Source organism: Canis lupus, chromosome 12 (assembly GCF_003254725.2).
Source record: "Canis lupus dingo isolate Sandy chromosome 12, ASM325472v2, whole genome shotgun sequence".
Classification (NCBI taxonomy): Eukaryota; Metazoa; Chordata; class Mammalia; order Carnivora; family Canidae; genus Canis; species Canis lupus.
The window spans coordinates 17,890,206-17,962,294 of NC_064254.1; the positions used below are offsets into that span (position 1 = coordinate 17,890,206).

Consider the following 72,089-nt stretch of genomic DNA (forward strand, 5'->3'; position numbering starts at 1 on the left):
TTCAAAATATAGATGAGCAACATTTATTTCTGAGATGGATATAGTTTTGAGAAAAAGTACTATCAGTTTGCCTTAACTTTGTGCTCTGTATGTTAAATGATGTCTGGAGGAAAAATGAAAAAGAAAATGTTACCTTTGTTAACCTAGTAAAAGAGTAATTAGCTATCTCTCTGTAGAGACATGTTTTTGATTGTAATAATTATGTTAGATGGCATTAATAGATAAAAATATAGTTGCCCTTGAACGGCATGAGTTTGATGTCCATAGGTCCATTTATATGTGGATTTTTCTTGATAAAGACAGTATAGTACTATAAATGCATTCTCTCTTCCTTATGATTTTCTTAATGTTTTCTTTTCTCTAGCTTGTTGTAAGAATACAGCCTGTAACATACAAAATGCATGTTAATTGACTGTTTACCTGTGAGTCTTCCAGCCAACAGTAGGCTATCAGTAGCTAAGTTTTTGGGAAGTCAAAAGTGATATGCAGATCTTCGACAGACCCTAACTGACCCCTCGGAGTTCAATAGTTGGCTCTAATTCAAAATAGGGGAGGAGTTTCACCACTAGTCAAACACTACCTGGGACCTTGCATTTGATTCTAAGAAAGAAAATGGAATACAATAGAAATCCTGGAGCAGTTTATAGATAGCAGTGCCAGAAGGATATAAGGATGTGAAACCACATTATGTGAGAAAGAAAGGAAGAAAGAAAGAGAATGTTTAGCAAAAGAAATACACATTCAAAGGGGGACTATCAAGAGTCTTCAGATATTTGAAAGAAGGACATGAGTGGCTAAACTTGCTACATATGATCTTGAAGTAGACAATTTTGTATGAATGTTACGAGGAAGCTGATCATGGAGGACATAGTTTTTAGATCTTTGAGATAAGCCATCTAAAAGCAGAATCAGTTACACTCTGGGAAGTTGTACATATACTGTCTTGGGGTTATTCAAGAACAAGTTGGGTAACTACTTGGTGAGAACATGTTAGAAAGAATTCATGCATCAAATGGAGGCTGGACTAAAAACCCAAAATGATTTTTTAAATGTTTCAATCTTACATATCATTTGGAAAATAAATGAGCATGAAATCTGGTTTATGACCCCACCCAGTGAACAGTTTGTGCCTGATTAGTCTATTTATATGTCAAAGCCCAAAGAACATGAAAGATGCATTTTGTACAGTCATTGAACTAAGCATGCTGGAACACTTGGATCTCTGGAATGAATTATGTGGTTAGTATTGGAGTCATTCGTTATAAATAAATTTAAATGTATTTGGCTTTTTTTTCTGAGCTCATGTGTGTATGTGTGAGTGTGAGTGTTGTAGAAACAGCTAATTAACAACTATTTTTTGAGTGCCCGATCTATAGTATATTTTACTGGGTATTATCTGTATACAGAGCTTTACAGATAGTTTCTTAATCCAAGGGGTTTACCATATACCTCTTTTTTTTGCCCTTTTCTCTCTACATATTTCTAGATTCCAAACATCTTAATTTTTTACTTCACACTAGACAAATATTTTAATAAAAGCTATGTTGTCTATTAGCTATTTTATCTTAGTCAAATTATTGCTTTCTTAAGTTTTGGTTTCCATACTTGTGGAAGATAATAATAGAACCAAATTTATAGTGAGGACTAAGCAAAATATGGACCTAGCTCTTAGCATATTGTATGTGTCTATTCATCCACCACTAGTTATTGTGTTATTGTGCAAACTTACTGTCACATCTACCTTTATATTCTCTCATTAAATTATTCTTGGTCAGGTCCATCAGAACTACCCCACCCACAAACCACTAATCCCTACCATGCTGCTTTCACCTATTCTGTTCTGTTTGTGATTATTCTACCTTCTTTTGAAAAGGATGGACTTCCTACTTCACTTAAAACTTCTACACATCCATACCTCGATGCTTAGTGCCCTTACATAAAGAGATGGGCAAATTTATTTATAATACCACAGAAGTTTAGATCTGGTAAATAGAGATTATCCAGTCAACCCACTCATGTGAGGGATGAGGAACCTGAGATATCAGAGACAGGATCTGACTTTTTAAAAAATAATAGAGAAATTGATTAATAGGAAAATGTTAATAGCAGAGTGAAGTGTTCCCATACTATAGAGTGATCCATATCCCTAGCTCCAAACAGTTGTGAGAGTAAGAACATGCAGGATGAAAGAACAGTTTGACCTATAGTCCTTAGTGGAAAATAGGACAATGTTTTGGATATTAAAGAAGGAATAAATTAATGAAGAAGCTACTATTTTTAGTATTTATTATGTTCTAAGCACCATGTTTCTTTATATTTATGCTATTTCATTTTCAATAACAAAACAAAAATGTATGAACATACTTTTCCTGCATTTCTTAACTGAAGAAACTGAGGTTCAAAGAAATTATATTATTTGGCAAAAGTTAAATCCACATTTAGCAAGTTGTAGTGCTACAATCTTAACCTATGATTCTATTAGTACAATCTGTTCTGTTTTACTGCTTTTATGGCAATACTTACCCTTCTCAATCTTGGCAATTATATAATTTTAGTCTTCCCAGGCAAATAAGACCTCTTCTCCTCGGGATTTTCAAAATTCTTGGGATGTATTTGCCCTCAGGAGAAAAGCTGTATATAGAAATTAACTATGTAGACTGTCACCTATTGTGATTTCTGGGTACTTGGATGTCTAATTTTAAGAACTTCTTGCTAGAGTACTTACTCCTGAGATTATTCTACAAGAAGTTGGATCTTATCTAGACAGATGGTGATAAAATTCCCCAAACCTAAGGATACAGAAAAAATGTTAAAGTCAGAGAGAGTGAGAGAGTGCATAAATTTTTTTTCTGCAATATCAAGGGTTGTTTCAACCTCAGACTTTTCTCTGGCAATTCTGGATAACAAGAGACATTAGAGCAATATATTCAATATACATGTTATTTATGTTTAATATAGCATCCTTTGTAAGAGCAAAGATTTAGAAATAATTATATAGCTTTCAGGAAAAAAGCAGCTTTGGTTTGTAGCATTTGCTAGTTTCTGTGGTGTGAATATACCCACCATGCCCAATTTCAAGCTACCAATGAAATTTCCTGACTGCTGAATTGAAAGAGATATGCACATTTGTCTTCTGTAAGCCTAGTGCAAATTGTCATGTGCATATGATATGGATATACGTGTTTTTATTATAGGTACAGGCATGTTCATGTGTGTATACATGTAAAAAAGGAAGGCTTGGAAGACTATACAAAAAATATTTTATTATTTTGCTCTGGAGAAAAGAGTGAGTTTAAGACATGTTTAACAAAAGGGAACTTTTCCATTTTATTCAGTGTATTTTTATATCTTTCAAAAACATTCTATTAAAGTATAATATATACATAAAAAGTAGGTTAGCAAATATGTAGTTAAGTTTTCACAAATTGAACACACCTCTATAACAACTACTCAGAAACAGAACATTATTAGCATCACTCATATATCTGCCAATCATTATTCCCCAACACCCAGAAATAACCATTATTCTGATTTCTAGCAGCATAAATCAGCTTTGCCTGCTTTTGTGATTTACATAAATGGCACAGCATATATTATGCTAATTAATTAACTCAAATCTTCAATGATATAGACATTCATTTCAATTAATGATAATGATTAAATTATTTATTATTGATGACACAATAAATATTTTTATATCATGAATTCCTTTGTGTCAAACTTCTTTCATGTGACATTTTTGTGAGATTTGTCATCAAACATAGCAAAATAAACAATGTAAATAGTAAACAATATTGTTATATGTAATCGAAGATCATTTATTCTCATTTCTGTATAGAATTCCATTGTGTGAATATAATTCAACTTATTAGTCATTCCAGTGTTGATGGCCTCAAGTTATTCCATGAATTGAGGCTGGTATTACCTACTTCAATTAATCTCCCCATTTCCCCTCACCACTACCTTGGGCAGCTTGAATTTTTTTTTATTATTTTTATTTATTTATGATAGTAACAGAGAGAGAGAGAGAGAAGCAGAGACACAGGCAGAGGGAGAAGAAGGCTCCATGAACCGGGAGCCCGACGTGGGATTCGATCCCAGGCCTCCAGGATCAAGCCCTGGGCCAAAGGCAGGCGCCAAACCGGCTGCGCCGCCCAGGGATCCCGGGCTGCTTGAATTTAACACTTGCCTGCACACTTCTGCATGGCTCCTGGATTTCTCAGGTTCTTTGGAATAGAGGTTGATCCTTTCAGATTCCCTGGTGATTATTGTATGTCACCTCAGAGGTTTTTAACCTTGGCTCCACAGAGTTCATAGAGTCCAAGGGGTACTTGAATAGATGAAAAAAAGCAACCCTAAAAAATATAGATGCCAGTCTATTTCCTGAGAAGTAATAAAGAAGGATGTCCTAACTAGTAAATATGCAATTTTGACTTTGGCCAATTGAAGGATTAGTAGGCTATAATTCTTGAGGGCATATTTCTTTAGATAAATTTTATACACAGAAACTTTATATTTAGGTTTAAGTAAGAATACAAGTATGGCAGCAGGGAGGAATGGCTTGTGACTTTAATCTGCCAATCCATATGATGGACTGTTTTTAAGACCCTATGAGAAAAGTAGGTCAAGTAGCAGTGAAAATATATTGATTAAAGAGAAATGTTCAACTATATTACTGAGATTAAATCAGCACTACTTCAGACCAATACACAAGAAAAGGTATAGCGGAGAAGACACAGTGAAAGAGAGAGTGAGAGGTTCAGATTACTTCCATAGGGGACAGATAGCAGATTCAGTTCCCTGGAGGCTCAAGGAAGCCTCTAGTAGGGGATGGACATGCTTCACTGTCAGCATTCTCAGGCAGCAGAGATATAAAAACAGTGACAGCCTGACCTAGAAAAATAGGAGAGTGCCGGTTTCATGGGTAAGTCTTGTATCATCCTGAGACCCCTATGGAGCCTTGGCAGTGACTACTGAAATTTTAGTCTAAAGTCTATTAGAGGTATGAGCCACTGATACTGAGGAATTAATGTTCATATGTTCACAAGCATATCTATAGTACAATAAAGTTGTAATTGTTTTCATTGAATCCATACCTCACTTATAAGGAAAAGTGAGTGGACAAAAAAGTTGGGAAAGAAGAGGTATAAAGGACACAATTTTTGGAATCTCAACAAGAATGTACATGATATTGAGGTAAAATAATAATGTTTTGATTGTGTCATCATAGTTTTTCTCAATTTTTGTCTAGAGAGGAAATTCCAATGACTCTTTGTGGACTTAGGCATAGTTTTTCATAAGTGATGGTGAGATATAAGAAAGCTGGTAACTATTAACTATAACTATTTTTTCCCCATGCTGGTAGACTGGGAAACTAGGATCAAGTCATAGATTAAAATGATAGGTTAAAAGATTCTAAATGATAGGTTAAAAAATGATGTCTTTTCTATGAAATGGATAAAATGTGTTAGTTGAATAAAGGACATGTTCTAGAGGTGTCACACTCCCCCTACAATCCTCTCCCTCAACCCAAATAGAAAGATAATATATCTCAAATATGTCTGTACAAGACACATGCAGAGACAATTTTTCAAAGTTTGATATAAATATGTAGCCTAACATACGTATCAGGAATATCCCAAACAAACAGATCTTATAAAGCAAAGATATCAGTGAATACTATGCTTCTTTAGTTTAGATTATAGTCTTATGATGAATATTGTAGTGGTTTTGTTAGTTTATTCAACAATCACTTAATAACAAAATATGAAGAAATAGTAAAATGATTTAGAGATGGTCTATTCCAAAGGAACTTGGAGTCTATGTCAGAGAAAAACATGTAAGGAAATTATTCTGAAAATATTTTTTTCTGGTCAAAAATTTTGTATATACATGTATATATATGTGCCAGGGTAGCACATAGGAACAGTGTATAATTCTGCTTCAAAATAAATGTATACACATATAAATTTACTAAAGTTTTTTTTTCTAAAGTTTTGTATATGACAGAATTCCAGTTCCTCAAGATTTTCTGAGGATATGTATAAACATGATTTTTTTTTTAGCTTAGGAACATAGTATTTTATTATTTTTCTATTGAAGTATAATTAACATAGAGTGTTATATTACTCTCAGGTGTACAATGTAATGAACTGTAATACATTTTTAATTACCAAACCCTTTTGTTTAAAGATTTCTTATGTGGGTATACTATTTTTGATGTCATAATTAAAATACTTTAATTTTGGGATGCAAGACATAATTGAAGTATTTTTCCATTGAAAAATTGAAGTTAGGGCAGCCCTGGTGGCGCAGCGGTTTAGCGCCGCCTGCAGCCCAGGGCCTGATCCTGGAGACCCTGAATCGAGTCCCACATCAGGCTCCCTGCATGGAGCCTGCTTCTCCCTCTGCCTGTGTCTCTGCCTCTCATTCTCTCTCTCTGTCTTTATGAATAAATAAAATCTTAAAAAAAAATGAAAAATTGAAGTTAGGGGATCCCTGGGTGGCTCGGTGGTTTAGCGCCTGCCTTTGGCCCCGGGGGCATGATCCTAGAGTTCCAGGATCCAGTCCTACATCGGGCTCCCTGCGTGGAGCCTGCTTCTCCCTCTGTTTGTGTCTCTGCCTCTCTCTCTCTGTGTCTCTCATGAATAAATAAATAAAAATCTTTAAAAAAAAAAAAGAAAAACTGAAGTTATAACTATAGTGACCATAACACAGGCATTATTTCATCCAGGAAAAACAAGCTATTTATAAGTATTTTATTATCTAGGGCATGTGAGTGGCTCAGTCAGTTGAGCACTCAACTCAGCTCCTTGTCGTGATCTCCTGGATATTGAGATTGAGCTCCACACCCGGGCTCTGTGCTCAGAGGGGAGTCTACTTGAAAGATTCTCTCTCTGTCCCTACTCTCCATTCTCTCTCTCTAACATAAATAAATAAATCTTAGAAAACAAAAGGTATTTTATTACTATTATGGTAACGCAAAGTTGGAGGCTACGAAAAGCTTCACGGAAAATATAGTAATCATCATATGATTTTAAGAATGAGGACTTTTACAGACTGAAAACAAAGAAGGATATTATTAAAAGTATAACTCAGCCAGATAGGTCTTGGAGTTCTGATGTAGAGGTTGGCAATAAGATTAGGAAGAATAAAAAAAAAAAAAAAGATTAGGAAGAATTACTGACAGAGATACTATTCAAAAGAAGTGAGAAATAATTACATCCTTAAGACTAAAAATGACTTTAGAAATTTTCCTTTTTTTTAAAGATTTATTTATTTATTCATGAGAGACACAGATTGAGAGAGAGAGAGAGAGGCAGAAACATAGGCAGAGGGAGAAGCCAACATTCAAAATTTTCTAAAGATTAGCTCAAGTTGTGATGTGACAGGTTTTTGCTTTTTTTTTTTTTGTAGGAAACAATAAAGCAAAAAGAAGCAAATAACAGATTATTACAATATATCCAATCAAGGATGATAAATACTATAAATTCTGTGCTGCTGGACAGATGACACCACGACCAAGAGGGTCTCCAGGTAATTCACCTTGGCACTTAGAACATGTGGACCTCTGTGATCCAAACTTGAAGACTAAAATGTATGATAAGTCCAGTGTCTGTCTGGATTCCAAAGTCAGAACCCAAGGTTATCATGAAGGGAAGGAATATTATTCTAAAGTTCCAGGACATGAAAAATACAATTTAGCTGTAATTTTAGGAAACAGATGAAGATTGTTAATTACCAAGGGTTATGTAAGGTGATTTTAGAAAGAGTGAAAAAGTAGGTCCACTCTTAACTGACAGCTCTGGCATGTATTGTGTGAGAAAAGGCTGAGGCTGAGATTGGAGATCAGTCCTTGGGATTGGAGTTAAGACTCACGTTCATGACTTCACTATAATGTCACATTAAATAAACTTTCAAGACAAAGTTAAGTTTGAAAGACAGCCTTCAATCTGACATTTTCATGGCTTTCTAGAATCCTAAATAGATCTTTGACCAACATTAAAAAGCTGATGTGAGCAAGCTAGGCTTTCAGCTGGTGGAGAGCAGGAGGGACTATTGTACTACTTGTGAGTACTTCTGGACTAATTGCTCTTAGTTATGATGCTCTTAATTGATGTTTCCATGTAACATCAATCCCCAGCTCTTGAGCTCTTTAGCTGGGGATGATTGATTTTATCACTCAGGTACAGCTAACTTCATCTAGTTCTTCTCATCCCCATTGAAGGAATCTTCTCTGGGTTAGCCTCATTTCTTATCTGTTACTCCAATAGCCCTTGATTTACATAGAAGTCACGCATCCTTGATCTCCCATTCTCCATACAGTAGCTACAGAAGTTCCTTTTGTTTAGCCTTCTATTTTTTCCCCTTAAAGTCTCATACACTTAGCATGATGATTCATGACTTCGGCTCACCCAATCTTCCACCTTCAGCTACTTTCTCTACTAGTCTTGTTTTTCTCTCCAACCCTATTGAATTTCTCTATTGCTTAAGTCTTCACTCTTTTCTCCCATTACACATTTATCTGCTACATTTACCAGTAACATCCACTATTACCCCCTCAAACCTACCCTCCTTCCCAACTATACAGTAAAATCTTACCTATCTTATCCACATATCACAGACCTAGTATAAATGCCATTTTCTTAATGCAGTCTCTTCCTTCAAGGCAAGCTTAGAACCTAGGTTTCCACTATTTTAGCACGTTTCACTAATAAATACATGTTTAATGGTTAGAGATCTCATGGAACCTATCTTCCCTTTCATTCAGCATTATACCTTTAGTGCCTAGCACATAGTGACTGATTTGATTCCTATTGACCCTTTCTGTAACTCGAGTGGGGACTAGCCTGAGAGGCAAACATCATGGTAGGCAGATGTCATGAGCATTGGGCAGGCAAAGCTAATGGTGAGGGCTTGACCAAGCCTATGTGGTCAAGAATCAAAAGCTCATTTTCAAGAAGTATTGATGAATTTGGAATAAACGTACTTATAAAGGGAGAAGGTAAAGGAGTAGCCCTGTCCTTGAGGTGGAATGTGATACTAACAATGATCATAACCAACATGAGAAGTCAGTTGATGGGAGATGAGGAAAGAGAAGGGGGAATTATGCTGATAGTGTTGAGTTTAGGGAATCTGGAGCATTTCCATAAGACATATCCAATAGGCATATTTGCATCTTGAGCTAAAGAAAAAAATGAGGGTTAGAGATATAAATTTGGGAATAATTTCATGTAGTTGAAATAGTAGTTGTAGATATGATGGCTCAGCAGATTATTTAGAAAAGGAGACTGAATATATACTTCTGAGAATCTTGGAAGTATTTTCTTTTGTGACACATCAGGCCTACTGAGTTTAATTATGTTTGGGAATAAAATGATAGGAAATAAGAAAGAGACTCATTTTTGAAACTTTTAAATAATCTTCATTATTCTTACTATATTTACTTAAAAGGCTTGACTTCACAAAAACATTTTGAATTTAAAGATTTAAAAATATAAATATAGCTGAAGTGATTAAAATAATAATTATCATTATTTTTAACATATGATTGTGATTTTTACTTGGATTATCTCATTTAACCCTCATGTCAAACTTAATTCAATGGGTGCTAATTTTATTCTTATTTTATAGATAAGGGCATTGAGCCTTAGAGACTTGATAATGATTTTTGTTCAAAAATCATTAGCTAAGAATAGCTAAGAATAGTGAAGCTAGGACTCAAACTCAGGCAATCTAACTTCAAAACATAAAGACTTCATCATTATGATATACTCTTCACCCACCTTCCTCACTGACCTAAATTTCTTAGTCCTAGTGTTACCTCTAGCTTTTTTTTTCTTAAAGGTTTTACTTATTTATTCGTGATAGAGGGAGAGAGGCAATGAGACAGAGACAGGCAGAGGGAGAAGCAGGCTCCATGCAGGGAGCCCCATGCGGGTTTCGATCCCGGGACTCCAGGATCACACCCTGGGCCAAAGGCAGGTGCTAAACCGCGGAGCCACCCAGCGATCCCCAACCTCTAGCTTCTAAATTACTACGTTCCACCATTTTGGAAACAAAATGAAAGTATTGTTTTCCTCATTCAATGCTTAAGTCAGATATGTACAGGGACAGCAAAGTTTTACTCTTGGTTTAATTTTATTCATTAAAATTCTGAGAATGTACATGAACTAAGATCTGAACAATGCCAGAAGGAACCATACTTTATTTTCAAGCTAAAAATTTGTTCTACCATTCATAATAGGTATGTTCATTTCCAGACATGGCTGCCATCTAGATACAGAGAAGATATGCCAGGGACAAGGAAATAATATTCATATCTTGATTAGACAGCTCAGTCTATTCATACTCTGCCTGTTTAAGGATTCTGGACTTTATCCATGTGAGGAAGGGTGATGGAGAACTTGTGGAAGGTTTAGCACTTGTCTTATATCCTGTTAGTTCTCAAATTGGCCAAGTCCACATTAAAGCAAATATTTTGTGGCTATAGTCTTGTATTAATAAAAAGCAGAACAATAAGTTCTTCTCCTTCACACTATGAAGAGGATATCTTCTTATTTACATACTTCTAAGTTAACACTGAAAAGCATGAACACAATCCAATAATGTGTCATGAGAGTTTCTTTTGAAATCGTATTACTATTGGGATGCCTGGGTGGCTCAGTGGTTGAGCATCTACCTTTCACTCAGGGTGTAATCCTGGGGTCCTAGGATTGAGTCCCACATCGAGCTTTTCTCAGCGATCCTGCTTCTCCCTCTGCCTATGTCTCTGCCTCTCTCTCTGTATGTCTCTCATGAATAAATAAAATCTTTTAAAAAATCTTATTAGTCTTTATTTGATGTCTGAACTATAATTTGTAAATAAGACATTGGTTAGAATGTTTCAAACCTGATCTACCACACTATTAGAGCAAGTCTTTGTCTCTACATACTTGGGTCATTTCAATATTTTTCCATCAGCTTTCCCTGTGTACATACTTTCTAAGCATTCTCCACCCCATGGCATTAAGAACACTCCATCTCATATTAAGAAAAACAAAGTATTGATTGAAGTATTAGGCTGATGCTAGGGCTCTTTGCTTGCAGTGAATCAGTTCCCATGGTCTATGACCTGTTGGAGATCCTCTTTATTCCATTTCTTCAGTCTCTCCCAACTCCTCTCTCATTTGTAGAACTGTTCCTATCAGTTTGGATACCTTTGAATTGAATCTTCCTGATAGTAATTTTTTTTATTATTTAGCATTATTCTGCCAATTAATAGAGAATTGATATCCAAAATTATGACCTGTTTCTATAGAAACACACTATACTGGGTATCTCTCACTATTGTTAGATCTTTAGGAGAAAACCTAGTTCTTCAAATGATGCGATATAACCAAGAAGGCAACATATACTGGGAGAAAGTGGTTGGTGATGCAGTTTCACTTATTACTAATCTTTATACGCATTGTGTTTTCTTTCTCATGGATGCTTTTTTTTTTTATTTAACAAAAAACATACAACATTTGGCATTTAGTTTTGCTCAGAAACCAGTGTTTTTTCAAAAACAGGGCACTTGTGTCTACATTTGCATCTATTGACAAAGCAACTACAGGTGTCTTTCATGGCACATTTCACTGTTAAAAGGGGGGGGGTAGCACATAAACCAGATTTTTCATATGTGTTTTAGTGCCCCAAACTTGGTGTAAATCAATTGTTGACATGAAAATCATTTAAAGCATCTGCATATGCTAAGTTTTCCCCTGGAGTACAGTCATTTATTTTACTATTTTTCTGGTGATGACAGTTTTGTGATATTTTCTGCTTCATTCAATTCTCTTTCCAATTTTTGGCTTGATCCACTAGTGGCTAAAGCTTAGTTTTCCTTGAGAATTCTAAATAGATGTTGTTGAGTACAGAAAAGCTTTGGAACAGACATCATATATCCCTATGACTATGTATCCACCTAGTTGCTTTTTCCCCTAACTCGATAGAAATTAACACTTAAATTATTTTGGACTTTTGATTCAAATATGGAGAAATCAATTTGTGTTGTTTAAATTGCTATTTTGCTTCTGTATGTAGGACTCTCTTTTATGGGGAGAATGAAGAGAATCCTAGCAGATATTGGATGAGAGAGATTCCTTGAAAGCACACACAAGGTACATGTAAGTGGCTCAGCGGTTGAGCATCTGCCTTCAGCTCAGGGCATGATCCCTGAGTTCTGGGATTGAGTCCCACATTGGGCTCCCCATGGGGAGCCTGCTTCTTCCTCTGTGTATGTCTCTGCCTCTGTGTTTCTCATGAATAAATAAATAAAATCTTTAAGCACATACACACACAAATCTGAGGCTAGTCAGGGAAGAAGGGGTTGCAGGGAGCCCTAGTGGTGCCATTCAAGACCAACTTTAAACATACAGTAAAGAGGGCTGAAATTGGTCAGCATCTCCTCATGTTTCTTTTTCTTTGAGTCCCCTTCTCTTTAAAGTGCTCAATCTATCAATCCAACATATAGCAACAAATGAACTTATTCATATCATGGGTAGAAGACATTATATTTCACCTATTGGAAAAATGTTTGTATTTTTAAATGGGTCCCTAAGGGAAAGAGACTTTCAAAGTAAAAGCATGAAACATAATGACAAATTATCAGGCATCAGCAGAGAAGGTATATGAACACTGTTCTTCCAACTTTCCCTAAAATCTTACCATGTAGGATCCATCTATGATAGAATTGATAGTACTGATAACCCATTATATTAATGTCCTCTGAAATCAGTGAAATTAGATTAACATACAATCTCTCTGTTACTTTGGGTAATCAATGCTTTATGGGAAAAAATCAAAACCATATTATATTGATTATTTCCATATGTTTAGACCATGTGATATCACTGTGCCACTGTATATATTAATGATGTCTCCTTATTTATGTTATCTAGAGATGTTATCTATTGCCTTTGATGCCAGAGGGAAAAGACATTATCTCACCAGTTTAAAAATGCATCCTCAAATTACACTGTCCTACATGAAGGGTGTGAAGCATGCATATCGACTTAATTGGAATTTACAAATAACAGAATATGACAGCTGTCAAGCATCAGTATGAGAAAAAGAATAGCATTATTTAAGTGGGAATTCTATATTAGCATTTTCCCACTAGTAACAAAAACAACAAATAGCTTCTCACTAGATAATAGCTATTGCATCATATAAAATTCATATTTATGCACAAGAAGGAATGACACATGTCTCAACTTTTTTGTAAAACCTTGCACACATAAAGTGTCTTAGGTTTCTGAAGATACTGAAAATGTCACAAAGGTTTTCATTTTTTTTTTCAAAAGCAAGTGACATGAAGGACACATGTAAATCACAATAACATAACTGGAGGTAATATTTTACTATCCAAATGTGTTTGCCCTATATACTAGTCATCTTTGTTTTAAGAAAATCCTGGTTTAGGGTTAGTAAAAATAAAGCCTGGCTTTAACTCTTGAGTTTAGGAGGCTGTAATATAATAATAATCATGATTTTTATCTAAGAAAATGTATTTTAATTATAAAAGAATTCAAACCATTTGAATCTTTTATCCAAAATACTTAGGTGTTTGAGGTTTTAAATTTACTCAAAGCTAGACTTATTGCTAGAGTGCTTGGTTTCATCTATGTTCTGTGGGATGAAGTTGGAGTTCTAATAGTAATCTATTGAAAGTCTAGGCCACTCCTAAATAAGAGGTTTCTAGAGATTCGTTTGTTTGTTTTTTAAAGAGTTTATTTTTTGACACAGAAAGAGAGACCACAAGCAGGGGGAGAAGGAGAGGGTAAAGCAGGCTCCTTGCCGAGCAGGGAGCCTGATGTGGGGCTCTATCATGGGAGCCTGGGATCATGACCTGAGGTGAAGGCAGATGCTTAACTGACTGAGCCACCCAGGTGCCTATGTTTGTTTTGTTTAAAAAATAAGTGAAATTATTTTCTTGGGATGCATTTTTTACAGTGTTCTTAAATACTTTTCCTATCTCAAGTTACCTGAAATGTGTCAAAGCAACTCTTTCAATGATCTATATCAAGACACATCCATTTGGCTGCTTATCTAACTTAAGAGTGATAAATGCAATGGTTTATAAAGGAAGATATACAACCGAAGCCCATAAAATCCAACAGGGTAAATGTTACCTCCATTGTTTTTATAATAGATGTCAGAGATATATTTCTGTTTTTATAATAGATGTCCAAAATGAGACGCTAAGAGATTACTTTTTTTCTAAGATGTTTCAGTACAATGTAAAAGTAATCATAATATTTAAGAAAAACATAATATATACCATAGCCTATATTAGGTACTTTGCATATTTATATATTATTAATTCTCATGATAATACTAGGAGGTAGGCTTTATTACTATACTTCATTCGCAGATGAAGAAATTGTGGCTGAAGGAGTTTAAACAAGAGGTTGTTTTAGATTTATACAACCAATAAGTGGCAGAAACCAAATCTGCACTCAGGTATCAGCAACTCCAAAGGCTATGTTCATTTTATTATCTGATTAATATAAATTGTTATCTAATTAGACCTGAGGTAATAGAGCCAAAACTGGTTTTCAGAAGCTAAATCATTGAAAAACACCATTTTAAAAAAAGATTGAGAATTCTCAAAGTAAATTATGCAATATAATATAGCCAAATCTATCATTTGGTATAAGTTAGTGGAAAACCCTCTGTGGCTGAACTCTACACAGTGCCCCATTATTTCTCAAGATCCAGATGATTATGCTTGAATATCCGATCCAACTTGGCTTCCTGGATAGCTAACCCATACTGAGAGCAAAACATTTTATCAAGTCCTTATATGGTCTTCCATAATAATATGATTAACTAGAAGCCTTAATTTTTAGTAAGATCATGAGTCCTTTCTTTATGGTTCACTTCTGGAATTATCACGAACTACACTCTTGGCAATGCAGTCACTTCTTTATCTCCAGTTGACATCAACCAGAAAGATATACCATGATTTTTACCTAAGAAAATGTATTTTAATTATAAAATAATTCAAGAAATTTCTCTCTCCAGAGAGATATTTCAGTCCATAATAAACACTTCTATTTTACCTAGTGGCAATGAGTCCAGAATGAAAAAAAAAAAAAGGAAGAAGAAAGAAAGAAGACAGAATCTTTGCGACTAAAGAGAATCAATCATATTAGCAACTCTGGAGTCCTTCAGTAAGAAGAAGGTAGAGCGTATATCTTATATTTCTCTCCCTGCAGTGATAGGAATTTAGTCATTTATGTTTATCAAAAGTTAACATCCATCTTTAGTGCCACTTGGGGCAAAAGTTCTGGTCTTACTTTTATCTTGGAAATGTAAAGGGCTTACAACATTCCCAGTGGATTATTATGATTTTTAAATAACAGGTTGTCTACGAAATTCCCTGTTACCAGGAATTTCCTACAAATGACTGAAAAGAATAAATATGAGAATTCAATCTTTGCTTTTCTGTTTCTTAAAAAAGCTATGCAAAGTAAATAAACTACTGATTTTTAAAAGTAGAAATTACTATCTCCTAATTTATTACTTTTCCCCTTTCCCCTGTGATCTATGGTCTTTATTAAAACCGTCTTAAAAAAATAACCTTCTTCATCATTACCAAAATAAATCTTTGCTGTCTGTCATATGCAGTGCAGATCTCAGAGACAAAATAAGTCTAAGAGAATTTCATAATGAATACATCATGCACACGTGCATACATAGTCAAACAGTGTATGTAACATATTTGCAAATGCCAAATAATGACACCACTAATAAATAATAAGTCATTTTAATGAGAATAAATTATTTGGATGGTGCCTATAAGGAGATATTTTAGTTATGATTATATAAAGGGGATGCTTAGCAAAAGATCCAAGTCGAATTTTGCTATCCCTTGCTTTGCTTTGGGTATTTTTTTTTTACTTTTTTTTTTAAGATTTGGAAGCAACAGGATTATTGGAAATGGTGGCTACCATGATCCATTAGCAAGAAGTAATAACAAAATGCCTAATTTAAGGCATTAGATTTATCTGCTCTTGGAGGGAAAGATAAAAAATGTAATAACCTCATTATGCTAATCACTGAACCAAGAAACCTGGAACGTTGCAAGATTATTCATTGGCTATTATATAGGCTATAAGAAACTGTTGAATTCCCAGGACCAGTCTCTGTGTGCAAAAAATTTGAAAAAAAAAAAAAATGGAATTGGGTCCTCTGAACTATCCTTACTCTTAGAGTACATTCAAAGCCTAATAATTATTCAAAGTGAAAGTGGATAGTTTCAGATTCCATGTGACTTTCAGTCCAGAGAATGCTATTAAGACTTTGGTGCTTATTCAAGCCTAGTGTTTTTCAGACATATTTCTCCTTCTCAGGATACTAGTTATTGAGAAGGCTGCCTGTACTGCTCTGAGGGATTGTGGAAACAGACCTCACATTAATTATCACTGAATAATAAGGGCTAATATTTGTGATCATTTATGGTATAGGCACTGTTTTAAACACTTTATAAATATTAACTCATTTAATCCTTAGAGGCATCCTATAGAAATGTAGGTAAAATTTTTTCCAAGTGTAGATGTAGAAATTAAGACATATGGAAATCATGTAATTTGCTCTGCAACAGTTTGGTACAGTTAGTAAATGGTAGTGAGGGGAACTGACTTCAGATATTGTATACCAGAGCTCCATTTCTTGATCACTTTATACAATGTTTAATGAACATTGTGTGTGTGTTATAAAATTATCTTGAAATCTCCCCAGTAAAAATATTCTTTTGCTCTGATGTATTTCATTGCTCATAAGACATAAAAAATGCTTGTAAATATAAAGTACTAGAAAATTATGTGTTATTATTATTATTATTAGGAAATAAAGATAGATAATCCTGCTAATATGGTTTTCAAAAAATAAATTTTATAATTTCTAGAATAAATTTGTTGAGATCATTGAATATCTTAAGTAACCATACCATACATCACTTAAGCTAGTATTCATAAGGTAAAACATCGCACTCTTCTACTCATTTAATTACTAGTCCATCAAATGTATTACATAAAAGCATAATAACAAAGTCTCTTTGTTCTTCAAAAGAAGAAACTTCTTTAAGAACCCAGGGAAGTGAGACTCTGTGTGATATCAGAGTTGTAGCATTGATTTCTGATAGTAGAACAGATAAGATCAAGGGCATCTTGTAAAGATAAAGTAACCTAAAAGGCATAAAGAAGTATGTACTTTATACTACAAAGTTATAGCAATAATAATAAGATGGTATTTCTTAAAATATAGGTAAATTGATCAGTAGGCCTACATATATATTCATATGTTTAGTTTTTCATAAATACAACACCTCAAATAAACAGAAAATACAGCACATTCACAAATGATGATTAGCAAACTATCAGAAAAAAATGTATAGAAACTCATGTCCCCTAACATACACTAATTTTAGATAAATTAAATTATATATTTTTAATGCAGTTATTTTACTTATTATTTACTTATTTTACTTAAAGCAAAAATAATCAAATGTGAAATATGTACTTCTGTGTGTGTATATGTATGTACATAAATGCATGTGTATGTAAAATATATTGGGGCACCTGGTTGGCTCAGTCAGTTAAGCGTTGACTCTTGGTTTCAGTTTAGGTCATGATCTCGGGGTCCTGGGATAGAGCCCCACGTTGGGCTACCCACTCAGCAGGGAGTTTGCTCGTCTTCCTCTCTTTCTGACCCTCCACCTGCTCATGCTCTCTCTCTAAAATAAATATTAAAAAATAAAATTTAAAATGTATCAAAATAGAAATATAATCATTTTATTATCTTGTCACAGGGAAGGCCTAGAATTTCTAAGCAAGGAAAAAAAACTTAGCTACACAAAATATAATATGATTCATATTTAATTGTATATCGTATATTATAGTTAAATTTAACACATTTTTACTTTCTTTATGAATGAAAAACATGCAAATTTTGAACAAAATACTTGCAACATATAACAGCTAAAGAGTTGATGTAAATTTATTAATAAAGAACAAACGCAAAAATATTTTTAAAATACTACTAGTCCTAAAGAAAAATGAGAGATGGTATGAAAAAGCAAGTCACAGGAGAAGAAATACAAATTAATAAACATATCCAAAATATTTAACTCACTGGATATTAAGAAGATATAAATAAATACAATTATAAATTTTTAAAATAATCATATGTTGTGTTGTTGTTGTTCTTTAAAGAACAATCATGAATTGTGGGCCCATTGTGGGAAAATAGACAGGAAAGCCTGACTATGTATAAACATTAAGAATTTGCACCTCACACCAGTGAGAATGGGGAAAATTAACAAGGCAGGAAACAACAAATGTTGGAGAGGATGCGGAGAAAAGGGAACCCTCATACACTGTTGGTGGGAATGTGAACTGGTGCAGCCACTCTGGAAAACTGTGTGGAGGTTCCTCAAAGAGTTAAAAATAGACCTGCCCTACGACCCAGCAATTGCACTGCTGGGGATTTACCCCAAACATACAGAGGCGATGAAACGCCGGGACACCTGCACCCCGATGTTTCTAGCAGCAATGTCCACAATAGCCCAACTGTGGAAGGAGCCTCGGTGTCCAACGAAAGATGAATGGATAAAGAAGATGTGGTCTATGTATACAATGGAATATTACTCAGCTATTAGAAATGACAAATACCCACCATTTGCTTCAACGTGGATGGAACTGGAGGGTATTATGCTGAGTGAAGTAAGTCAGTCGGAGAAGGACAAACATTATATGTTCTCATTCATTTGGGGAATATAAATAATAGTGAAAGGGAATAGAAGGGAAGGGAGAAGAAATGTGTGGGAAATATCAGAAAGGGAGACAGAACGTAAAGACTGCTAACTCTGGGAAACGAACTAGGGGTGGTAGAAGGGGAGGAGGGCGGGGGGTGGGAGTGAATGGGTGACGGGCACTGGGGGTTATTCTGTATGTTAGTAAATTGAACACCAATAAAAAATAAATTAAAAAAAATAAATCTAATTCTAAAACAAAAAAAAAGAATTTGCATATATAAAAAAATAATTCGCATATACTTTAACACAGGAATTAAACTTCACACTCCTTCTGCATATAGTGTGCATTAAATTGTACATGATATTATATGTACACTGATGTCCAATGCAACAATGAGAAATTGGAAGAATTAAAGTGAGTATAACTAGAGAAATAGTTAAAAATAGATTTATGATGATTTCATGCCATGAGAAACTATGAAGCCATTAAGAGAAAATGAATGTGTAAAGAGAGAATCATTTGCAATATCTTCAGTAGTTTATGAACCTGGGCATATCAAAGTAAACTGAAGCCTTTCATAAATTTTATACCTCTGTACCCACAACATGTCTACCACATACACCAGGGAGTATTTAGACTAGCTCTTAACTACTTTTGCTTTTTCCAGTCTTTCTACATACATGATTACCTTCTAAGCAGCTCAGAAGTGATATGGAAAAATAAAAAAAGGTTTTTAAAAAAGCGCTCCTTGCTTTTCATACTTTAAGATCTCAGATGTTCCTCTGCAAGTAGTGATTGTACAGAATGTAAAGAAAGAATAGGTAAATGTATTTCATGGGGGTTGAAATATCCAGAGTGATGAAGATAGGTATAAACATAGCAGATGACAAATTTCTTCTGTCATATTTCATTGCACTAGCTTGTAGTACACATTGATACTCTGTCAAGGAAAGACGTTGCCCTGGACCCTGTCATACAGGGAACTCCCTCACTGTTTCTGTACTTTGAGATAGCTTCCTAGAATTTTTCTGAGTCCCTTGACCATTCGAGGTTGGCAGAGCCATCTGAGTGAAGTGCCGTATGTGCTGGCTGGACCTAAGTAGGCCCTGTTTCTTTCCTTCAGGTAGCCTCTAGATTCTCCAGGCTCCGCCACAATGTCTGATATTCACCAGATGTCTTAGAGAGCTCTGGGTTCATGCCTAAAGGTCATCTTTGGACTCCCATATGAGGCTCTGGTCAAATAAAATGCCTGATAGATGGATTGATTCTTTTGCAGGAAAAGTAGAGATTGGGCTCCTAGAAGGGTGTTGACATCCTAACATTGGGCAATTCTCACCCAGATGAGATACTGAAGAAATTTAGAGTTTAGAGCTACCAATGGTTCACTGTAACCCTTAGAGTTGAGCTTGGGATTATGGGCTAGGGACTTCTTCCCCTTCTGTATTGCTATAGCTATTCTATCTCCAGCCTATAACACCCAAGAGCAATAGGAAAGCTGATAGATTATCTTGCTTTGTGCACCCCCACCTCACCCTTCTCCTCTATGCTGCTACTGAGGGTGGTCACTCTACTCCCTACTTCTCTCCATTCCACTCCCTACCTCTCCTCTAATAGTGTCAGTTATCAAGTGTTCCTGAGGATAAGTGAGCCTATCTTCTTAGAATTTTCCAGATTATTGCTCCTTATTTTGAAAGGTTAATGGTCTCTTTGGCTCAGTAAATATCTTCTCTTGCTTTTAATGGATGTGGTGATATTATATTCTCCTTGGTTGGTTTTAAACTGTGCCAAAGGAGGAATAGCACTCCATACTCAATGAGATCATTCTTGTTCTGACCAAAGGCTCTTCTATCCTTCAGGGTGACAGCAATGCATGGGAGGCCTAAGAATGCAATGCTTGAGGCCTAAACTGTTCAAGAAATTGTTGGATGTGTTGTGCAACCAATATGCTATAAAACTCCTAATCATTAAGTTAACATGACCAGAAAAAAAAAATCATCCACATTTTCCTTTATATTCTGGTTTAGATCTGCTCTCTTGGTAATCACCAAAAACTCACAATAACTTTTAGAGGAGTCATTGGAAACCAGCATTTGGTAGCAGCAAAATAAGTGATGAAGCACAATGAAAACATATACTATTTTAATAAAATAGAATAACGGTATGATGCATAATCACATCATTCCTGCCTTTTGTATGTATGAGAGAGACATAAAATTCATGAGAAACAGGCATTTGACAAAAAGGACTTGAGGAGTTGCTGCCTGAAAACTATGAACAATTTTCACATGCATTGATTGGACAGAAAACAAATATATAACATATCTGTTCTCTACTCATTATTATAGATATTTGTTTATACACAATTATACTTTACATAGACTCATGGATTTTGTGTTGCATATTCAAATCAAATGATTTATGTAAACAGTCACTCTATAAGTAATCCTAAACATCCTAGGAACAACTCTGCTGGAATGCTATTACTTTATTTGAGACACTGCGCAAACTAGATGCCAAGAATTACCATTGGAAAAATTTATTTCCAAGAACATCAAATTTCAGCATTCTTACAAAATTCTAGCTTCCTTACTTGAGTAAGAGATCATATTCTTTCATTTTCTTTATATTTCCTTACTTGTTTTGTCCTATATTAGAACTTTTCATTTCTTGAACATTTTGTAGAACTCACTAATAAAGCTATTGAGTCATAGAATTTCTTTTTGAAAAGAATATTAACTATGATTCAATCAATTTAATGCTTATGAGATTGTACTTTTTAATCGTTTTCATCTCCTCTCAATTTTATGTTGTATTTTTATTTTAAATCAATTGTGAAAATTTTCAGATTTATTGGCATGTGGTCATTTACAATATCTTATTTTTAATATTTACAGTAACAGTCTGAATGCTACTTTTATATTTTGGGAATAAACTATGATTTGTTTCTTTCATTCTCTTTTCATGTTTTACTAGAAGTTTGACAACTTTATCAGATTTTTAAAAATAATTCTTTTAGTTTTGGTAATTTTTTCTTGTACTTCTTTCTATTTTGTTCATTTCTGTTATCTTTTTAATACTCATAAGATTTTTCCCTGACTATATATCATTACTGTTAGTTGTTTTAATTCTTTCTTATTTTCTTTCTCTATTAGATATTACTATTATTAATTATTTAATCAATTGATATTTAGATTTATCTACATATACTTTCCTTGGTGTTATGATCTCTTTGAAGAGCTTATCTTTTTTAGTTTTAAGGATTGTGTGTTTGTTTAAATATATATAAACACAATTTCTGCATATACATATATGCAGTAGTTATGTTCTACAAAGTCTCTGAAAACACTGAAATAACAAATGATAAACTATTGCTCCAATGAAAAATACAGGATTAAGTTTCTATGAGCCTCTAGTTACATTTTTATCAATCAAAGCATCACTGTGTTGTATACATTTGTCTGTCCGTGTTCGTGTGAAACAAACCAGTCTCATCACTGTTGAAAACCTGCTTTTCCATGTAATACTTTTCCTCTAAAATATTTAACAGGTAGTTTACAGACACTCTGGAAAACGATATGGAGATTCCTCAAGAAGTTAAAAATAGAACTACCCTAGAGCTTACCAATTGTGCTAACAGATATTTATCCAAAGGTTACACACATAGTGAGTCGAAGGGACACATGCACCCAATGTTTATAGCGGCAATGTCCACAACAGCCAGCCAAAATATGGGGAAGAGCCCAGTTGTTCACTGACAGATGAATGGATAGACAAAAGGTGGCATATATATATAATATTAGCTATCAAGAAAAATGAAATCTTTCCATTTGCAATGATGTGGATGGAACTAGAGGGTATTATACTAAGTGAAATAAGTCAGTCAGAGAAAGACAAATACCATATGATCTCACTCATATGTGGAATTTAAGAAACAAAACAAATGAACATAGAGGAATGGAAGGAAAAATAAAATAAGATGAAATCAAAGAAGGAGACAAACCATAAGAGACTCTTAACTATTGGAAACCAGTTAAGGGTTGCTGGAGGCGAAGTAGGTGGAGGAATGGGTTAACTGGATGATGGGCATTAAGGAGGGCACTTGAAGTAATGAGCATTGGGTGTTCTATGCAACTGATGTATCACTAAAGTCTACTTCTAAAACTAATAATACACTATACATTAATTGATTTTAAATTAAAAATATTTAGCAGGTATTTAAAAAAATTCTTCTGCAGCTTTCTGATATGCGGAACCTATCTTGCCTTTGAGTTTACCATATTTGTAGACACTATAGGAGGAAAGAATTAGAAAGGGCTCAGAAACCAGGGACAGATTGTAATTGCCAGAGGTAGCCACATCTATATATTGATCCTATCTGATATGCTTTTCTTGCAATGTAACTGGCATTCCTCCTACTAAGATTTGGAGTCTGTGTGGTTGTCCACAAATTCAGGTGAATGTGTGGAACTATCATTACCAATTCAATATAGTTGAAGTGATGCTGTGTGACTTCCAGTTCTAGTTCAAAAAAAAAAAGATATGGGCTCTGCTTGGCTTTGGAACTCCACTACCACATGGTAAGCAAGCATAGGTCAATTGGAGAGGCTCCCAGGAAGAGGATTTGAGATCTCCTTGAATAGCTAGTGACAACTCTCCAAAACATGAGTCACTTGATGCATTCTCCAGACCTTTCAAGCCCTCAGATGACTGCAGCCCAAGCAAATAGACACTGCAGTTTCAGAGAATGCCTTAACTAGATTATCTCAGCAAAACAACTTTTGAACTCCTGACCTATAGAAACCATGAAAAATAATTGATAATTACTTGTTTTTAAGCCACTTAGTTTGGGGTGATTATGTGGGATTAGATAAATACTAAAATCCTCCTGCTCATCTCCTATATTCTCAGAATTCTTTTAGATATATAAAGTTTGGATTAAAACCAGAATTTTCGGGTAAAATTTTTCAGAAGAAAACTACAAAAAGATTATGGAGAGCATTAGAGAGAGTAGGATTTGGGAATTTTTATGAGCTGAACTAAAGAAAACACAGAGGACCAAGAACTAAAATTTAGGTCAGCATTTATGGATTGAGTGCTAGATTATAAGAAAAAATGACAATGTTCATAGAGGGAAAAGAAACCTGTCAAAATACGTGAAGAAATAATTATTCATACAAACCAAAGAAAGAGATCTTTAAATCATAAAGAAGACTTAGGAAATATTAAAAGAATCAAATATAATATGAAAAAATGACATATAAAAGATAATTGAATATAACAATTTTTTTCTAAATACTTTGAAAAATAGCATCAAGAGTAATAGCTATGTTGCATAACATTAAAGGAATGTGATTATACTGGTAGAGAATGTGGGGCAGGAATTGTAGGTTTTCACTGTAAGAGAATTTTTCAAACTAAGATAAATAACATGTTGTAAACCTGGAAGAATTTTTGTGTTGAGTCCTGAAGAGTGGTTAAATTCATGTTTAAAATGATGTATAGAGGGAAGGAAACTCATACCTTTGAGCCGCTGCTACATGTCAGATAATCTGCAGAGCGCTTTTAACTACATTTGGAATTTAGTGCATTTAGAATTCCCCTCCCGACGGAACTCTCCAGAGAACATGATTTTTCATATTTTCACAGCTAACAAAGCTGAGGTCCTTGGAGACCAAATACCTTATCCAATTTAGCACAACTCTTGAGTGGCAAAGTGAAGTCTCTATGCTTTCAAAGCCATTTGTGTCTTCTATCTGTTACACCACTAAGACTACACCATTGAGAAAAATCAAAAGGAGCTGCCACTCTAAAACACAATTAGTGTCAACAATTATGAGTGAATGAATGGAAAGAGCAACCTAGCATTTTTAGTAGAAATTTAGTAGAGGAGATAGGGAGCCACGCTGCCCGTAGAGTAACCACTTGCCACAATGAAGCTATGGAGGACTTTTTATTTACTTATTTTTAATATTATATTTATTTATTTGAGAGAGAGAGAGAGAGAGAGCATGTGAGCGGAGCAGGAAGAGGGGCAGAGGGTGAGGGACAAGCATGACTCCATGTTGAGCATGCAGCCCAACATGCGACTGGATACCATGACCTGAGACAAAACCAAGAGTCTGGTGCTTAAACAACTGAGCCTCCTAGGTGCCCCAAAGCTATGGAGAATATAAAATGTAATTATTTGCAACTCAAATGTATGATCACTGTAAAATACAGACTGGAATTTGAGTTTTTAATGCAAAAATAATATAAAATATTTCATTAATTTTTTATATAGCTTGTATTTGTGGATCACACCATATTTCTATTTTGATGTAGAATATATAGATAGAACAGTGATATGGGACCATGAAAGAAATCTTCCTTTAGCACATGGAAGATTTGAAGAGATACCAAGAAGGTAAAAGTGAAAGCATAAGACTGGCGATCTAGATTTCTAGGTTTAACATGAATGTGAGCACATTCAGCCAATACAGCTTCCATCCCACCATCAACGTTATATTGCTTTTCCTAGATTTACCAAGATATATTTGAAAAGTAACATTGTGAAAGTTAACATATAAAATGTGATGATTTGATCCACATATATATTGTGAAATGATTACCACAATGGGATTAGTTAAGACCTCTATCCCTCATTTAGCTAATTTTTATGTGTATGGTGAGAACATTTAGGATCTATTACTACTGTCTCAGCAACTTTTAGGTATATACTACAGTATTGTTAACTATCGCCACTGTACTGTACTTTGAAGCCCCAGAATTCATTCATCTTATTACTGGAAATCTGTACATTTTAACAAACATCTCCATTCCTCCCATCTCCTAGCCCCTGGCAAACACCATTCTGTTTCTATTAGTTTGGATTTTTTAGATTCCACATATAAGTGAGATCACACAGTGTTTGTCTTTTTCTGTCTGACTCATCTCACTTAGCATAATACCCTCAAGATCCATCCATGTTGTGGCAAGTGTCAGGATTTCCTTCTTTCTCATGGCTGAATAATAGTCCATTGTGTATTTATATTCTGGGCATGACCAAACATTCCTACTGCCCTTCAGGAAACACCTAGCTTCTTCCTTGTGGTTCTCAAGTCTTCCCAGTTGGCCCCAAGGCACTTCTAGTTGCTCATCTTGCCACCATATTGCTATAATTTTCAGGTTCTTGTGTACTTCCTCAACTCTGCAGCATTGAATGTGACTTTCCCCTCTCCTTGGTGCTTTCTCTTGTGCAGCCATAATATTGAACTAACTTTTTCTCATCTTTCAGGCCTCCCTTTGTCCCAGAGATGATCTTTTTCCCCATTGTAACTTCTGTTCAGATAAGAACCCCATCATGGACCAACTTCACTCACCGGTTTTTCTGTTCCGAGCCTTCACACTCCTGCTATGTGTAAGTAAAGCTAAGTAAAGTGGCTTTACTTCCTGCTAGAATGTGAAACCCACACAGGATTCTCTACTCCCAGCACAAGGTCTGATATAAATGAATGAATGAATGAATGAATGCATGAATGAATGAATGAATGAATACTTACACGGTCTTTATCCATCTTTATGCTTTTATTCATAGGTGAACACATAGATTGCTTTTATATCTTAGCTATTGTGAATAATGCTGCAATGAAAATGGGAGTGCAGATATCTATTTGAAATCCTATTTTTATTTTCTTTGGATATATACACAGAAGTGAGATTTCTGGGTCATAGTAATTCTACTTTCATCTTTTGGGAAATCTCCACACTTTTTCACAGTGTCTGTACCAATTCCCATACCCATCAGCAGTGCACAGGGTTCTCTTCTTCACATCCTTGCCACGACTTGTTATCACTTGTCTTTTTGATACTTGTCATTCCATAGAGTGTAAGGTGATATATCATTGTGGTTTTGATTTGAATTTCCCTATTGATGAGTGATGTTGAGCATCTCCCTTTACTTACTTGTTGGTCATTTGTATGTCTTCTTTAAGAGAATACCTGTTCAGTGCCTCTGCCCAATTTTTAATCAAGTTGTTTTTTTGCAATTGAGTTGCATACATTCTCTAAATATTTTGGCTATTAACCCTTATATAGATGGCTTGCATATATTTTTTCTCATTCCATACATTTCCCTTTCATTTTGTTGATTTCCATTAGATATTTTGTAGTGTTTAAAAAATGTTTCCAATTATAAATATTGAAAAAAACCTCTTGATTCCATTTGACCTCTAGCTACCACATCATTTCTTTTGTTCAATTTATTTCCAAACTCTTTAAAATAATCTTCTATATTTTCTCTTAAATGTTATCCTCTCATTCTCTCTTAAAATAGGTTTTTGCCTTTTGTGCTCTGAAATTGCTCTAGTAATGGTCTTCAAAGACTTCAGAGACTTAGCTTGTGCTAAATCACTGTCTATTTCTTTGTTTTTATTTTAATTGGCGTTTTTTGGCTTTCTTTTCTCCTTTCTTTTTCTTTCTTTCTTTCTTCTTTCTTTCTTTCTTCTTTCTTTCTCTTTCTTTCTTTTTTTCTTCTTTCTTTCTTCTTTCTTTCTTTCTTTCTTTCTTTCTTCTTTCTTTCTTTTTCAATTGTCTTGAAATAATTGCTTCATTCTTCTGAGAGGCATCTTAGGACACCATATTACCTAGTTTTCTCCTTTCTTGTCTTTTCTTAGTCTTTTACACTGGTTTCTCATCTCATCAATCTTTGGATTTTGACATCCCCAGGAACATAAAGATTACTCCAGGAAATTTTATCTCTATTTTTTTACAAGGTGATTTCAGTCAATATTAAATGGCATCAGAAGTTGATGATTCCAAGTTTTTATCTCTAGCCTGAACCCTCTCTCTTTAACACTAAACAAACACCCAAATGACTAATCAATCTTTCCAACTAAATACCTAGCCAAATGTGCCCAAACTGAGCTTCTAATATGTACACTCTCACCAAACTTACACCTCCCACATTTTCCCAACTCATTTAATGGTAACTGTATTTTTTCAGTTACCCAAAAGCAAAACTTTGGGTAATCCCCGGCATGCAAGAATGCAAGTCATATCCTCACTTTCTGTTCCCAGCACATCATTTGGCGTCAAGAGTATGATTATTTTTTTTATCATATCCATTTTTACCACCATGTAGAGGAAAACTCTTAGGTGTATCAGAATGATAGAAATTAAAAGAAATATTTTAATATGTTTCTATAAACTGCATCTAAGGACCACCTTAAATGGTTGGAAGATATCTGGATAAAACTTGAAATTCCCATTGGGAATTAATGACATAGACAGTACCTATAATTTTGTATTTATTTACTTATATTATTATTATCATTTATAGATGAGCAAACTGAGAGCTAGTTTACTAACTTGTCCAAGATTACATGAATCAATAAGCAAATCTCCTAGGATAACAACCTGAAATTCCTTCCTCCTTAACTCTGTGTTTTCCAGAAATAAAATTCAAAACAATAAAATTGAAAATAAAATGCTGTCTGCTTAAGACAGATAAGAAATAAGTTGGATTGTCTAGGTTAAATGTCTTATTATTTTCTAATATTTATTAATTAATACATAATATGGCCAACAGCCTATTATAGGTTTCAGGATACACAAAGTAAAAGAATATAATTATTCTCAAACCTTCACAGTTTACTTAAAACCTGGAGGTAGTTCCAAGAAAGAAGCAGTTATAGGTGCTGTAATCAAACTGGTTTGCTGTCTTTCCCAACAAATGCTGGGAAAGACATCTGGTTGTTTTCTCAGATGCATCAAAAGACTATTGGCTTTTCTTCCATCTGATTTCTCTCACACAAATATAGATTCCACAAAGGCCTTTAAGTTGTTGCTATATTTTTTCTCCACCCTCCACCAGTTTACATGATAAGGTACATGGGGGTATCCTACTAGGTTGTTGTGTATTTTTCTAGGAGTTTTGGGATTACTATCTAGTCATTCTATTTTAAACAACTATGTTGCTGCCACCATCCTCCAAAAACCCTTTCCTCAAGATTTTTAATGCAAATCATGAATAATTTTGTCTTATTTCTTATTGCATTCAATTTTTACAATTCATTCATGTGCCTGGAGCTCTTTATCCATTTCTTTCTTCTCTTTTCAAATTCTTGAATTTGATCCTCATATCTGACTGTTGATCCTGCAGAAGTACAGACTTTGGCTATCCTTGCCTCAAACTCAGACATTGTACTTGAATTAATTATAGTTTTTTATTTGTTTGTTTTTGTCAGGTACACATCACTTAAATCTCCAATGGGTGTATGATGCCTTTTCTGGTACAAGATGTTGAAAGGAGATATCATCACTAGGTTCACTAGATCTAGTGAAAACAAAACAAAACAAAACAAAATTTTTAAAAAGCAGTTATCTTGGGCCAGTTGTTAAGTTAGCCAAAAAAAAAAAAAAAAATTAGCAAAGATGTTTGGGAACTTGGTAGACTATTGATAAAGGGTTGTTTGGTCTTTTGTTTTTATCTGGCAAACAAATTCTAGTCTCTATGTTTTCTTCCCCCAACTTTTATCATTACAGAGAATTTGTGCTGTCTCATACTGAGCATGAAATAACAAATTTTTATGCATTTTTCCATTCAGGACTAAGAACAAAACTGCCAGGCTAATATGTTTTGAGTCTAGAATTGAGTCAAAGTTCAGATTGTATTTAAATACAGTTTAATAGGATTAGTATTACATAGTATTCAATTAATATGCCTTTTTGAATGAATAGAACTTGGAGAGAAGAAAGGAATAGCCATTGAGTATCACCATGCTGTACTGTAGCTTATGCATTCAGCTTGTACTGAGGTTTCCTATTTGTCAATGTCAATACCATGATGACATTAAGACAATTGGTAAATAAATCTATGGGTATTAATTTTTCATGAATCAAATCTCTAATAAGGTTATGGTTAAGTTGGTAAATGTTCAATTATGTAAGTTTAGGAAAACCATGACAGATCAAAGTGGTTCTAAATTGAGGCAAAGGTGGTATCCATAAGATAGAAAATTAATCCCAGATATGCCTATATCATAAAGCCTCTAATTTAGAGGCAATAAGAAAGGTCCTTCCTCATTCCACTGAATACATAATATCTACAGAGGAAGATATCAATAGTGGCATATGTATTCATTTATTACAGAAATTCTAATTACATTCCTATACCTCTCTGCACTGGTGTACAAACTCCTTTGGTCACAGGTAGGTACATCTTCCTTTTCAAGATTAGTCTTCATCATATAACCTCTCAATGCAGCAAATTTTATTTGGTAAAAAACATATATCAATTCGCTTTTCACCTCTAAAGCAGCGTCTTCTACAGTGACCAAATTTGTTTGAGCACTGATCAGGATCTATCAAGGTACATGTGGCTATAGCAAAAGAAGAGTAACCAACATTACTGATCTCTTATTTAAGAACATATTATTTTTGATTACAAAAAGTTCTACATACACATTGTAATAAACTTAGAAAATGCCAAAAAATAAGAAGACACTAAAGTATTACATATTTCCATATACGTATACAACATTTAAACATGTTTTAAATTAATATATATTACATTTTTATGCCATACATTATTTTTCTCAATAAGATCCATGAATTTTTTAGAGGTACATCATATTCCCTTGAAATATATGATAGCTTCATTTAATTTTTCAATTAGGTCATATTTAAAGTTTTACTATTTGGAGATTATGATAAGAAGTAAATTTTAGTATATATTTTAATATTTATATGATACATATTTAGGATAATTTTAGAAAAAATTAGATCCCAGGGTTACTAATTTATATATTGCACCAACAATATATGTAAATTTTGCTCCTAAATAAAATGGGTACACTGCGATTTTAATTTGTATGCTGTTGGTATTTGTTTTGAACAGTTGTTTTTTCTTCATTTAATTGTTCATATTTTTGCTTATTATATTATTGTATAATCTTTTAGAAGAATTCATGAGTTCTCTTCAAAATGTTTTTAGAGGTTTTATTTTTTTAGAGCAGTTTTAGATTTACAAAAAAACTGAGAGGAAGGTATAGAGATTTCCTATATACTTCCTCCCCCTGTATATGCATAACCTTTCCCACTGTCAACCATCATCCACCTGAAGGGTACATTTTTTACAGAGGATAACCTACATTGACACATAAGAACCACTCAAGTTGGATAGCCCCGGTGGCTCAGTGGTTTTAGTGCCGCCTTCAGCCCCAGGCGTGATCCCGGAGACCTGGGACTGAGTCCCACATCGGGTTCCCTGCATAGAGCCTGCTTCTCCCTCTGCCTGTGTCTCTGCCTCTCTCTCTCTGTGTCTCTCAGGAATAAATAAATAAAATCTTAAAAAAAAAAAAAAGAACCACTCAAGTCCATAGTTTGCATTATGGTTCATTCTTTGTGTTGTACATTTCTATGGGTTTGGGTAAATCTATAATTAAATATATGTTATTATAATATCATACAAAGTATTTTCAGTGTCCTAAAAATCTTCTGGGCTCTGCTTATTATCTCTTCCCTTACTCCTGTGGCAATCATTATCTTTTTTATTGCCTTCCTGGTTTTGCCTTTTCAAGAGTGTCATATAATTGGAATCATATTGTACAGTGTTTTGAGCTTCTTTCACTTAGTAATATGAATTTAAAGTCTTTGCATGTCTTTTCATGATTTGATAGCTCATTTCGTTTTAGCATTAATTAACATTCCATTGCCTGGATATAAAACAGTTGATTTATGTACTTACCTAACTGAAAAACATCTCGGATGATTCCAAGTTTGGGAGTTATGAATAAAGCTGCTTATAAACATTCATGTGCAAGTTTTTGGGTGGACAAAAGTTTTCAACTGCTTTGAGTAAATACCAAGGAGCTCAGTTGCTGTGTGATACAGTACCATTATGTTTAGTTTTATAAGAAACTGCCAAACTGTTTTCCAAAGCGACATTTTTCTTTCCCACCAACAATGTATGAGAGTTCCCTTTACTTCTCATACTCACCACAATTCGGTTTTGTCATTCTACATTTTAATTGCCTGAATATTTATGAAAGTTTCTCTCATTTGTTTTACTTTCCATTTCCCTGATGACATATGATGTGGAGTATCATTTTATATGCTTACTTGCCATTTGTATAGCTTCTTTGGTGAGATGGTCTATTAAGGTCTTTGGCACTTTCATTTTTATTTTGTTTTGATTTCTTATTGTTGAGTTTTAAAAGTTCTTTGTATGTTTTGGGTAATGGTCTTTTATCACATGTGTCTATTTCTCCCAGTTTGTGGCTTGTCATCTCATTATTTTGTCACTATATTTCTTAGGGAATAAATTTTTAATTTTAATGAGGTCTAGCTTATCAGGTCTTTCTTTCATGGATTGTGCCTTTTGTTTTGTATCCAGAAAGTCATTGCTATACCCAAGGACATCTCGGTTTTCTTCTATGTCATATTCTAGGAGTTTTATAATTTTTCATTTTACATTTTACATTTAGGTCTACAAGCCATTTCAAGTCTATTTTTTGTGAAGGGTGTAAGGTCTCTGTCTAGATTCACTTTTCTCACATGTGGATGTCCATTTGTTCTGACATTCATTTGTTGAAGGGATTATCTTTTCTTCATTATGTCGCCTTTGCTTCTTTGTCAAGTATCAGTTGACTATATTTATAAGGATCTATTTCTGAGCTCTCTGTCTTGTTTCATTGATCTATTTGTTTATTCTTTTTTTTAAAGATTTTATTTATTTATTCATGAGAGACACAGAGAGAGGCAGAGACATAGGTAGAGGGAGAAGAAGGCTTCCTGTGGGGAACCTGATGTGGAACTTGATCCCAGGACCCTGGGATCACAACCTGAGCCAAAGGCAGACACTCAACCACTGAGCCACCCAGACATCCCTGTTTATTTATTCTTTTATCAATACCACACTGTTCTTTTCAGATATATGAAAGTAATGGTATAAATTTTCCTGTAAACACTACTGTGAGCTGTATGCCATGAGCTTTGTGTTATCTCATTTTTATTACCATTCAGATGATGATATTTTCTAATTCTCATTGATACTTCTTCTTTGAATTAGGTTGACTTTTGTTAATCTTAATGTTTATGTCTTCTTTATTCTTACATTTATATTGTTTGTTTTCCTGTTTTCTGTGTAACTAAGGTGTGTTATCATCACCTATTACTATGATGTTCTCTGTTTTTGTCTTTTTTTAAATATATTTCAAGACTAAGCTATTTGTTACATTAAATTTATGGCCACAATATTATCTTGTTGAGTTGAACCTTTTATTACTATGAATCATTCTTTGTCTCTAGTAATGCGATTTTTCTTACTGTCTTCTTTATATAATATTAATATAACTATTTCATTATGTTTTTTTATATCTTTTCCTATCTTTTAGATTTTATAATTTCTATCTTCTTATATATTAGATATTTCTCATATAAACTTACATTACATTCAAAAGATTCACTCCTATTTTTAAATTTTACATTAATATTTATAATAGTAAAATATATTGGATGAAATATATACCATTATTTTTCCTGTCTTCTTTTCTATATATTGGTTATTTTTTATAATTCCATCATCTCATTTACTATTGTGTAGTTATATTATCTTTTTTTTCACTGTTTGTGCTAGAAGTTTCAACTTACCAAAGCCTTGTAAAAAAATCATTGCTTATTTTTTATCTATTTTTATGAGCTTCCATAAAGAAAACCATTCCCTTTCTGGCCAAATAATGCTTTTAAAAATTCCCCTTAATATAGGAGTTCTGATGTTGAATTCTCTGTTTTTATTTCACTGAGAATATTCTTATGTTATCTTCACTCCTAAAGGGTATTTTTATTTGATACAGAATTCTAGATTATAGTTGTTTTCTTTCAGGACTCTGAATATATCACTACCTTGTTTTCTGACTTCTTTGTTGTTATTGTTGTTGTTTTGAGAATTCAGCTTTCAGTTTAATATCTGACTCTTTGAAAGTGATCTGCTGTTTTCTTCAACTTTTGCTTTGCTTTATTGTTTTGTTTTGTTTTAGTAGTTTACTGTTTTTTTTCTTCCTTCCAAATTTTCTTCCTTCCTTTCTTCTTTCCTCTTTTCCTACCTTTCTTTCTTCCTTCATCCTTCCCGCCCTCCTTTAACTTTTTCCTATTTTCCAACCTCTAATTCTCTCTTGTTTCATTCCAAATATTTTCTTCTGGTTCATCTTTTGTCATCTTTAAATATCTCACCGATTATGTAAAAACTACTGTCTGACACATTCATTATGTATTTAATTTTGCTTTATAAATATTTCAGTTCTGGAGTTTTATTTTTGCTCTTTGTTGTAGTCTTCATTTCTATGCTAAATTTTTACTTTTGTTTTTTGTTATTTAAATAAATTAAGTGCAGTTATTTAAAGTCTATCTAGGTCTGGTAACTTCCTTATCTGGATCCCTTGTTAATCCCCTTTCTTGTGCGCTGGTTTTGATTTTTGATAGGATAGTCCTATTTTCATTTGTTCCTGATTATTTTTGTCACATATATTTTTAATGAAAGATGAGGAAATAGCTTGAGATCTGGAATACTGTTATCTTTCTCCAGAATGATTTATTATTGTTTCTTGCTGGTGGTTAGAACTACCAACCAAACTTCCTGGATAATCCTAAACCATTATAGAATTTGAGATAATGTAAAAGTGAGTATTAGTTCCTGGAACAGATGGACTACTGTCCTTTTAATTTAGACCTAGCTCATAGCTTTTTGCATCCTCAGCCAAAGCACACCAGTATTTCCATAGTTCTCCTTCCTTTGCAGGCTCTGAGTTATGATCTTGCCTCAATGCTATCAGATTTCTGCTATTCAACTTCTTTTCTGTGTCTTTAAGAATGGTCAGATGCTTTCAGGGAGAAGAGTTTCCTCAGAGGGTGATCTCAACTTGATTTTTTTTTTTAAGGTATAACTTTTAATTGACTTATTTACTCTATAATACTCTTAAGCAATTGTTTTGTGTTTTTTTTTTCTTTTTTGTCCATCTGTCCCCTCAGTGTGTGGGAAAGGTTATATGAAAAGAGTATTATAATTTTATAGTATATTTTAACATCAGGTTGCTATGTGAAACAGACTACTATAATTTTATAGTTTAAAGTTTTAACATCAAGTAGAACAAATAAATCACTAAATTTTCAAAATAAAGATTTTGTATGGTACAGGTTGATAGTCTTTCTAACTGAAGAGGGAAGATAAGTTTATAGCCATGGACTTTAAGCTTGAATTTTAGTGCTGTTATTTGCTAGCTATGTAACTTTGGGTAACCTCTATGAGCATTAGTTGCTTCATCTGTAAAATGGAAAAAAAAATTGGTCTCATTCACAGAGTCTTTATGAAATATGATGAGTTAACATATTAATAAATGTACAGCAGTGCCTGTAACATAATAGTTTCTCACAGATTAAAAACTGTTATTAATTAATGGTGAACAAAAGACTGTAGTTGAAATTAAATCATTATTGACTACAACTTTTAAACCAGGTAGTGGACTTTTTCTGGCAGTAAAGCAAAACATTAAGCCAAAGAGATAAATACACAGGCATGAGAAAAAGAGAGGGAGCTAGAGAGAGAGAGAGAGAGAGAGAAGTTAAATAAATACCATGATAGAGAAATATATTAGGTACAATATGTGAACAGATAAGTATTTGCTCATTGTCATATGTTGTATCATGGAAGAGTGATAGGAAAATGTAAACCTTAAAAAATGAGTAAGGATTATTCAAGTGAACAGGAATACATAAACAACATGAACCAGTCAGACAAAGTAGTACGATTCTCATCCTAGAGTTGAAAGAGAATATGACAAGTTTAAATTCAAACACTAATAATAAAACAAATAGATTTCCTTCATAGAAAACCTACTGTGTGTCAGGTATTGTTTTGAATATTTTGCATACATTATCTATTTAACTGCCATACAACTTTGAGGTAGATGCAGATAAAAACCGGAGGTCTTGAGTGACCAGATAATTTGCCCAAGGTTGCAAATCTAATACATGCTTAACCCACGGTTCAATCTTAAATTGTTCCAAACCAGAATTTGCATTTTAAATATGTAATCCGTGGTCTCTACATTGAAAAAGTTGGAAACTGACTTGTGAGAAACACTCAACAGATCTGGATATTGTCTCAAAGTAGATACTGCTTATGGTAGCTGGTTGTCTCTAGCACCTGTAAGTATTTTATGACTATGGAGAAACCTGAAGATGTGAAAATTGTAAGTTGAGGATTGAATGACAAAATAGAGTTCTATGAAGAAAATTCATACAAAGAATCACGAGTAATACATACTTAATAATATACTGTATATATGCTTATAAGTGGGTTTCCATGCTGCAACCTGAATGTAGGAAAAAATTTACCTTAGACAGATTTAAATAAAATAATTTTAGCTCCTTCATATGGAGTTATATGTCAGTTCCCTTGACTTTGATGTCTTAACTCAAAGTTACTGGATAATAACTGGGAATTTAATTCACTTCCTGTTCTTCATCTCTTACTAACCTCTTATTCAGAACTTAGAATTAAATCTTTTTTTTTAATTTTTTATTTCTCAAACATCGTTAGTCTGGCAAAGGCTGCACATATCTCTGATTTTATGGCTAGCACCTGGATCTCTTACTGCTGAAGATACTTCATGATGATGTATCAACATGTAAAAATCACAAAATGTTCTAAGATATTAATATTTGTGTTTTATTTTTCCTTAGCTTTTTCAAGGACATTGAAGAAGATACAATTATTTGTATCAAGAGGATGAAAATATAGAAAAATTTTAAGACTAATTTGCAAATTAACTTACCTCATGCAAATTAATTAATACAAACTAATCATTGCCACAAGAGAGGCATTAACAATGTGTTCATTTGTCAGCATTTTTCTGGATCAGTTGCGAAGTTACTTAGCTAATCAGTGAAATCCTGGCCAATTGGAAGAGGTTATTTATTTTTATGAACTCTACTATTCTCCCAACATTTTATTGTAATTCTCCAGTAACCAAATTGACTTGATTTTAAATTTAATTAAATCTAGAGCACTGGGACTGATAGTGTCTTCCCACCAACATTTCAACACAAGTGAATGTCTCTCCTCTGCTATTTTAGATCTGGCCTCCCATGCACCATGCATTATATCATAAAGTTTCCAAGGCCATCATGTTTCTACCATTTAAGGTCCATTCTGAGCATCTTAGCAACTGGCTATACATGGATACTAGCTTGTATTCCTTCTCAACTACTTCCTCTCCTTGTTTTGTGTTTTCTACTTCTAATTCTCATTCTCCATTTCTTGAAATACTGCAATATGAGATTGAATGTGATAAACATTTTGCTTACATTATCTCTGAATCTTTGCAAAACCTTATAAAATTAATGGAATTACCATTCCACTGTACAGTTAAGAGAATTAAAGCTTCACAACTACAAAGGAGTCTCAGATCTCAATGGATTATTTCTGCTTGTGCTAAAATACAGCCTAAACTATTGTTCATTCTGTCACGTTTTAGCCATTGTCAATATTGTTCCTTTGTCAATTTTCAGTAACTTGCCTCTCCAGCATGGTATCCCTCTGTTTGGATCACTCTTCTTACATTTCAAAAAGTATCCACATAGATTGAACACTTTTTATTGTTTCTTTAATAACTTTAAGGTTCTATCAATAACCAAACCAAACAATTGTGCAACTGATATATTCTCCTCTATGAACTTCTTCAAAGCCACACACTCTGATCCTTTGTATCAGCCTTCCTTTTTTTGGTCCAGCAAAGGACAAATATAGAATGTTCTGTCCATTTTAGGACACATTATAACTCAGTATCTGTTTGAATGATCAAAAGGTAAAGGAAAATTTGTAGTCATATTCATACACTAAGTGTCTTCATTGCATTATTTAAAGTTTTCTGCAATGCTCAACAAATGTAGAATTTAATGGTATATACCCTACATATCTGGAGCACAGCTATATTCCCATGTGCCCTCATTGCTTTTGACCAAATCTATTCTGCTTGTACGTTAGCCTCAGTGCCTTCTATAGAAAGCACGATTAAATATAAAGAACAAATATGCTAGGCTCTTGTATTCCAGTATTTATATTCCACTTATCACACATAGTATAATAAGTGTGACCTTGAAAAACTCTCCCCTTTGATGTCTTTTTCCTCTTCTATAGAAAGAGGAGATAACCAGTGTCTCATACTGTTATCTGGAAGGTCAGATTTGCTATCTACGTGAGAAGTTAGGAGATGGGATTTGGCACCTGCTAGACATGCATATTTACTTCTTGTCTTCCCTTTCTTTCTCTCACCTTCCAAGGTCTAAATAAAAGTATCTTATCCCCAGTTTCAAAGCTCTTCATCAGAGAATTCAGGACATTTTCCCAAACCTCCATAATTGCCATGCCACAATTTCATCATTTGTACTATTTAAAGTGTCTTTCTATAAACCTCCATTCATTGACTTACTTGAGTTTATTCAACTAGCTTTTAAGCATGCCTAGAGAATTACTGTGTCTTTATTTTCTGTTTCCTTAGTGTCCAGCATTGTGTTCAGTAGATCATAGCCACTCAGTGTTACATGGTTATTGATTGACACACTAGCACCATGTGCTTCAACATCTGCCCATATCTTAGCTCCTCATTTCCTCAGTTCCCTTTCATTATTAATAATAATTATGACATCTGGGGTGCCTGGGTATCACAGTCAGTTAATCCTCTGACTCTTCATTTCAGTTAAGGTCATGATCAGGGACATGATCGAGCCCCATGTCAGGCTCTGGGCTCATCACGGAGTCTGCTTAAGACTATGTCTTCCTCTCCTGCTGCTCAACATCCTCCCCCATCACCTCACATGCATGCTTTCTTTTTTTCTCTTTCTAAAATAAATAAACCTTTAAAAATAATAATCATAATAACTATAACATCAGCAACTATAAAAATTATAGGAGTACCTAAATTGGTAGACTAATTTTCAGTTTATAGAGCTACCTACTGATACATTATTGCACTAAATCCTAATTGCGGTCTTTTGAGGTTCATATAATTAATAAGCACAATATTTTATATCAGACTTTTTATTTTTTAAGATTGTGGTTGTTATTGATTCTGCTTATATTCTTTTTGTTGTTTGTTAAAGACTTTAGCAAATTATTTAAATTCTCTGAGGGGCAAAGTTCACATGTTATTAAGTAGGAAGCTTGTAAGAAAATCTAGACCTTCTAAGTTGGAATTCAGTTACATTTGTACCTCTTGAATTCCCAACTTTCTAGTCTCAATTAGAAGACTTTTGGGTATCAATTTACATCTTCATTGTTAGAGAGCCTGGATTGCCTCAGAGGACAAGTCTCTCAAGAATATCATAAAATCACCATTATACATTTAATTGCACTATATATTTTGAATACTTTTGATTCATAAAGACATTGCTGAATTTCTTTACTAATGTATTAACTAACTCAACAAAGAATTTTTTGTGATACTATTTCTTTATTTGCCATTTTATTCCAACTTTAAATGCCCACCATATTTTGAGACTATATCCTGGATCATTTTGTAGATTCTGTTATTGATATCTCAAGAGATATGTACTATTATTCTCAATCATTCATCTTCCCCGGGCTTGCTTGCTTGCTTGCTTGATTGATTTATAAAATAATTGAGACAGAGAGAGAGAGACAAAGAGAGAGCATTGGAGCATGGGGGAGAGGCAGAAGGAGAAGCAGATTCCCTGCTGTGCTCAGAGCCCAACATAGGCTTGATCAGAGGACCTTGATGAAACCATGACCTTAGTCAAATGAACAAGAGTCAGATGCTCAGCCAACTGAGCAATCCAGGTCCCCCTCCTGGATCTAATTTATTATGACATCTTCATTTCTGAATTTTAGAAATACATTTTAAAATTATATTTAAAAATAATTTAAATATCTGAAACAATCAAGGTCTAAAGAAGCCAGAGTAACTGAGCTAAATCATATTAATTTTCAAAAAGAGTTGGAGGGCACCTGGGTGGTTCAGTCGGTTAAGCATCCACATCTTGATTTCAGCTTAGAAGATGACCTAAGAGTCCTGGGATCAATCCCTTGTTAGCTCTGGCTTTGCACTCAATGGGCAGTCTGCTTGTCCCTCTGCCCCTCCTCCTGCTCATGCTCCCTCCCTCTCTTTCTCTTTCTCAAATAAATAGATTACATCTTTAAAAGAAAATGAGTTGAGTACATTAGTATAACACTATTCTAAATGAGGAAACTGAGATTCAACACAATTAAAGAAACAGATTCTTTAATTGATTAATTTGATTATGTTAAGAAACTGCATTTTCTATTTAATAATCTGATGTTTGTATTTTTAGCTAGAAGCTCTATCTTACACATAAACAAGCATCTATTTTACCTGGTAGGATGAAAGTCACATAACACAGAAAATGGAGGAGATAGTAAAAGATCTTCATTCTGCAGAAAGAAGCTCCTGAAAAATTGGATAACAAATCTAAAGACTAGCACACTTTCCAAAAGCCCAGAGACGTTTACTATTTATAGTTTCCCAATAAGAGAAAGACTTTATCCGGAAATTGTTTTAATTTGGTGTACTTGTCTCTGCACCATTGACTAGGGCTGTGGGTGGAATTGCCCTAATTGAAAATACTTGAAATTATTGATCTTTAGAGAGGAAACTCTTTGTGGAAGATAGCTGCATACATGAGATTATTATATCTATGGTGATCAATTAAACATTGACACAATGGACATGCATGGAGTAGGTTTAAGAGAAATATTGAACATTACCATGTTACTTTTCAAATTATACTATAGTCGCTAATTTGACATGCTAATGTCATCAATATCTCCATATATCCCAAATTCTTACTTATACCCATTTTTCCAATTGATTTCTCCAAATTACTCATTTACCAAAGGACAGATACTAAGCCTTACTTTTGTCATTAATTTTTACTATTCTTTTCAGATGCAACTTGAATATTTATGGAGATCTGCTTTTCCAAGGACAGCCCAATTAGTTTCCATTTATTTTATTTTTTTTTAATCACAGTAATATAGGCACACAATAAATATTGAAAAGACCTTGTAATGAATAGAAATAATTTCCTATTTCAATCTCTCTGTTTTTTAGATCTTTTGCTTATTATTAACATAGGGATTCAGTCTAGCTTAATATTTTGTCCTTGCTTGGCAACCACAAAATGTATCTTTTGGTTTCCACTAAGAAAAATGTGGATTCATATCATTTACACTCCTGTGCTGTCCTGCTCCTCAAATATTTGAAAGTTATATTAATTCTCAAAAATTCTGTAGGTTATCTTTAAACATTTAAATACCTTTTCCCTCACCAAATTTAGTCACTACATTAAACTTTCTCTATTTAAAATGAAGGTATTAGAACCCTATCATTCCCTCCTACATTCATCCCACTTTGTACATCTCATTCATCTGTTGTTATACATCTCCTTTTATCTTGCCTAGGATAATATTTGCACTTAAGGACTTTTAAGTGGAAAACCTGTAATACAATAAGCAGTATGAATTATATTGCCTTTTTAATGTGTCTGATATACTAACCAAAGACAAGGGTTATTGGTTTCAAAGTCAAGCAAATTATTACTATTATTTTACTACTACTACTACTACTACTACTACTACTACTACTACTGCTACTATTTTCTTTTATTGTTATCTCTATTCTTTCCTAGGTTTTCCTTAAGTGTTTTTAAGTTTTTTAGCTTTAATTGTTTCATTTTTGGTTATTGTGTTTTTGAAAAATATTTTTTTCCTGTAGTTTTCTTATGGATGTGGACAAAAATATAAACAATAGTCATTCTTCATCCTCAAGTTTATCCTAGTATCATAGGCTATTTCTGTGTCTGCTTCCTTCTAAGAGTTTCTGAACCTGTTCAACTGCACTGAATCTACTGTGACTTGTAGCTCACATCTCCTCTTTTTTTCTCTTTTTTCCATCTAGAGATGTTCTAAAAAAAGGACATAAAGGTATTTCCATGCTGGAAAATATTTGTATTCAGTCCTCACATCTGATTGTTAAATCTGGTTCAAATTCATGTGAAGTCATTACTCTACTAAACTTTTTTTTTTTTAATTTTATTTATTTATTTGTGAGAGACACAGAGAGAGGCAGAGGGAGAAGTAGGCTCCATGCAGGGAGCCCAATTTGGGACTGGATCCCAAGTCTCCAGGAGCACACTCTGGGCCAAAGGCGGCACTAAACCACTGAGCCACCAGAGCTGCCCTACTAACTTCTATCCTCAGTCTTCTTAATGAGAATCCAATGCTAGGATAGCCTCTTTTATTTTTTTTAATTATTTTTATTTTTTTATTGGAATTCAATTTGCCAACATATAGCATAACACCCAGTGCTCATCCCGCCAAGTGTCCCCCTCAGTGCCCATCACCCAGTCACCCAATCCCCTGCCCACCTCCTCCCACAACTACCCCTTGTTCATTTCCCAGAGTTAGGTGTCTCTCATGTTTTGTCACCCTCACTGATATTTTCACTCATTTTCTCTCCTTTCCCTTTATTCCCTTTCACTAATTTTTATATTCCCAAAATGAATGAGACCATATAATGTTTGTCCTTTTCTGATTGACTTACTTCACTCAGCATAATAACCCTCCAGTTCCATCCACGTCGAAGCAAATGGTGGGTATTTGTCGTTTCTAATGGCTGAGGAATGTTCCATTGTATACATAGACCACATCTTCTTTATCCATTCATCTTTCGATGGACACCGAGGCTCCTTCTACAGTTTGGCTAGTTTGGCTATTGTGGACATTGCTGCTAGAAACATTGGGGTGCAGGTGTCCCGGCGTTTCACTGCATCTGTATCTTTGGGGTAAATCCCCAGCAGTGCAATTGCTGGGTCGCAAGGCAGATCTATTTTTAACTCTTTGAGGAACCTCCACTCACAGTTTTCCAGAGTGGCTGCACCAGTTCACATTCCCACCAATAGTGCAAGAGGGTTTCCCTTTCTCCACATCCTCTCCAACATTTGTTGTTTCCTGTCTTGTTAATGTTCACCATTCTCACTGGTGTGAGGTGGTATCTCATTGTGGTTTTGATTTGTATTTCCCTGATGTAGGATAGCCTCTTTTATTTATTTTATTTTTATTTTTATTTTTTCATGTTTGGCAAATGCAATTTCTTTTTTTTAATAATAAATTTATTTTTTAGTGGTGTTCAATTTGCCAACATACAGAATAACACCCAGTGCTCATCCCGTCAAGTACCCCCCTCAGTGCCCGTTACCCATTCACCCCCACCCCCCGCCCTCCTCTCCTTCCACCACCCCTACTTCGTTTCTCAGAGTTAGGAGTCTTCATGTTCTGTCTCCCTTTCTGATATTTCCTACCCATTTCTTCTCCCTTCCCTTCTATTCCCTTTCACTATTATTTATATTCCCCAAATGAATGAGAACATAATGTTTGTCCTTCTCCGATTGACTTACTTCACTCAGCATAATACCCTCCAGTTCCATCCACGTTGAAGCAAATGGTGGGTATTTGTCGTTTCTAATGGCTGAGGAATATTCCATTGTATACATAAACCACATCTTCTTTATCCATTCATCTTTCGATGGACACCGAGGCTCCTTCCACAGTTTGGCTATTGTGGACATTGCTGCTTTTAAATGGCTTGATTTTTTTTTTTCTCTCTCGACACTATTAGGACATTCTCATTATAATTCATACCCCAAATCTTATGATTCACACATTTCTTGGTGTGAACTTCTCTTTTGTGTCTGGCACTGGTGAGCTTCTATCTTTAAATCTGGGAAAGTGTTCTCTTTTTCTATTTCTTTCTCCGATAAAGTCTCTTCTTATGTGTATATTTATTTTCTTTCTTTTGGGGATTTCTTTTAGTGAACTGTTGAAATATCCTATAATTTTGTCTTTACTATCTTTATTATCTTTTTTAGGATTTATTATTTATTTATTTATTTATTTATTTATTTATTTATTTGAGAGAGAGAGAGAGGCAGAGACACAGGAGGAGGGAGAAGCAGGCTCCATGCAGGGAGCGCGCCGTGGGACTCGATCCTGGGACTCTAGGATAGCGCCCTGGGCCAAAGGCTAGCGCCAACCTGCTGAGCCACCCAGGGATCCCTATCTTCATTATCTTATATTTATATCTACTTACGTTGTTATTTTATGATTTAAATATCTTTCACTTTTCAGTTTTTCTAAATTTTTTAAGCAAATATATTTAAGATGTATGCGCCTTTTTCTGTTCTCTGATAGTTTTTTACTATAGAGCAGTATTTTTTTACAGATGTAAGATTTTCTTGAATCCCTCTGCAAACATATGTAAGAAAGTTTTGTTTGTATTAAATTCTATTTTCCTTGAACTGTTTTCTCAGGATCTAGTATTCCATTTGTTGTTGTTATTTTAGTTATTCATGCTGTTGCCTTTACATATTGTTGTAAAAACATTGGTTCTAGGATGAAGAATTATATACCTCATGGGGATTTCCTTGACTGTTGCACAAACCTTTTTTTCTTTTTCCCATAAAACCTCTGTTTCTGCGAATTCTTATGGTAAAGTCTATGGATGTAGGTTGAATGGGCTTCTTTAAAGTGAGCAGAAGGGATTAGAACTTCCAATGTCTTGAAAACAAAACAAAACAAACATTATTTTTTTCTGGGACACAAGTTCTTGTACGAGAAACTTAAGATCTCTCTATATGATTTGTTCTATTGAACTTTGGTTTTATTTAAACAAAACTAAAAGCTACATTAGAGAAGGACAGTATTTCTCTTGACAGTGAATCTCCAATATGTGGAAATGCTTTTATTAGAGTAGAAAATCCAACAATGAAGATATAATCCAAGCGAATATCTTTGACATCTTTGTGAAGAATCAGTTGACTACACAGACTGGCATCTGGTTCAAGACTTTTATGCTCTGATCCATTGATCAGTCTTTCTCTCTTTTATGTCAATACCAAATTCTCTTAGTTATTGAAACTTTATGGCAAAACCTGGAATCAAGTAGTGTCAACTTTACAACTTAGTTATGTAGGCCTTTCACAGATGCCTTTTTAGGTTGGGAATGTTTCCTTCTATTTCTGGTTGCCAAGACTTTTTATAATAAATGAGTATGACATTTATTTTAAATATTTATTTGTATTTATTGAAACAACCATGTTTTTGGTTTTTACTCTTGTAATATGGGGGATTATGTGAATTGATTTTTTAGCACGAAACTAAATTTACACTTTATTTGATAATATTGTGTTAAGAATTTCTGTAGTTTCCTTGAAATTTCTTTTTTTTTTTTTTTTTTTTTTTGAGTTTTGGTATGGATAATGCTGGCCTTCTGACATTATTTGGGAAATATACCTTGTACAAAAGGTTCTGTGTATAATGAATATGCTTTCATTATTAAATATTTAGAAGAATTCACAGTGAAGCCATCTATACCTGGTATTTTTTATGTGGGAAGATTTACAAATAGACATTATTAAAAATGAATATAGAATTATTCAAGTTGCAAACTTTTTGTTGGGTGAGTCTTGGTGGTTTATATCATTTGAAGACTTTTTCCCTTTTATAACATTTACCAAAGTATAGATGTAACATTGTGTATGATATTCTCTTACTATTCTTTTAATATTTTTTATGTCTGCTCTGATTTATCCTATTCATCACAGACATTGGTCATTTGTCTTTCTATCTCTTTCTCTTTTTCTCTATTCACTCTGGCTGGATATTTCTGAAAATCAATATTTTACCTTTTTAAAAAACAGCTTTTGTTTATTGTGTTTTTCCATTTTTATTTAATTAATTGCTGATCTTATTATTTCCTTCCTTCTGCTGAGTAAAAATAAGTTTCATTGACATATTTAGTTTATAAAATTAGGTTTAATTTGCCCTTTTTTCTAATTTTTTTCTTTTTTCTAAGTTCTTAAAGTGGAAGCTTAAATCATTGGTTTGAAATATTTCTTATTTTTTTAAAAAATTACTTATTTATTTATTTATTTATTTATTTATTTATTTATTTATGAGAGCATGCACATTTGTGTTGCACACAAGCAGGGGAGGAGTGGGGGAGAAGGGAAGGAGCAAAGGAGGAGCGAGACGGAGGGAAAGAATCTCAAGCCAACTTGTGCTGAGTGGGGAACCCAACTCGGGGATGGATCTCATGATCCTGAGGTCATGACCTGAGTTGAAACCAAAACTCCAGTGGTCAACCAACCGAGTAACCCAGGCACCCTTCTTATTTTTTATTATAACCATTTAAAAAATACTATGGTTATAGACTTGGAATCTCTTTTGTCTGTGTCTCTTTGTTTTTTGCATGTCACTCTCTCTGTCTCTTGTTCCCTTTCTCTCTCCCTCTCTCATCATTTATACCAGGGGAAACAAGGTGCCATGTTGTGCAAATCCCTTTATAGTGACCCAGATGATGTGGTTAGAATCCATGATTCTATTTAATAACCCATAAAGAATTGAAGTTCTATGTCTAATAGTTCTCAAGAATGAAGCCTGGCAACAACTAAATGAGAAAGCTTAGAAGCTGATCTTTCGACCCCATTGAGATGTCTATAGCTCCAGTCACCTCATGAAATCTCATCAGAGACATTCAAACAAAGCACCAAGCTAAGCTGTTTTTGGAATCCTTCCCACAGCATCTCTGAGATAATAAAGGTTTTTTAAAAGCTGTTACCTCTTGGAATAATTTTGTTATGCAGAAACAGATAATTAATACAATCTCCCATCTTATATTCTCTTTTAAACTGGTATATTTACATTTAATATTTACACTTAATGAAATTATAATATAATTGTGTTTAAAACTGCCACCTTGTTTTCTACTCATTCTCCCTGCCTTTGCTCCCTTTTCCTTCCTTTCCTATCTATACATCTTTTATTATTACATTTTATCTACCCAATTGGTTATATCTATATATTTTTGTTCTTGCTGCAGGGTTTATAACACAGCTTTTTAACTTTCATGCATAATGTAACTCTTAAAATCCTATACTAATATTTTCTTTTTCCCATAATTTGGGCTATGGTCATTCATGCCTTCTGTAATGCAATAAACTGCACAACTTATTATTACTTTTGTTTTAAGCAGTAAATTGTCTTTTACAGAGATTAAAAACTGAAGGAAAGAATATCTTACATTTACCCACAAATTTACCAATTATAACTCAATTAATTTTTTTGTGAAGATCCAGGTTTCTATCTTTTATACTCTTCCTTATACTGGAGAATTTTTGTATATTTCTCAAGAAAGGTTTGATGGCTTTTATCCATGTTGTAGCATGAATTTGTATTTTATTCCATTTTATTGCCAAAATAATATTCCATTATATAGGTATGCCACATTGGCTATTATGAATCATGCTGCTATGACATTTTGTATGCAAGCTTTTGCACTGACATTTTTCAAACCTCTTGCACATATGCCTAAGAGTGAAATTGCAGAATCAAATGAAAATTCCAGGCTTAACTTTTTCCAGAATGGGCACTGTCTTCTCATAAGTGTTTGGACCAGTTTACATTCACACTAGCAGTACGTGAGAGTTCCAACTTCTTTGTATACTAACCAGCATTTGCTAATGTGTCCTATGTTCATTATGGCTTTCTTAGGGGGTGGGAAGTGGTAACTCATTGTGGTGCTGATTTGCATTTCCTTGATGGCTATTGAGGTTAAACACTTTTCCATGTGCTTGATGAACATTTATATATTCTCTTTGGAGAAATTTCTATTCAACTCCATTGTCCATTTTATAATTGGTTAGTGTGTTTTCATTACTGTGTTATAGATATTCTTTGTATATTCACAGCTATCTTGATTGGGAAACTCTTGATTGTCAAGGCTGCTTGTGGGGCCTCATTGGACAATGATGAGGTAGTTGAACTACCACAAAGTTAGCTGTTCTTACTGAGATTCAGCAATTTTTTGCTTTTGTTTTAATAAATGTTCTTTGGATATTTGCAAATCTGTGGTTAATTTAGGAGCTCTTGAAAGATTGATTTTGACAATTTATTGCCACTGTTTTGCTGCTTTTCTGAAAGGACAGGATTTGGGTTCTCTTTATTCAATCATTTCAGAAGACCTTCCTAGGATTCATTATGTATGGTTTCTTTTTCCTTTTTTAAAAACTTCTGTAGTTTGGAAGTTATATAAACTTCTGGTTAATATTGCTGCACCACAGACTACCCTAAAACGTTGTGGTTTAAAACAAAAACAATTTTATTATGCACATTGATTCTATGGGTCACAAATTAACACAGAGCATAGTAGAGATGGGTTGCCTCTTTTTAAAAAATTTTTTAATTTATTTATGATAGTCACAAGAGAGAGAGAGATTGGCAGAGACATAGGCAGAGGGAGAAGCAGGCTCCAGGCAGGGAGCCCGACGTGGGACTCCATCCTGGGACTCCAGGATCGCGCCCTGGGCCAAAGGCAGGAGCTAAACCGCTGCACCACCCAGGGATCCCTGCCTCTTTTCTTCTATGCCTGGGAGCTCGTGCTTTGGGAAGGCATGAAGGCTGGGAGTGAGTCCTCATTGGCTAGCTTCTTCTGCTTACCCTCCTTTATGGAGTCTAATTTTTCTTAACATACTTCAAATGTTATTCCTTAGAATTTTGGCCCCTTTTTTCCCCTTCTCAATCTGTAGTAGTCTTTTGGGTGATTTTATCTCATTGCTTCAGTTAATGGCTCTTGAAATATATAGTTGAAGTACATTTTTCGTTCCCAGCCTTCACACCTGTATATAGCCAAAAAGTCTAATCTTGACATGGCATAAATGTTCCTTTCCAAAAATCTGTCTCTTGCTATATTTCCTAATGAATGATTGAAGTGTTCAGCATTTTATCCAAGTAAGGAAACTTGCAATTACAATTTCCTTTTAAAGCTCAAATTCACTCAATTTCTTATGTTTTCTGTAAATTGGAATTCTCACCTATATTTTTATATTTTCAAGATCTATGCTGTAGCTATAGGTAAAAAAAATACACTCAGTGGAGACTTTAAATTCTACACACCAAATATTTGCTGATAGAAAACTTTATAAGTCTCAAAAAGTTATGTCAATATTAATTCAATATTATAGTAAAATTAATGTGAAAAACCAGAAGCATAATGAGTTCATTGAAGACTGGGATAAGAACAGAAGTTTTTAATACTGAATTATAAGATGAAGAAGTTGAATAAAATTCTTAAGGACCTAGAAAGAAGACCTTTGGATTAGTTGCCTATGTTCAGAATTAATTATGATAAAATTAGTTTGATTAATATGATAATTATGATAAAAAGTTAGCTCTAAAGTTAGAATTGGCTCTTTTTGGTTTTTTTTTTTTTTTGGACTTTTTTGCATCCTTCCAAGTTTTAAATACTTTATAATAAGAAAAAGTCCTTTAAAAATGTTTTTAACTTGCTTTTATTATCATCAAATTTTACTCCCTGTTGAATTTTGTTGACTGTTCTTTTTTTAAGTTTTAATTCAATTTGCCAATGTATAGTATAACATCCAGTGCTTATCTCATCGTGTGCCCTCCTTAATGCCCATCAACCAGTTACCCTATTTGATTGTTCTTAATCATTAATACACTACCAATACTGTATTATTATGTGATTAAGGTCTTCATGACTTTGTGCCCCAAGACTCAAGCACATTTTGCTGAAATTAGGGATAGATAGTATAAGCCATGATTTATGACTGATGCCTAAAAGATTATCTGAAAATAACTAGGCACAGGGCAAATAAACAACCAGAGGTAAATGGAAATATTAAAAATGAAAGGTGCTTATGATGTGGGTAGAGGAGAACTCTTGCCAATTTAGAAAATAAGTTACTACTCTTCTTTACATCTCTTGTACTAACCCAACATTAACCTCACTAGCTACATTGATATAGTTGTGTAATCCAGGAGGGAAGAAGAAACTCACTTGAAAATAGATTGATAAAAAATAAAAAGTTCATTTTTATTAATACTAATGTTACAATTTAGTGTTATGTAGTATAGAAGAACTTATAATTTACAGTATATCACCTGTAAAATTGATAGATTTAGAGACTGGCTTTTGGTATTCCCGTACAACACAGCATGGTTCAGTACTGCAGTAATTATATATGTATTCCCAAGAGTTGCATGAAGACTTGCAAGCTCCACGAACAAGGTAACATTCTCTTTTTCTCCCTGCATCTTCTTTTGTTTTTTTCTGTGAAACTAGGAGAAAGTATCTATAATCATAAATCCAGATTTAATCCCCTTGCATAGATAAGTGGATAGATAATAGTCAGATAAGCATATAAGATTGTTTGAAGTATACAGTTAAGCCACTTTGTTTCTAAAATCATGTTCAGGCAACTATATAAAAAAGTTCACATTTTATCCCCTACGAGTTGTGACAATATACTTTTTATCCGACAATATTTCCTATGCCACTAGCTTTTTAAAAAATAAAATATCATTAAATCTCTAATCTGTGCATGCTTCTTTAAGAGTAAAGAGGAAAAAAATGTGGAAAAACAATCTACCTGCTTTGTTTTCTAAATAACCATTCACCTCCAACACCCCTTTCCCCCCACAAATTACTGGACTAGCTGTAGAAAGCTTAATATAGACAACTATAAATTCAGCTCATTAAATTACACTTAGAGAAGACAGTAGGGTATGTAAGAAATCATAGTCTCTTTAAACAAAATAAACAGCATTTAATTCTACATCCTGGGCATTTTTTTTCCCCTTTATCTTCTCAACTATCAGTTCCACTCATTTCTTCTTTCATGCAAAATAGAATGAATTGCATTATAAGTTCATGTGGAGTCTCCTAACAACAATTTAATTGTTTGATTTTTTTCCAGAGTAATGCACTTATAAAAAACATTTTGCTCTTCCCTCTTTTTCATAATAGCAAATATTACCTGATGGACCACAAGACACAGTGAGAACAAAGATCAGGAAAATACAAAGTATCTTCATTGCTGATATTGTTGAGGTAGACTTCAAAATGTCTGAGAGTTGTGCTATTTCTTGATTAAAAAAAAAAAAGATGAACTCTTGTTTTTATAGCTTTCTCAGGGTAATTACTATTCTGATTAATGCTGCCTTTCAAGATTGAGCACATATTCATGCATTGTGTAATAGCAACAAACAGAATAGAGGACTTAGTTCTGTTATGACTTCAACTAGCCAGATGTGAACTCATTTTCAGTTATACAAGCAAGTAATAGGGTGAAAGTCTTTTTAGGGATCCCTGGGTTGCTCAGTGGTTTGGCACCTGCCTTCAGCCCAGGGAGTGATCCTGGAGTCCAGGGATCAAGTCCCGCGTCAGGCTCCCTGCATGGAGCCTGCTTCTCCCTCTGCCTGTGTCTCTGCCTCTCTCTCTCTCTCTCTGTGTCTCTCATGAATAAATAAATAAAATCTTTTTTTAAAAAAAGAAAGAAAGTCTTTTTAAATTTTTAATTGAAAGCATATAATTGAAAGCATAAAATTTTCTATATTTTCAGTCTCATGTTTTCTTGATCAGCTATTATACACAGGCAGCGTTTTAAGCACTTTATATAGATTAACTAGCTTTATCTTCATTACAAATTTATAAAGTAAATTTCAGCTGAGGAAATTGTGGCACAGAGGGGTTATGTAATTGCCTCAAATCAGACTTGTAGTAACTGGTAAAGCAGAGGTGGACTCCATGCTAATGTGATGCCACTTATCTTCCACTTTCTTCACGTTCATAACCGAATAAAAGGGTGTTTATCATGTGAAATTATCCTCTGTATACATGGTCGGAACCAGGCAGTTTCTGGGAAGCAATTCTTCTACAGAAAGATAATATTTCTAAAACACAGTTTTGATACTGTTACATTAAGAGTTACTATCATGCTGCTATAAGAAAATCGGTATAATTCTTGACATATAATGACTTATTCATAGAACTATCTCATTCATAGGGGAAAGCAGTGTGTTAAAAGTTGAAAGAAACACTGGATTTAGATACAGAAAACTAATCTTGGCATCACGGTCTTCTGTTTTACTAGTTGTATGTTTGAGAGAAAATATTCACTGACTGAGCCTCAGGATTCTCTCTTTGAAGGCAGGATTGGCAGAAGCAGCCAACTTCAGAAGTTTAAGGTAAGAATTAAATAGACACCATAGCTGAAAAGAGATTTATAAGTAATTATCACATAAATACAAATACTTCTGCTGGGTGTGAAAAGTCCAAAAAGATATATCCTTACAAATTAATGATTTATGTTCTAATTCCTTCTGTCATTGAGGAAAAACAAATTAAAAGGATATTCTATAATCTGGGTTTTAAAGGCAGTAATCTAGTTTTGTTAATTCTCTCTTCATTTCTTATCCAAAAAGTGCTTATATATAGGCACATCATGGAAATTCTATTTTTCTCAATATCCTCTTTCTAAAAACACCAAAAAAATTTTTTTAAACTGCCGTAATTTTACTAAGACCTATTGTATTTAAGCAGAGCAAAATAACAGATACAAAAAATACAATAGAAAGTTAATAGGCATGGCGTTAGCATAACGGTGGCATGAAAAAGATGACAACCTAGGACAAAATAGCCCAGTTTTGCTTCAGCGCAGCTATGTCCATTCCACCTGTCTTAAAATAAGACCCTCCCACCAAGCTGGAATATCAGCATATCTGAATAACATATAAACATGGTCATTGTACCAATATTTTATTAGTAGTGAGTAGTAGTAGCAGTAGTAGTAGTAGTAGTGATTAGGTAGATGTGTTTCACACTGCCATAATGTGGCATGATTGTAAGCAACTGGCTCTTCATCAATTCTTTTATGTGTAAATTGGACGGTCGTCTTTTCTCTGTTTGCTAATATGAGGTAGTAACTAGTGACATCTAAATCACACAGAACAAGGATAAGGATTTGAGTGATTATCATCCCAATTCTAGCCAGGAAGTGACAGAAGTAGAATCAAAGTAGATGCACAGGAGAGAATTTGCTAATTTATTGCTTAAAATAGATATATTAGGGCTAATTTGAGAGAGATCCAGATTCTAGATTTCTACCAATAATTTTTTCAAAAGAGGAAAAGACAGAGACAAAGTGTGGGGAAAGGACAAAAATGAGATTGTAAGTAGTGATTAAGAAAAATAAAAGATATAGAGGATTTTTTTAAAGGTGAGAAAATTGACCTCATTTTCTTGCTCACAGAAAATGGCAAGAGGAGTGGGCCCAAAATATTTCTACTTGAGTGAGAATTTTGAATTCTTAGATGAAAAAAAGTTTTTTAATTTCTTTTTACAAGGTTAGATGATTATAGTTAATAATTCTACAATTCAAAGCCACAGGTAAGGACCCTTGAAGTTGTCTGTTCTTGGTGAAGAGAGCATGGCTAAGCTTTAGGGATATGGGGTTGATTTATGCCTATCATGCTTTTCCAGGGCAATGCCTATATGTTGAGAATGCCAGAAAAGAGTATGATGTTAAGAAGACAGATGAAAGAAGGAAGGAAGGAAGGAAGGAAGGAAGGAAGGAAGGAAGGAAGGAAGGAAGGAAGGAAGGAAGGGGAATGTTATTCTGTTAAAGGGGTTTCTAGTAAAAACTGGATACTTTTCTGCATAAACCCTTGATTTGTTGATCTGGCACTGGATCTCAGCTTGCATAGTCCAGGAAATAAGAGCCTAAAAAAAAAACACCAGTCTCTTGCATTATGAAACTATGATGCCATATCCATTCTTTGCTTTTTACTACCAGGTGGCATGCATTATTTTACCCTTCCCTCTAAAAAATTGTATATTTTAGTTCACTGTTGGCTTCAAAGCTTTACGTTTAAAGAATCCATTATGGGACTAATTTTATCACAACAGTGGCAGACTGGCACTTTTTGGAAATTTTCAGATTCATCAGAATCATAAAATCTTTTTACAGATGAGAACAATGAGGATTACAGTATTAAGAAAAAAAGATTGCATAGATGTCAGTGGCTAGAATTTCTGCTACAGTTCCTATTTCTTTCTGCTATAAAAAGTATTTATGCAAGCTCTCATAATTATTGATGGTTCATCTTTTTACAAGCCATGAGCCCCAGAAGCTCCACTTTTCTGTCCTTCCAGATCCTGCTTCACCTGGGAAACATCTATTAAATACTTATTATGTGCAAGGCACTGTTCTAAGTAACTTAGAGGTATAGTGTGTTTAAATTTCATGAAAGCCCTAGGAAGCAGGAATAATATTTAGCCCCATTTTCATACACAAGGAAACTGATACATAGAGATTTAAGCAAGTTACTTACTTAAAATAACAAAGTCAACCACTGGCTGGTAAGTGGTGAAACTGAATTTGAACTTGGTCTGTTGTTGGAGCCCACATTCTTAACCATTGTTATTACTACATGTTCTAGTCCCCTGGAATACTTATTTTAGACTTACAGGGGAATTTATATAATATAATGATGAAAATGGGGTTTCCAAGGTAAAAGAAATATTACAATTCATTTATTTTCACCCTTCATTTTTGCAGCTTAAGGACACTCTGAAAGCAGAAACTTCATAGAGAAAACACTCTGAGGAGATTATTTTAAGGAGAATCTACAGAAAACTTGGAGAAGAGCAGAAACTGATCTTTCCTTTCATCCTAAAAAATATCTTTCCAGTCCAGTCTTAGTCTTCCTTCACATTCTAAGGGGTAGGGGAGACCACTGCATGTTATGTATTCTCACTGAGAATGGGTCAAAAACAAGTTCTCATGCGGAACTCTGGTGCAATGTTTAGCTATTGTTCTATGTTAAGCCATATATAGGTGTCAAAGATAATGATATAAACCTTAAATTTTATTTATTTTTTTGAAGTTTTTATTCAAATTCCAGTTAGTTGACATACAGTGTAATATTAGTTTCAGGTGTACAATATAGTGTTTCAATACTTCCATACAACACCCGATGATCATCACAAGTGCACTCCTTAGTTCCCATCATCTATTACACCCACTCACCCCACCTCCCCTCTGGTGACCATCAGTTTGTTCTCTATACTTGAGTCCTAAATCTTAAATTTTATTTTATTTTTTAAAGATTTATTTATGTATTCATGAAACACACACACACACAGAGGCAGAGACATAGGCAGAGGAAGAAGCAGGCTCCATGCAGGGAGCTCGATGTGGGACTCGATCCCAGGACTCCAGAATCACACTCTGAATCAGAGCAGATGCCCAACTACTGAGCTACCCAGGCATCCCTAAATCTTAAATTTTAAACCAACCTTAAAGATAACTATTAGAGTGTATGGTCTTGTGGATAATGGTATCCAATGTCTATTGGCTTGTGTGCTTTGTCTTGATCTGCAGAACAAATTTATAGTTTACAAAATGTATGTTTTATACCATCTCATTTCTAATGAGTCATCTTTTCAAAAAATTACACATAAAAGAATTGATGAAGAGCCAGTTGCTTACAATCATGCCACATTATGACAGTGTGAAACACATCTACCTGATCACTACTACTACTACTACTACTACTACTACTGCTGCTACTACTACTCACTACTAATAAAATATTGGTACAATGGCCATGTTTATATGTTATTCAGTTCCTGGAATTAATCTCTTCCAGTGTATAAGATGATGTCTACCACCCACACTTTCTTTTTCTTGTTTTTTAAATATCTATTTATTTATTTGAGAGAGAGCAGAAGCAGGAGGGGCAGAGAGAGAGAGAATCTGAAGCATACTACACACTAAGTGCAGGGCCTGATGTGGAGCTCAATCTCACAGACCTGAGATCAGGACCTGAGCCAAAACCAATAGTTATTCACTCAACTGACTGCACCCATACTTTTAACAGTGTCCTTGAGCTTAAGGTTATAGATGTTGGGTATAAGTGAGGCTTGGGTGATAGGAAAGAGGAAGGGAAGGTAAAGGAAAGAAATATTGAAATGTACAGATTAGTAAATACTGAGAGAGATAATATAAAACAAAGCCATAGTGAAGTAAGTAGGGCCTATTGCAGTTTTACCTTTCTACACAGTGATAAAGAAATATTAGTCTGAAACTATGTCCAGCAGTCACTGTTTAGTAGATGCTTAAGCAATATTTAATGAAAACACATTTTTTGTTGTTGTTGTTACTGATGCCTACTTCTAATATCTTTGCTTGTTAGACTGTCACTTAAGTTAGTGGCTACAAAACGATGGCATTCTGTAACTGTCAAGCTTATTACTTTCTCCTATTATGTATCAGTGAGCTATCTTACACAAAGAAAACCCATGTAGTGATCAAAGTATTACATTTTAATTTCAAAAATAGAGTATCGATTATCTGCTGTGATACATTATTGTTTGCTTCATCTTTTTACATCTGAGTGAATTTTAAAGTGTGGGTTATAAATTCAATAGCCATTAATATTTATTTCACATATTTTGCATACAATCCACTTCTCCGTGTCAATTCTAATTTTACTCAGATGAAGACTATTTCCTCACTGAACACATGTTACTTTAAACTCATCCGACTGTAATGTTCTCTTTTGTTCAGAAGGATTTTGGTTGTGTGTGTGTGTGTGTGTGTGTGTGTGTGTGTATGTGCATGTGTTATGTATTGATATGTGATATTTAGGACTCATTATTAAGTATTTCAATCACATCTTTCAAGCCCTTCACCTTTTTACCCAGAATCACAGTTTATTTGTCTTATTCTAATCTCTGGTCTCTGCTGTTCACATATCATCGTATCAGAGATTTTTGAAGGCTTTTTTGGTGTCTATTCCAATAATATTGACCCTTACTTCTTTCCAGTTTTGTAAGTGTGCGTTCCTCATTTGTTTTATTTAAAATGAACTTGGTTCATTATTGGCTTGTTTTATGATTTACTCATATATTGTGGTGTGATTACCATTACTATTACTACTGTCATTAACTTCTCACTGGAATATGAACTCCATGGGGGTGGAGATTTTGACAGCTATCATGGAATTTAGATAGACATTGAATGTATATTACTGAATGGGAATTGAAATGATGTTATATTTACTGAATGGAGATTGAAATAAAATTATAGTAGCAATTGTAGTATCTGTCATTTATCTATTTAAAAACATTTTGGAAAATGGCACTTCTAAGAAAGTGAATGCCAGAATACACAATTCAGTTTCTAATCCTAAGGGATGAGAGACTGATTCACAAAGAGTTTTTATCGGGGATCCCTGGGTGGCTCAGCGGTTTAGCGTCTGCCTTCGGTCTAGGGTGTGATCCTGGAGTCCCAGGATCAAGTCCCACATCGGGCTCCCTGCATGGAGCCTGCTTCTCCCTCTGCCTGTGTCTCTGCCTTTCTCTCTCAGTCTGTCTCTCATGAATAAATAAATAAAATATTTAAAAATAAACCAAAGAGTTTTTATCCATTTCTTCCCTTATGGAGTATGAAAGATGATGAGGGGAACTAATGTTTTGTCTTCCCAAGCTTTAAAAAGTAATTGTGGTTTACCCCTGCACCTACAGCTTGCATAAAGAGCCATGAGAGAAATGTTCTGAAAAAGTAGGTAGACCATGTAGAAAGTATATCCTTTACAACTGTACTTTCTATTTTATTTTTCACATTTAGCAAAAGGCTTAGTTCTCACTAGGTCCCCAATAAATAATAGTGAGTATGTACTGAACATTTACTAAATATGAGTTAAGGCCTGAACACTTATAATTTAATTTTTTTTTTGCTTGTTTGTTTTTTAAAGATTTTATTTGTTTATTCATGAAAGACACAGAGAGGCAGAGACATGGGCAGAGGGAGAAGCAGATTTCCTGAGGGGAGCTAGTTGTTGAACACAATCCGAGGACGCCAGGATCATGACCTGAGTGAAGGCAGATGCTCAATCACAGAGCCATCCAGGTGCCCCAACACTTTTCATTTATGATCTCAGTAAAACATAACAGCAACCTTACAAAGTCATTATACTATCATCATTTCACAATGAGGCAAAAGAGGCTTATTCTGTAATACTCTGTTAAAGTCCCTGTACTATTAATTTCCATTGCTGACATTAGACCCCAAAAGCAGTGTAATTCTTGAACCTAAATTCCTACCTGCTACACTAGAATCAATGAATTTGTAAATGAACAAACTGAGAGACAAAACTGTTTTTTTCTTTTTTCTTTCTTTCTTTTTTAAAGATTTTATTTATTCATGAGACACACAGAGAGAGAGAGAGAGAGAGAGAGAGAGAGAGATGCAGAGACACAGAGGCAGAGGAAGAAGCAGAATCCATGCAGGGAGCCCAATGTGGGACTTGATCCTGGGTCTCCAGGATCACACCCTGGGCCAAAGGCAGGTGCTAAACCACTGAGCCACCCAGGGATCCCCCAAAACTCAGTTTCTTAAATTCTTTATGCCTCTGTTTACAGCATGAAACAAAAGCTATTAACCCATAGTAAATGGTAGATGACTGACTGAACCTAAAAATAAAAAGCTAACTCATGTCTAGAAATAGCAGAAGGATTAGATGAATCAATGGTTCTCTGTCAGCATTTTTAGAATCATTGGGATAATTAAAAACAAAACAAAACAAAACAAAACAAAAAACCAGCCCACACTCCTGGGCACCATCCCTGAATAGTCCCATTCCGTTATTTAGGGATGTGGTTCAGAGATTTGCACTTTTAAACAAATCCACTCAATTTTTTCCTATGCTTACCTAGATCTGATACCACTGATTTATGTACACTCTGTTTTTATCGGAGTGAACTCATCCACATCATTTCTGCCCTTTGTCCCGTCAGCCTCATCACTGCCCTTGGTCTATTTAAGTCCTTCCTGGAATGCAGAATGAAGCATAATGTTCTCCCACCAAGCCCAGAAGAACATGAATACCCCAGGATGGGTATGTTCAAGCCCTCTATTGAAGCAGTGTCATAGTATAGACAGACTGACCCGAGTGTGAATGCCATTAACTACTTTCTGGCCATGTGGCCCTTATGCAAAGGGTGTTTCCCCTCAGAATGGAAACATTCTGAATCTCAGCTTCATTAGGAAATTGGGAATAAAATTAGTTACCTGCATACATGATAGGAAGATAAATGACAAAGTTTAATACTTAATGTGACCTAAAGTAATGTTCCTTCCCTTTGCTTTCCTGCCCTCTATGTTTTACTGTGCTCCAGGAATTTAATACAAGGTCATATAATGAGAATTTATTTTAGAAGCTGAAACCGAACTGAAGAGTATAGAAAGCTGATCAAATGTATGCTCACATTCTTTGCAAAATGATTCACAGACTCTCAGAAATGAAGAAAACAAGATTTATAAAGCATTTCTCAAGTCCATTCAATACAGTTCTCTACTTCTGGATATCCATACCCCTGACTAATCACATCCACCTGGTACCTCTTGATTAGACTGGCTGATTTTTAGAAGTTGAACATTGCTATTCTTTCACATGAGCAAAACCTGGCATTACAGTTCAGCCATGCTTTTATTAAGTGATCTTTTTTAGATCCATTTTCCTTATCTATAAATTGGTGATTTTAATATCAAACTTATTGGCTTCTATTGCATGTCAGATGAGACAATGCACGAACCTGACAAAGATGCTCATTAAAAATTTTAAAAATGACAGAATTCTTATTATGTATTGGTACAATTCACGACTCGAGGATAAGGCATTAGGCAAGATAAGCATGGCTACAACTATAGTTGGTACTTAATTTTCATATTGAATTGTTTCATAAAATCCAAGAATGTTAGGGAAGAGAGACTATCAAGAGAAGCACTATAATAAGTGATCAAGGATGAATTCTACGGGGGATCCCTGAATGGCTCAGTGATTTAGCACCTGTCTTCAGCCCAGGGTGTGATCCTGGAGTCCCAGGATGGAGTCCCACATCAGGTTCCCCACAGGAACCTACTTCTCCCCCTGCCTGTGTCTCTGCCTCTCTCTGTGTGTGTCTCTAATGCATAAATAAATAAAATAAAATCTTAAAAAAAAAGGATGAATTCTACTGTCCTGAGAAACGAGTGGCCAAAAAAAGGGGTCCCTTACAGAGATACAAAGTTTGATATTTTAACAGCATAATGTGTGTGAGGAACAAAAACAGGCCAATGAGCTGAGTTCAGTGAGCTATGGCACACATGGCAGGGGAGCGGTCAAGGAGTGGGAGGGGATTGGTCCCTGCAGCTTTTTAAGCCACAATGAAGTGATGGATTTTATTATATGTTTCCTAGAAGCTATTTAAGAGTTCATGAGTTCACTTTGGCTCCTGGTAGAACTGCTTAGAAGGAAGCAGGAAGAGGGCCAGGGAGGGAGGTAATTTTGGAGACTATTTCAGTGGTCTGTCAGGACAAGATACTGCCCTACATAAAGTGTCTCTGTTAGCTGCCTATCCATTGCTCTCCTTGCACTTTACTTCCCCTACATTTTGCTCAATTTTCCTCACTGGAAACCTGCCTAAACTCCTACCTCTTAGATCTATCTGACCACAGATAAGGAGAGCCTGTGCCTGACATTTAAACCTATTGCCAGGTCACTGACCATTGAGAAGTCTGTCCTCTCCTCCTTGCTTCCGGTCATAGGAGGGGGAGGGTTTGGACTCCCTGTGCTTTCTTAAGGAACAATCCGACAAGATGGCATATTGAGCCATGAGGGAGTTTAGAGCAGAAAGTTTTCCTTTTATCTTATGATATATGTGCACTTTAAGGGAGCTTGATACCCACAATGATATTGCCACCTAACACACAGGAAAAACAAACAGGCAAACACACAGGAAAAAAACAAACATCTTCCTACCTTGATAGAAGCGCGAACTCTTCTCACTGTAGCATCCCAGGTGTTCTCTCTTTAATTCCCAGGCTGAATTCATAGATTTTCAGGATAATTTGAAGGTTTTCTAGGTAATTTGGTGGGGACAGGTGATTTGGAGACCCTGCTCTTCCGCCATCTTGCCCCTCCCCCCATCAGGGAAATACAGATCAAAACCACAGTGAGATCCCACCTCACACCAGTGAGAATGGGGCAAATTAACAAGGCAGGAAACCACAAATGTTGGAGAGGATGCGGAGAAAGGGGAACCCTCTTACACTGTTGGTGGGAATGTGAACTGGTGCAGCCACTCTGGAAAACTCTGTGGAGGTTCCTCAAAGAGTTAAAAATAGATCTGCCCTACGACCCAGCAATTGCACTGTTGGGGATTTACCCCACAGATACAGATGCAGTGAAACGCCAGGACACCTGCACCCCGATGTTTCTAGCAGCAATGGCCACAATAGCCAAACTGTGGAAGGAGCCTCGGTGTCCATCGAAAGATGAATGGATAAAGAAGCTGTGGTCTATGTATACAATGGAATATTCCTCAGCCATTAGAAACGACAAATACCCACCATTTGCTTCAACGTGGATAGAACTTGAGGGTATTATGCTGAGTGAAGTAAGTCAGTCGGAGAAGGACAAACATTATATGTTCTCATTCATGTGGGGAATATAAATAATAGTGAAAGGGAATATAAGGGAAGGGAGAAGAAATGGGTAGGAAATATCAGAAAGGGAGACAGAACGTAAAGACTGCTAACTCTGGGAAACAAACTAGGGGTGGTAGAAGGGGAGGAGGGCGGGGGGGTGGGAGTGATTGGGTGACGGGCACTGGGGGTTATTCCTTATGTTGGTAAATTGAACACCAATAAAAAAAAAAGATAAACCTGTAAGTTAGCAAAAATAAAAAAATAAATAAAACAAACAAACAAACAGACAAACAGAAGCTTCCCCTCCAACCTCTACCACCCACCCCAGGAAAAATTGCAGCTTAGCTGAGAGATGAGAATAAATGCTTGAGAGGAAAGAAAGGGAAAAGAAAAAGGAGGAAGAGAGACGGAGGGAATAACATAGAAATTGACTGGTAGATGAATGTAGTTCTGATGTGTTGTTAAGATCATATTTCTTGAACTTGAATGTGAATGCCCTGGATTCTTATTGAAAAGAAGGTTCTATTTCAGTAGATATGGGACAGGGCAGAGATGTTCCATTACTGATAAGCTCTCTTGTGATCTAAATGCTCTAGATCCATGGTGCACACGGAGCCTGGAGGCCCTGGTTCATGTGTTTGAGCAGGCACTTATTTGCAGGTCTGGGCTGCTGGTCCTCCCTCACATAGTCGTCCTGTAAGGAGAACTCCCCTGGGTATGGTGACATCCACAGAGCAGAGGGACACTGGTGCAATGACTATTCTTCATTTATCATCAGGATTTGTTTGTATAGTAGTGAAAGTTGAAACAAAGGCAAGAATATCAACATTAGTTTTGCTCAGACAGTTTTTAGGAAAATGAAATTCTCCAGTTTGTCTCTCTCCTCCAGTCAGTGGAGTGAGTACAGTTTAGAGGGGAAGAAAATCAACTGGGGAAGGGTTGAGATCTCTTCAGCTTGTCTCCTTATAAGCTGCAAAGGAAAACCCTTAACAAGAATGGGTAGTGGGAAGGATATTACCAGTGAAAATAAAACAGTGATTTAAATTTAGGTTTCTATTTCAGGTGAGAGTTAAAGATATTAAAAGATAAAGGATTACTTTTTTTTTAATTTTTATTTTTTAAGAGATTTTATTATTTATTTGGGGCCGGGAGGGGTTCAGGGAGAGGGAGAAACAGACTCCCCCCTGAGCAGGGTGCCTGACCTGGGGCTTGGGGCCCAGGACCCTGGGATCACGATCTAAGTTGAAGGCAGATGCTTAACTGGCTGAGCCATCCAGGCACCCAAGGATTACTATTTTGACCATCATCTTTCGGCTAGCTCCCAAAAGCTTCCAATCTTAATGTTCTTAGTCACAAGTTTAGCCCCGTCCTGCTGAATTAATAGTGGACTCTTTATAAGCCCTGTTACTGTATTTGTTTGGTTCATACATAGTAATCTGGATCCAACTCCAAGAATGCCAGATCACTGACCGTTGAGAAGTCTGTCCTCTCCGTCAATAGGCTTCAAGGAAAAATTCCAATAAATATATTACTCTTACTTGTGGGAATGTGTGCCAAAAAGAAGGAAAATGTTAGAAATAAATTCTCATGGCAGGTGCAGTTTCTTAAAGCAAGAAACAATGAGATTATACATATGAAGCTCTCTAGAGTTTGGGAGGAGAGACATACCCATATTTCTAGCTCACTCATGTGGTTCCTAGTTTAGTTTACTGAATCTTAAAAGACTATTGAATCTGTGGCTTATTGAGAGGGACTATAGCTGAAAAACCTCTCCAACATACCTCAGAAAAACTAAAGAGAACCTTCATGTGTCCTTTAAAGCTTAGTGGTTTTCAAGGATGTTCAGTTTGTTAATGATTCCTCAGCTAATCTCCTGGGTAGTTGTTTTAAGTGTCTGACCTCTAAATTTCCAGTTTTCATTGAGAAAACATTATTACCCTTGTTCTTTTAAACTATCTTCCCAGCTAACATAGTTATCTGTGGAAATTGAAACTGTGTGGGTGATACTTGGACAACCCGTCTCTGAGTCACAGACATTGTACTTTAGGACATCGGCCCACAGGTCTCCTCTGTCCTCTGCAGAGTGCTTCTGTGGCTTCTGTGTTCTGCTTGATGGATGATATGTTCTTTGAAGTGGCTAGCCACTCTTCGCCACCTTGTGAGTGTACTTAAACTCATCTGTCTGCTCACGGCCCTGATATTCATCGTGGATTCAATGATTTTGCACTTTGTCATCCTCTCAGATCGGGTGGGGGGAGCACCTCTCTTCACTGTTTCTGTTGCTACCATTGCTGTTCTAGCTGAAGTCTATGGTCTTCTTTCCTGACCAGTTTAATGCCTCATGTTTCAAGGTCCCCAAATGGGATATCTTTATTTCCCACATATCCCCAGTGTGACAACTATAATGTTTCATGTTATCACTATTATAAATAGTGTTTTTCTGATTCTCTGCCTTGCATAGAACTATGACCACATCTCTCACAACACCAAGGCCATTGCTGGTTAGTTGTACTTTCCCCAGCTTCACCCCACATTGGACTCCCTCGTGTCTGGCCTTTATCACTCTAGCTTTTGGTTTCCTCTTTCATCTAGAGTGTAAAGTTAGTTCATTCTGATGAACACAATTGGAATATTAATAATCTTAAAATTGTACTTTGTCTAAAATTTCTAGCTAGCCAATAAGGGTTCTAAATTCTTTCTCTGTCTGACACGTTACCAGAACCAGAAATCTCTGAGCATTTTAAAATTTTTATTTATTTATTTAATTTTTTAAAGTATGACTTTGCCCAATGATATGAAGTCTCAAACATACATGTGAAAAGGAAATCTATTTAAAAGCCAGGACATTTACATGCAACAGTTCTGAAAAAGATAAGAAAACTTTGGAATTTTCTTATCACCTAACATGGAGCAGAAGTCAAAGTAAAAATAATTAATATTCTTCTCTGAGTTGGTTTGTTAGTAAAACTGAATGTCATTATCTTAATAATTTGCATTTAATCTTTGAAAGATTATGCGACTTGGCCTTTGAACTGGTGTCTTTCAGCTCTTGAAGATATGATGCCTACTCTTGACTGATCTCATCACTGTAGATGGGAACTGAATACAACACCCAATATCTGTAGGCTGTCTGCCAAGACACACATGTATAGACACAAACGTACATGTTGCGAAAAGTCATCAAAAGTTTTTCTCCACTCTGGTCTAAATTATTATTCTCAAGAAAGAATATACCTCTCAAAATAGCTCAAGAAAAAGAAAAGAATATATATATATTTAAAGATTTATTTATTTATGTTAGACAGAGTGTGAGTAGAAGGAGTGGCAGAGAGGGAAGGAGAGAGAGAATCCTCAGACTCCCTGCTGAGAGCAGAGCCCAACACAGGGCTCCATCCCATGACTCTGAGATCATGACTGAGAAGAATTCAAGAATCAGACACATAACCAACTGAGCCAACAGATGCCCCAAACAAGAATATATTTGAAGGTTGAAAAAACGTCAGATGTAAATTCAGCAAAAGCTAGTTTTGAGAAGAGGCAACAAGAATGGTGGTCTTGTATTTCAGTCATTTCTTTTTACCAGCTCCCCTATTCTACAGGTTCACTTGTTCCATTCCATTATCCTCTGTCTCACAACTGGCTCCCTTATATCCTCAGTGCTCAGGTACTATCATATCATCCCAAACTTGATTTGACATAAACCTTCAATGAATATGTTCAACACTCATTGCAATATCCCTCTTCTTCCCCCCTATATAGAAGCTACATAAATCACATATCTTGAGTCAAATAAAAGATGTACAGTTACAGTAAAGAAACAAAAATTATCTCCAGTGAGAAATTAGATAATTAAAATGTGATTTAACGTGAGTATTGCTTTTTACATTTATCGAGTGATTGCTATGTACATTTATTGAGTGATTTCAGGCACTGAAATTGGAAAATGAAATTTTCCAATTTATTATCATTTTATATATATGAAAACCAAAATGTAGACAAGTTAAGTTACATGCTCAAAGTAACATAACTAGCAACAATAACATTCAGCTAGCTCCCAGACCATCTGTCTCCAGGGGTGTGACATAAAGACCTATATTCCAAATACTTTGCCTACAAGTAAAACAAGATGGTATCAATCAAAACATGTACATGTAAGGGTGAAATTGTCTATGAAGCAGAACCACATGAGACAAAAACTAATCATATATGTATATATATATACACACACACACTCCTACCTAGTAGAGTAAACTTATATGGGATATGAAAACCTCAGGCCTTCATTCCAATGCTAGTTAACATACAAACCCCTCATCTAATTCCAACTATCCTTATTCTTTGTGCATAAGAAAAATTCCTCATAACTTCGCTTCCCATGTAAATTGCCTACAGGGAAAATACGCATTTGCCAGGCCAACACAAGGGATCAATAAGCCCAAGGATATAATTTCTTATTATAGATACAAAATTAATATATTGTATTAAACCGTTTAGGCTAAAATTGCCAGTGAGTATCCTAAATTTGATGCACTTTATGGCACCTGAAAAATAGACCTTGTGGTAAAACAAAGGTTCAAAGAGAGCCATGGTGAAACTGTGCAAGGTAATGGTTGATTTTGAAGATCTCTCTGAAAGCAACCTGCTTGACAACAGCTCCAGCTTGGCAGCCAAAGGGTGAGAAGTACTAAAATGCTTGATGTGGGTCCTGTGTTTTGCCTCCTGTGACACTGAAGCACTTTTGATCACCATGCAGGCTCTCCAGGGCATGACTAGGAAAAATCAGAAAGAAAACATAGAGAAAAAAATGAAGAGGACTTTTGGCGAGTCATGGACACTGAACTCATACCAGGAAGATAATGGTTTCCTTTCACAACATTTTAAACAATTCATATTTGCCAAAATGTGACCTGAATCTGGGCAGTCTTGTGTTTTTACATCTGCGTATGTATGTGTTTGTGGGACTGGAGGGATCAAAGTATGTTTTCTATCACCCAATATCATTCTTGTGTGTATGTATGTGTGTGTGCGTGTGTCACACAGTTGCTAGTATTACATCCTTTGGAGCACTGAATCCATCCTTTCATTACCTTGCCACTCTTTTTAGATTAGACTCTCAAATCCCTAAACTAAATAATTTAGAAATAAAAGTGTAAATGTTATCTTAGAAGTGATTTTTTTAATGGAATCACAAATATGAAAAAAACAAAACTGTGGAGACAATAAAGGGAATAGTTGTAGCTAAGGGTTAGTGGGAAGGAAAGGAACAAATAGGCAGAGTGTAAAGGATTTTTAGGATAGTGGAACTATTCTGTATGATACTATAATGGTGAATACATGTCATTATACATTTGTCAAAATCCATACAATGCACAACCCCATGTGAACTTTAATGTAAACCATGCACTTTGTGTGATAATAGTGTGTCAGTGTAGATTTGTAGATTGTAACAAATATACCACTCTAGTGCTGATGTTGATGGAAGAAGCTTGTTGTGCATGTGTTGGGTTAGGGGGCATATGGTAACTTTATTTATTTTCTGCTCAATTTTGTTGGACTTAAAACTGTTTTAAATGTAAATTTCATTTCTAAAATTATAATCATAAATACTAATTATGACATTTTTAATTTAAATAAGAAATGTATTTCTGTTTCCTTATTTTAAAAGTGAGAAAACTAAAATCTAGAGAAGTCTAAAAACCAATTTTTCAAATTACTGTGGAAATAACAATATCTCCAAAGTGTTTTCAGTTATTATATGTCTTTCTTATTATCCTCCAACATCCTTCAAGTGAAATCTCCAAGTTATAGGTTTTGTTTGAAAATCACAGACATCCAACTCAAAGTAGCTTAAGTATTAATATATAAATGTAGACTTTAATGAATCTCATACAAACCCAACTGAACCAAACAAAAGAGGAAAGCCAAATGTGGGGATTGCTCTAAGAAAAACTATAATGGGATTCATTCACAGTAATCTTTCTCAGTAATTCTCATATCTACTTCTCTCCATATTGGCTTCCTATTGGTCTTCTAGCCTATCAGAGAGTTGGGGAATGGGGAGGGTTATTTTGTTAGTAGAAGCACCAAAATCACTTTATTATGGAAGTGTGATTACAAAGGAAGGTGTTAATAATTTCAGGTAAAGACTGATTGGACCACGGTGGTCAGAGGTTGAACTTTTAATATTACTATGGCTAAAAGCAAGATTTGTAAGAAAATGTTGACCCTGAGGCTAGAATGATGGGACACATTCCCCCAAAGTGCAAGTACAGCATGGACACAGCACTAGAGAACTTGTTGCAAATGTAACAAATAAAGAAATTGATGTCTATCATAGGTAAAAAGAATTATTCTCCTCATTTTATACATGACGGAAACAGACAGAAATAATACTCATGTGTTTTTCCATATATGAGAAAATTTAAACACAAACATTTTATTTGATGTTAATTATACTTTAATAAAGGTTTTAAAAATGTTTAAAAACACATAAAAACTTAAATTTCCAGGGGTGCCTGAGTGGCTCAGTTGGTTAAGGGTCCAACTCTTGGTTTTGGGTCAGGTCATGATCTCTGGGTCACAGGATCAAGCCCCACTTTGGGTTCTGAGCTCAGCCTGGAATCTTTTTTAATATTTTATTTTATTATTTTTTTTAAAAATTATTTATTTATTAATGAGAGAGAGAGAGTGCGGCAGAGGGAGAAGCAGGCTCCATGCAGGGAGTCTGCCGTGGGACTCGATCCCAGGTCTCCAAGATCAGGCCCTGGGCTGAAAGTGGCGCTAAACCACTGAGCCACCAAGGCTGCCCAAGTATGGAATCTTCTTGAGATTCTCTCTCTCGCGCGCGCTCTCTCTCGCTCGCTCTCGCTCTCTCGCTCTCCCTTTCTCTCTTAAATAAATAATAAAGAAATATATCTTTTAAAAAAACAAACCTTAAATTTCCAGTCTAGACATAGAGAAGCTACTGCCACTAAGAAATTTAGTTAACCAACATAAATACCAAAAATCCAATAACAATGCTCAATGGAAGTTAAAAGAAAAAAAAAAACAAAACAAAAACAAAACAAAAAACAAACAAAAAAGTTCAATAGCATCAAGCATAAGGCATTTAAGACATAAGACATAAGACATCAGATATAAGGTATTTAAGAAAATTAGAATGACCAAGAAAACCTGTGCTTCTAATTATCTTCAGGAGATGCTTTGCAGATATGTCTCAGTGGTAGAGGACAACTAGCCTGGCAAAGAAGAGCAAAGAAATGAATTAGAAGATCGTCCAAAAGATCAGTTTTCTTTCCTAAATGTTAGCATTTATGCTCTCACATTTAATTTTAATCCCTTCGTAAGCATAGTTTTAAAATGATTTATAAACCGTATGCTTACTTTATTGAAAACACCACATCTTCCAAGATAGTCTATATTATTTGGCATTATGTATGACTGCTCCTCCTGAAAATACCTTTCTTAATTCTAACTTTATTTCAATTATAACTATTTAAAACTCCCTATCTTTTTCTTTTCCATGTTGTGTTCTTAAATATGAGTACTTCCTCTAGATAGGGTCTTTGAATCTTCATTATTTATGTAGGCATCCAGGTATCAATTCACTTATTCTATAAAATGGTATCAAGTATCTACCCTTGGCCAATCTCTATGCCAGACTCTAGGAGTACCCGATAATTGAAACACATGTGAAGCTCCTTCCCCTCAAATATCACCTCCTCTATGAAGTCTTCCGTGACCACTCTAAGAAAAGTTATAATCTCTCCTGTCCTCTCACAGCATCTATATGCGTAACTCATCTGGTATATATAGCATTCTACCATAAAAGGGGATTTCTCTAAGTAATATCTTCTATCTTTATTGGGGAGAATATTTCTTAAGCATATCCTTCAAATCCAAAATTCAAATTTTTGTCATTTTATTTTGACAAGGTAAAGGTTTCACTAACTAAACGAAGATAAACAGCCAAGGAAGACCTTATTGAAGCCTGCAGCAATAGAGGAGAGAAAGTGAACTCAATTCCAATGAAACAAAATGCAAGAAGACTCTTAAGGTCTGGTGTGACCAAGTAGAAAAGCACTAAGGGATGACATGGGTGAAAAGGTTGATCACTGAGCTACCTTGAGCATAGCAAGTTATCCCTGAGTTTGCCAATGCTTTCCTCTGTGATTAGGCCTTCTGTATTTGATAACTGGCACTCATTGAAGTTAGGCTTTTAGCCTCTCACAGAGACTGAGAGACAGGAGTGTTATGTCCTTTGAAATGTATATTTCAAAGGGATGATTCTCAGGTCCTTGAGAAAGATATTTCTGGTACTACTGAGGAGAAGCTGGAAGATTTACATATATTTCAAAGGAACAGAGAAAGAATTTACAATTGCAAGTTTTCTAAAGTAAATTCAATAAGAAAAGTGAGGTCAGGGGCCTTTTGTCAGGAAGAAATCTGTCTGAAGTTTAGTCAAAGCTGAGGGGAACATGAAAGCTATCTTGATCACATTCCTTTGGTTGACCTTTGAAGCATCATCCTTTGAAGCAGCAAGAAAATCAGCATTGCCATTTCAACACAACTACTATATTTTGTGTCCAAAGTATAATCATATCAATGATTACATTTTTATAAAAGTTTTAAAGACAAAAAAGTGAAAAAAAAACAAACTTTTATAAAAATAAATAAGAACAATTGAGAAAGTAGAAAAAAATAACATACACTGATTGAGTGTCCCTTTACTTAGTTTAGGTTAAGCAACACCCATTGACAAACCATAAATATGCGAGACAGAATTCTAATTTCCTTATCTAAAATTTCTCTCTATATTTTCCTATTACCTATATCTTCTCCAAAGAAAGATATGTTACTTGACATGTTTATTCTCCTACTGGACTATATGTCAAGAGTTCTTGAAGTTTGATCCAACTTACTAAAACATTAAATGATCATGATTTTGCTTCAAAATGCAATAGTTAAGAACATTTTTAGGCAATGGCCAGCAAATTTTCTGTGCATTATAACCAAGTCTGAAGGCATGTTAAATACATATGGCTGGGCTCCACCTCCAGGGTTTCTGATTTAGTATATCTAAGGCTTAAGAATTAGTATGTCTAGCATATTCTCAGGTAATGCTAAAACAGATGCTTCACAGATCACGTTTTGCACCTGAAAACTTTACTGATTCTTTTCTGTATGGGGACAAGCAAGTAAATTTTGTAAAGGGCAAATATTTGAGGCTTTGTTGCCAAGAAGCAAAGTCAAGGATATTTTGTAGGAACTTAATAGAGAGAAAACAATTTTCCAAATATTTTAACTGACAAAAATTCAATAGATAGTAAGAATGATTGCATATAAATTTTATTGGGTGGAGGATATAGATCTAATAAGGAGAGTGGGATAACATTTTCTTAATTGATGTTTGAAGTTAGCAGTTCCTATCATAAAATCAATTAATAATGTCATCTATATTTACATCAAGTACTTACTAGCCTATTCTCATAGGCCATACAAGAAGAAGGTATTGGTTTGGCCCATGAACTATAGTTTGCTAACCTTGGCAGTACAGTAACATTAAAAAACAAATCACAGAGTGATAAGTAGATAGTTAAACATAAGGGGGTATTTTGAGAATAAAACTCTCCAAAGTACAGGTTAGAGAAGTGAGATCCAAAGTGATGAAAAAGACTTGCCTAAGGATTCTTTATAACAAATTTGTAACCTATAAAATTAAAACTAAAAGGTAAGACTTCATCTTCAACTGTAAAGAACTTGAATCAGTTACATATTGTTACTGGTAAAAAAAAATCAGAATCAGCCCATAGGAGGAAAATCAATACATCCCTGGGAAACACTCATTTAACAGTTATTAATTGAACATATACCAGAGGCTTTTCAAGGGGTTGGTGGTATATCAGGGCACATACTAAGAAGTCTAGGTCATGAACCACAGTAAAAATTGAAATAAAAAATTACTTGAGCACTTGTATTTATGTATAGTACTTAAACAGTGCATGTTTGGTAACACAGCCAATTTGGAGACATATCCCCTAGTTGAAGAAGTCTTACTAAGAAATATTTCTTTGAGGTAATACAGTCAGTATTCACAGAATCAGTTTCACTTACAGTTAGAAAGGTAATACAGATAATATTCAGAGAAGTCATTAATGGACATGATATCCCTGAAGTATCCGAAAGAGAATACTAAATTAGTATTCCTCTTAGTAGAAATGAATAAACTGGCAATAAACAATAATAAATAAAAGAAACAGGCAAATTGATCTTTATCGAACTGTAAACTATTGCCATGGATGAATATATGCTGCTAAATATTACAGCCAAAATTTTCTCCAACTACAGTGTCCACCAAGATTAGAATATAGAGTGTAGTAATGGAATTAATGTAATGATCCTTTGACTCCTAGAATATTATAATTCAAGATACAAAGTAATTACGTCCACAATTTGGAAGTATAAATATTTCTATAAACATGTCTATATTACCTCATGGAATTCTGACCTTATAGAATACAATGCTTATTTATTTATTTATTATTTATTTATTTATTTATTTATTTTAAAGATTTTGGTTTTTTATTGGAGATAGAGTGAGAGAGATTACAAGCAGGGGAGAAGGGCAGAGGGAAAAACAGACATCCCACTGAGCGGGGAGCTGGATGTGGGACTCAATCCCATGACCCTGGGGATCATGACCTGAGACAGGTGCTTACCTGAGTGACTCACCCAAGTGCCCAAGGATGCTTTGAAAAAGAAAAGACAATCTTCACAGTAGACAATTTCTTAGTAGAAAATAATTAAAAGATATTCCTTCTCATATCATGTGTTGTTAAAATGAAGGAACCGATAATTCTTACCTCCTGGGACTTGCTAAGTATGAGAAAAGTTTAATTCTTGTTA

At 34.7% G+C, this 72,089-nt stretch overlaps 2 protein-coding genes across 2 annotated transcripts; both read right to left on the reverse strand.

Moving 5' to 3' along the window:
• Window positions 1–27,373: 27,373 nt before the first annotated feature.
• DEFB114 (defensin beta 114) lies at window positions 27,374–40,292 on the reverse strand. The gene is made up of 3 exons (XM_025418041.3): window positions 40,169–40,292; window positions 29,937–30,142; window positions 27,374–29,097 (listed from the first exon to the last, which is right to left on the reverse strand). Exons 1-2 carry the CDS (start codon window positions 40,224–40,226, stop codon window positions 29,997–29,999), a joined length of 204 nt encoding a protein of 67 aa, XP_025273826.1. The 5' UTR covers window positions 40,227–40,292; the 3' UTR covers window positions 27,374–29,097; window positions 29,937–29,996.
• A 9,506-nt stretch (window positions 40,293–49,798) lies between these two features.
• Window positions 49,799–52,396, reverse strand: DEFB113 (defensin beta 113). The gene is made up of 2 exons (XM_025419169.3): window positions 50,688–52,396; window positions 49,799–49,989 (listed from the first exon to the last, which is right to left on the reverse strand). Exons 1-2 carry the CDS (start codon window positions 50,743–50,745, stop codon window positions 49,799–49,801), a joined length of 249 nt encoding a protein of 82 aa, XP_025274954.1. The 5' UTR covers window positions 50,746–52,396.
• Window positions 52,397–72,089: the final 19,693 nt, after the last annotated feature.

What these genes read in the sequence shown, in the direction of transcription:
- DEFB113 (XM_025419169.3), bottom strand. Translation starts at nt 50,745, where the DNA reads ATGAAGATACTTTGTATTTTCCTGATCTTTGTTCTCACTGTGTCTTGT. An exon ending in TGTGTCTTGTGGTCCATCAG is followed by an intron (nt 49,990 to 50,687) that starts GTAATATTTGCT and finishes ACTTTCTCCTAG; the next exon opens with TTTCACAGAAAAAAACAAAA.
- DEFB114 (XM_025418041.3), bottom strand. Translation starts at nt 40,226, where the DNA reads ATGAAGATCTTTTACTATCTCCTCCATTTTCTGTGTTATGTGACTTTC. An exon ending in TGTGACTTTCATCCTACCAG is followed by an intron (nt 30,143 to 40,168) that starts GTAAAATAGATG and finishes CTTTTGCTATAG; the next exon opens with CCACATGTACCTTGATAGAT.